The sequence below is a fragment of the Zingiber officinale genome, chromosome 10B (assembly GCF_018446385.1).
Source record: "Zingiber officinale cultivar Zhangliang chromosome 10B, Zo_v1.1, whole genome shotgun sequence".
Taxonomy (NCBI): domain Eukaryota; kingdom Viridiplantae; phylum Streptophyta; class Magnoliopsida; order Zingiberales; family Zingiberaceae; genus Zingiber; species Zingiber officinale.
Genome location: NC_056005.1, coordinates 80,964,499 through 81,025,446, shown reverse-complemented (window position 1 = coordinate 81,025,446; position 60,948 = coordinate 80,964,499). Strand labels below are relative to the sequence as shown.

Here is a 60,948-nt window from a genome sequence, read left to right as displayed (position 1 = left end):
TGTTCACCTTCACAATCGTCCTCTTAAGATAGTCTAATGACTAACACATGAAGTATTATTATCATGAGATCTAAGATTCAAATCTTAATATACCTGAGCATAGTTATCTTTTGCCACCATGTCTTCACCTCCACAAACACAAATTTATATATATTTTTTGATCAGCCATGCATGAATGGAAGTAATCAATATCCTTGCCTATAAATAATCCTACCTCGTGATCAGTTGGTTTCATTGAGCAAACTTTTTAACACCTTGGATCATAGATCATCGATCAGTGGAGTTGCATTGATTCCATAAAGAGAGCTAGAGAATATATATATAAGCTGATCTATGGGTTCTTCAATTGAAGCTCTGGCCATGGCTGGAGTTGACTATTTGGAGACTGGCATAGATTTGGATGACCAGGAGTCCAACAGCATTCCTCCTCCCCATCTGTTGGCTGTGGATCGAGAGAGTTGCGGAGAGACGGATGACGAAGATGATGACAATGATGACAACGATGATAACCGGACGGATGACGATGAGAAGAAGAGGATGAAAGTATCGTTGGTATTGTGGGCAAAAATGGTGGGGTTCTTGGTTCGTAAAAGTTGTTTTTAACTTGGATTTAATCAGTTTCTTTGGCTAATTAATTAATTAGATCTAGTCGAGTTAGTTAGAGGATTTGTATATATATGTTGTAGGTGTTCGATCGAGTTTATGTTTTCAATGTTTGGATAGTTAATTGAGCTTAACTAAAGTGAAGATTATATGTATATATACATGTGTATGAAATTCTTCTTTGACAAAAAAAATACAATAAAAATTATTTTTTAATTTTTATTTACATAGTACTAAAGTTATCGCAAGTCTTTGTTTAATCATTTTGAGATCAATATGGATCAAAGGTGACCTCCCCTTCCCGTTCTTCCGCCTCTATCTCTTCCTAATTTGTTTTCTCCATGATGTTTTTAGTGCTATTAGCTGTCATATCCAATAGAAGATGATTATACTTACCTCAAACATCCCTCACAATCTGTCCCGAGATTATATGAAAAGAGATAATCATCTAAGACCATCTATATAACTTGTTGATAATTAAAAAGTGTCATTATGAGAATATGTGTATCATCTTTAATGAAAAAATAAATTTTATCGAATCTTGATAAGGTACTCGTAACTCTTTTTAACCTTTCGTACCATTCTCGTGGCCATGATCACTACAAGAAGGGAGATACAACATGTGGGAAGTAGCATACACAAGTATACATGCACATTCTTAACCAAGCTCTCATAAAGGTAAATCTGTTACCTTATCGGCCCTTAACCAAGTTCTCATCTTCTGAGCTGATGTTGATTGGGCGATGGAGTGCCCTCGCCGAGCACATTACAAACATCATCTTTACTTTGGCAGATTTTTCTCACTATGAAGCTGGTATGATCTTGTTTTTCATTGAATCTTGCTAGAAAGTTTGATTCATCCAACTGACCAAACCATCAGTAACTACAGTCTATAAAATAAAGCTCAAGACAATCATTTGAACCAAATCTAAAACCTCTTCCCTCTGAAAGCAAAAAGGGTAGCCAAAGAACTATAATTATGCATACAAATCATGTCTATGGAAGCAAGCATCTCCATTCAATACCCTACAAGTACGAAACCAACCAGAACCACAACCAAACAATCTATAAACAAAATATTGGTCAAAAAAGAGTGTGTTCCATAGGAGTTAACACAGTGGATATGGTGGAATTTGTAACTAACTCAAACTCACATCCAAGAACTGGGAAGAAATATTTGACAGTTTTAATATCTGAACAGAAGAAACAACCGCGCTGATGAAATCTGATACAAATTTGTCTCATTCTTCAGCCAGAAGGATCTTGTATCCATGTACCAAATCTATCATGAAAGCAAATGATGTCAGGAATTTGTATCAAAGAAAATTCTAAGTGAGCGTCGAGTAACTACATGATGTAAAGAGCAAAGTTGAGAACATATTGACAGTTCTTCAATCAAATATGATGAAATAAAAATAAAGCAGAAATTGTAGTGTATTACAACTGAGTTAAAGAAATTGCATTTTACTTTTAAAAATTTAGTCTTCTCAAGCAAAAAAAAAAAAATTAATGGACATATCTAAGTGGTGATATAGCATGGTTTGTAATTCTAACAAATCACCAAAACTCGATACCACTCAGCACCAAGAATCAAAATCTTGAGTCGTGTCGTAATTTTGATCTTTGACCGAAAAGATTGTTCCAGCTATAACAGATTAGAGGTTTGAAGGAGGAAGAAGATGAAGCAAAGGAAGGAAACATTGTTTGTGCTAAATAGTATCGAGTTTCGATAATCTACTAAAATGATACATTTTGACTGATTCACCCGACATGGTACAAGATTAAAAACCATGTCCGACCCAAACAATGTCTCCTATTTCATCTCCTTTCTTCTTCAACTCCAATTCATTATTGGCACCATACATCGAAATATCAATGTGATACCGAAACAATATCGTTCTAGTTAAAGGACAAAACATTGGCACAGCTCAAGGTTTTGAACCTTATGATATACACAATGTTTTCACATTACAAGGGAACATAAAATGGCCAACATGTGTATAATCCCCATGAACTTATTTCTAAGGGAAATTTATAACCTGACGCATTAACTCTGCAAAATGATGCTTCAGAATTTCATGAATGGTCAACTATTATATACTCCATTCAACAACCCCCAAACCCCACTTGTTCAGCATCATTCTATGAAAGAACTTGGTACACATACCAGTACAACCACTTCTTTCCCCTTCAAAAGCTATTTGATGGTTGCTCTTAACTTCTATGCAAATATTCAGGCCATTGGTTTCTAGTTACTGATATGTAGATTGGGGACAGTAGTAAAAATTGACATGCATTTAGCAAAAAGCATATGATCTTCAATAAAATGAAAGAGAAAAGTACACTGCAACAAATTCAACGAGAATCCAAAAGAAGCTCAATTTTAATAAGGAAGGAGAAGAAATAACCCACAAGCTAGAGAATATGAGGAACCCTGCAATGAAAGGATTCCTAGAACCCCATGTGCAATCTCAAACCCCTCATGATAAGAAAACACCGTTGGTTTTGGTGAAGAAAATGCAATGAATACATAATATCATGTAACTCCTGTTGTCCTTTTCCTAATGGCTAATGCAAGTTTTGAAATTATGCATCAACCATCATCAAAACCAAGTTGCATTACCATGAACTGTTTCATGAGAAGAACCATAATTTTAAGTGCATAAACAAGGTTAATGAATAACTGGAAACCTCAATCAGTATGGTGGGCGGTTTAAGTATATCAGGCCACATAAGAACACTATGTTCTAAATTATAAGTTCCCTATCGTATGCAAAGAGAAGATAATTATACAAGCCCAAATTATTTGATTTATAATCTCTAGGGACTAAGATCAAAACCTCTAGAGAGTAGTAATTACACAGATTTTTTATTTTTTGACAGGAAAATCATGAGCAAAGGTTAGCGCTGCCAAAAAATGGAAAACAGGAGTATTTGGTCACTTAAGCATTTGATAAGGTTATGTTTGACAAAAACCTCAATCAACTTTATATCATCACATGCTGGACAAAAAAGTAAAGGATAGGAGTGAATCTACTATTCTAGCATAAACATTCCTTCGTTGTATTTTATGCTAGTATAAACAGCTTTTAGAAAATATGCTAGTATTGCAGTCATAGCAACATCATTTTCTTCAAATTTCTAATCCGAAGATAAGTCTCATACCTTTTTTTGTTGCCTTGTCATACATATCTTTGCGGATGTTGTCATTTTTCCAATCTCCATCATCATCTGCTTCCCTTCCATCATTTTCCATGTCACTTTCACTGGCGGTTTCCCACTCAGAGTCATCAGCCTCTTGCTCGTAGATATCTCCAGTCCCATCATCAGTATGAATAACACCATGCTTTATGGCTGCTTCTCTAAATAACCATGCAGCACGCATCTGTTTCTTCACTAATCTTTCAGCATAATCAGGAACTTTGTTGTGCTTCAGAGAAAGATCAGGATCATTAGATTGTGAGCATTCGTTAATGAAAAGAATCGCATCTAACAAACTCTCCTTTGCTAAACCCAGCATATCATATGCTTGGGCTCTCCTCCAAAGACTTTTTGCATGGCGATTCGGAGGGTTATGAAGACATAAAGCCCGTGTAGCATCACTTATGGCTGCTAGTGGTTGCTGCAAGAGAAGATAACACTGAGCCCTGTTGCTGTACAATACAACTCTCTCTTTTTTGGACTTCATTGGGCACAATGCCAGAGCTTCAGAGTACTTTGATGCAGCTCCAGATATATCTCCTGAGGAGAATAAAGAGTTTCCTTCCAGCTTAACAACCAGTGCTGCTGCTTGTTTTATTTGAAGATCCTCCTTTGGCATGTTTTTCTCCCATTTTAATCTCTGCCTAGAGCTCAAAAGCTCATCAATCAGTTCTTTTGTACGTGTGCTGATGTAACTACGAGCAGTTCCTTGTGCCTGGCAACATTCTTGAAGGACGTTAACAATAGTGTCCCCTAATCTTTTATGGTCACCAAGGGCAGTAATTTCTGCTAAATCTGTGAGGGCTGGAGCGGCTTTATCTATTACCTGGAAAAGAGTATCATCACACAATCAATAACTGATCTTATCTTTTAAATTTAAAACCAAGCATAGTAACATCCTGTTCATACTTTTGAAAGGACTAAGCAAACAACAGTTATTGATGCCAAGGCATCAAAAGCCACCAAGTATTATGTAATACAAACAAGATGAAACACTAAAATTTTATATCATTGCTCAATTCAAGAAATGAATTAAAACTATCTACTCCACAATTAACCTTTCATATGCTAGAATTCATCCATTTCTCTGAATCTTTGATCTTGTACACAGCAAAATGCTATAAAATAACAACTTAATCCATGTTTACCCTGGTGGAATCCATAGCAGGGGAAAGGAAAACTCAAAACTTTAAAAAACTCTCTTGTTTATCCCAATGAAAAGTCAGCAGAGAGGATTCGATCCTTCTCTGTGGATGATTTTTTCTCCAAAATCTCATCTATCATAACATGGAGGGACTACCACAGCAATAATAAACTCCTTGATTAAATCCTACTTTTTGCCTGTGAGAGGTTCTGGGGCAGCAAGATTCGATGAAGGGGGTCAAAAAGACAGTCTCTCGATGGCATGACGGTGGTGACATTCAGCGAATGGCCGAGCTCCCAGCAGCATGGTGGTGCTTGATCAGACAACAAAGGTGGTTAACTGGCTGTGTGGTCAGGCAGGTAGGTGGCAGCTGCAGTGATCAGCCAGCGGCATGTGTTGGGTTGGCAGTGCAACACCATGTGTCAAGCAAGCAAGCGAACAAAGAGGACGAAATCAGCAGCAGGTGGACGACATAAGCAGGTTGTCAATCAGTGAGGATATTGGGTTAATTTATCTCTCCTCTCCCCATATAGAGCACCATAAACAACTTCAACTCCTTCCTTCCCCTTCTCTCTACCTTGTCATTCCTCTCCCTCTCTACCCTCTCCTCTTCTCTCCCCATGACTAGGTAAACAAAGTCTCAATCTTTCAAATTCAAGTTTATGTTTTTAACAATATATATCAGAATGTCTATTCCCTGTGTATGGGTCCAAAAATGAGAATGTTAACAAATCCAGTTGCAATTGAAAAGAGTCCATTAAATAAGTTCTTATGTCTGATCATTAATTTCCATATTAAATATAATCAGTAAAAATGAAATAGTACAAATTGTAATATGTGTCTCCTCGAAGCTAGAAGTAGAAACATAATTAGCTAAACATTATATCAGAAAGAGGAAATACCTGCTTTGGAATTGAGTTATGCAACTTATGTAGGCAAAAAAATTAACCACCCACATACAAGCACATCAAGCACAAACTAAATGGCCATCATATATGCAAACAAGCATAATGTAACTTTTCGTGGATAGGAAGCATATATGATTTTTTTTACCTTTTGTGAAGTATTCTGATCTTGGAGTAACCAAAGAAGACAGTCAATAGCCATATACTGCCAGTCATCTGATGATCGGGCAATGTTGCATAGTGCTTCGACAATATCAGGACAGTTGGCAACAGGAGCTCTCCCAAGCTTGTGTTGACATATTGTCCGGAGTAAACCAATACCTGCCGGTGAGTTCTCATTAACCAGTCCTCCCCACATGCCCGGCAATTTAACCAAAAACTCTGGTTTGCAAATGTCGAAGAGAAACTCTGGCTTGAAAGCAAAGCAGTTAATAAGCTGAAGTGACCAGCACTGTAACTGACTAGCCCATTCCTCTGCCTTCCTAGATTCCATTTCCACTCCTCCCATTCCACGAGTAAGCAGATCACAATGATAGCTTATCCTCCTATCCACAAACTGGTAAAAATGAGAATAGACAATCTCAAGAGAACTTGATGCAAGCTGAATGGCAAGCTCAAGTACTTCTCCATGATCTGCAACTGCAGGAAAGCTACTAGGATAAGTTGCCAAGTGTCCTAATGCTCTAACTGCTACCCTCTGCTCCACCCAAGTCAATCTACCCCTTAGAAGCTCAACCAAGGGAGGAATGACAGAAGCAGGGACTGCTCTTTCAGCAAATTCCTCCATATTCATAGTGTAGGACCCAATTATATGAGCTGCATAGTATGGGATATAAATGTTCTGGTCATGTGAGAGCCATCGCCTATTCTTTAAGCCTTTCCATATCAATGCTGCCATGCATTCAAAGATTCCTAAGTTGATGAACTCTGGATCATTTGGATGAGCCATGGCAGTGTTCCACAGTCCACTGATAGGAAGAACTTGACCATCATCATCCTGGGAAGGAAGCTCTCTGAAGAATTTCAGGATACTTGACCGACGCTTGCTGGGATTGCCTTCCTTGATGACACAGAAGAAACAACCTGGATAAGGGCAGTCGGGTGGGATCTTCTCCATGACAATAAGAACTTTGAGTTTTTGATCTAGTCACTTTATTAACCCAAAAGACCTGCTGCACAAATATATCATAAATGTGTCAAGATAAACCAGCTACATGTAAACATCAGAGTTCATTGCCTAATGCAAGTTGGCTCTACTTTAACATTAAAAGAAATCATCAATCATGACAATTTAAAAATTTTCATAAATATACTCAATTTTCTGTTATCTCTAGGCAAGGATATAGAGAATCAATAGTTTCGTTAAAATTAAAATCTTCATAATTCCTTTTATGTAATTTTGGTGCAAAATACATATAGGTATGAGAAAGTTTACATTTTGTAAGTGAGCTCTCTTCCACCATAGTAATAAAAGAGAGAGAGAGAAGAACAATATCAATGCAGTTTCACAAATTTAGCATGTCCTAAGATGATTATACAAATGGAAAGGTCACAAACAAAATATATTATTCCAATGCTCGTTTACTTGATTCATGCTTACAAATCAATGCAAATGCTTAACCCTCATAACAACGACAACTAAGCGTTATCCCACTAGGTGAGGTCGGCTATATGAATCCTTTTACGTCATTGAACTATATCTCCTATTAGATCATCATCTATACTTAAATAAATTTTATCTTGTTTTATTATTTCTAACCAATTCTTTTTTAGTCTTCCTCTTCCTCGTTTGATATGTGTGTTTCTCATAGTTTCATATCGTCTAACAGGAGCATTTATTGGTCATATAAGTACATGTTTGTACCATCTTAAATGTGTCTCTCAAAGTTTTCCTATGCAACTCTGACTTTCTCATAACTCAACGCTAAATCCAAACCAATCTCTGGCCAAGACCAATGCAGTCTTGGCCCATCCTAAACTGGTTTATAATAGAACTCTGATCTGCCAAGTCCAATGCAACCCATCTATCCAGAACTAGAAACCAGTTTAGTTTAGCCTAGAACCCAATCCGAGCTTTAAACAAGCCTAGATTTAATGACAAATTTAACCTAGGTGACTAATTAATCAAAATCAAACTCTAAACAAGGTAATATGGCACCCACTAACCCCACACATCAACTCCACAATCACATGCTCAATTCCATAACTTCATAAAACACTACATTATCATTTTCAATTAAAACTTTACAATCGTTTAATCATGTGTTGTATTTTATTAATCAATTTACAGCTTCATATAATGATCAATAAACTTAAAATCAACTCAACTGCATAATATCGAAAATGATTGTTAAATTTAGACATCAACAAATACTACCGATTTCTTTGGATGTGCACAAAGCACAGTTAAAAGTATAGCAAAGAAATGGCATGTTGAAACTCTAGCAAAAAAGGGGCAACATTTAGGTAATTATGTTGTGCAAAACCCCATATGATAGAACAACCACACCATGAGATTGAAGAGCTCATAATAGCATCATAAATGCTAAGATAGCACACACGCACTCACTCACGCACGCACACACGCACGCACGCACACGCGCACGCACACGCACGCACAACGCACACACACACACACAAAATAAAGTATGGGCGGGTTGTGTTAGACCACTTCCTTGCAATTTATATAAATTGAAAGGGCCACTCACTTGAGAATTGTATGTTTAGCCCCAAGGAAAATATTAGCCATACACAATTGCGTGTTTTGCAACACCTAACACTCTGTCATGACATATAAATTTGGGTTTCTCAAAGATGACCAAAGGAAGTCAAGCTAGGTAGAGTTCAATCTAGCTCAAGTTAGGTTAAATGTATTAAGATTGGTCGTAGATGAACCAAAGAGCTATAGGGGGGTGAATTGCACTTTGACCTGAAATTGTCATTTAAAATCAATAAATTATCAAAAAATACAATACTACTTGTCACCAAGACAATATCTCGGGTGTCGAGTATTTTCGTGTTAACATTTGACACTCCTTGCCTCCTTGGCATGCTAAACTCGAGTTATTTTTTTTGTAGAGTTTTTCTTCATATAAGATAATGTCCAAATTGTAGCATTCCAAATGGAAAAACAAAAAAAAAATAAAAGTTGTTTTCTTTTCTTTTACATCTTCATTTCTTTCCTAACTCTGCCCATGATGAATTACCTCCCAAGCTCGAATAAAGGAAGAGGGTTGCGTTAGGTTGTCAGGGTTGAGCTAAGGCAAATGTTAAATGATCAAACTTCTTCATCTCATTCCTCCTTCCATTTCCAATTTATCGCCGACACCATACATCGAAACACCAATACGATATCAAAATAGTATTGTTCCAATAAAAAATCAAAACGTTGGCACGACTTAAGATTTCAAACTCTACCTGAAATGAAATTTTTTTCAAGGTGACACAAGTTAAGCCTAGTAGAAAAATCAATCAAGTAAAGCAAGCACTAATATAAGGGATTTTACAAAGCTCATAAACTTCAATTTCTACTCCATGGCCTATGACTTGTAAGGAGAGTCACCCTAGGATATCCTTTCTCTTTCCTAAAGGCAAAGAAACCTCTTACAAAAGTTTCTTTCAATGAAAGTAAAGTAAATTAATCTTGTAAGAAAAACAAATAGCAATAAGACTAGAGATACAACAATTGAAACAATGGCACCATCTCTAGCTTTTTCTTAAGCTTTTTACCAACCTTGGCAAGCTAACCTTGCCCCTTTATAGCCTCTAAGTTGCCTTCAAATAAGCTTAGTTCATTATTCTATGCAGATCCAATTGACTCGACTATTTTCCAGTCTCAGTTTTTCCTAATTAACTATTTTTGTGATCGTGTAGGCTTTTGCCTAGCAACAAATACTTCAGTGGAATCAACTTAATTCTAGTTGACTATGCTATAGATTACATAATTTAGCTTCAACTATTGAATTAACAATCAAATTCTAACTTTTTATCGATATTCAGATAGTTGATTGAAATGCCTTCCGTGACACCCTACTCAACTCCCAAATAGAGAACAATATTAACATATATGCACAAAGAAAGTATTCAGTTGATTGCCAAGTCGACTCAACTTAAGTCAATCGACTCCACTCCAAACGACTCCCTTCTAATTACAAGCAGAACAACTTAATTTAACTCTTTAGTCGACTCAACACTGCAATCAATTGATATCTGGATCATTGACTACAACTAAACTATGGTTGAGTTCTCACCCAAGTCAAAATCTACCCAAAATCAAAGTATAGGTCACTAGTAGACTCTCACAGCTCACTAAGAGTTTACATGTGTTTGCAACTTTACTTTTGCCAAGATTTCATCTCCCATTATGTTTTTAATCCCTTAGATCCACCAAGTCCTTGACTTGTTCCACATGTCATTCTTCATTAAGTCACCTACGTAGTCCATCTCTTGCACTTGTGGAAGCTATCAACCCAACTCCAGCCAAAACCTCTTGGCCATCATTCAAACAAGTAAAGCTCATGAGCTTTGTATGCGTTTTATCAAGTCCCCACAAACTCCATGCGCATACACATCATTCAAACAAAACTAATTTAAAATGAAACACATCAAAACATGTTGGTCGATAACAAATAATTACGACATAATTACATTAACGAAATGGACTATGCCTAGAGTGTAACCAGTTTCAGTTAAGTGAGCTCAATAGGACTGGGAAACACTGTGACAAATAGTGGATCTTGGAATAAATAGAGTTCAAGTGAGAATGGAAATATGTTGTAGCTAGGGAAAAAATTTCTCCTTGCACAAAAACCAAAATCACCATAATAATTAGAATCTCTCTGCTTGTGTATGACTTTGGAGTGAGTGTTTATCCAATGGTCCTCTATTATATGTTGCTTAACTAATAATATGTTCACCTTTTTTTGTTGGATTAACTATTTTCCACCTAACTCAACTATGATTCCTCAAGTCAGTCCCTATTCACAAATGTCTCTTTTCGCCCCCTTACACATGTCCTCCATTCGATGGTCAATTACTCTAGTAGGTATTTTACCCACATTGCTCCTATATTTGGTCCAACAATATTGTGGACTATGTAACATGTACACATCCAATTTGATACCAAGTTCTTGCTATTGCCTATTGGTTGAATGCTATAAATGTTAGTTAGAGCCCTAGAGCCAATCATTTGATGATTGTATGGACTCATTGTATCATATTCTTGTATATTAATAAAGGCATTTGTTTGGTTATTATACTTATTTGTATTAGTGCCAAATAGACTAAGTATAATAGCGTCCTTGAGTAGAAGGTTCATACCTATATCAATCGATTAGTTGAATCGATAGTAAGATGATATAGGGAACACTACTCTAAATCATTCCTACTCATATTAACATTCAGGGACATTGTTAATGCAATAAGACTAGCATGTAGGTCAGCTCGATGACTTGATCTCACAAGTCATGGATATAGAGATATCAAGCTGACACATGGGTATACATTGGAGAATGTATACTGAATGACCCGCCATGAGAAAGTATCATGGATCATTATATGAGTGTCATATACTTTCTCATGTGGCTATTAGTATGACTATTAGTCCTTAAACCTGAAGTCACCATGGATCCCTACATAAGGAGTTATGTACTTTGGTTTCGTCAAACGTCACCTGTAACTGGGTGGACTATAAAGGCGATTACTGGGTATATAACAAATTATGTAGAGGGATGTGAGTGATGTAGATGAGATCTATCCCTCCCATATGACGGGAGCGACATCGGTATTCTTGATAGAGTGAGACCACGAAGTGCATGGTCATGCCCAAATGAGTCAATATGGGATATTGAGCTCATTTGATTGAGTGTGTCTACTTGGAGTTCAAGATTTAGATTGATTAGAGGATGACACGATCTATGCCTCATATTGATCAATCTAGATGTCTAGGATAGAAGGACATTGTCATATATTGTGAGGAGTCACAATTAGTAGTCACAAGGTGATGTTGGATCTCGACATTTCTTGTAGCTTGGGTAGTAATGATGTGTTGCTAGATACCGCTCATTACTTATGCTCCTAAATGGGTTTAGGGCATTGCCAACGTTACAAGAACCTATAGGGTCACACACTTAGGACATTTAGATGGAGATTTGGTTCATATGATGAACCAAGAGGATTAGATTCATTTGATGAATCAAATTGGATTAAGAGTAATCCAAATTGGGCTAATTGAGTTAGACTCAAGTTGATTCATGTATTTAATGAGTCTAATTTAGATTATGACTCATTAGATCAATTTAATTTAATGAATTAGATTCATTATATTAAGTTGGCTTGAATCAAATGGTTAGATTAGATCAACCATGAGAGAGATTGAGTCAAGTTTAACTTGACTAGAGAGGAAGAGGTAGAATCAAGTTTGACTTGACTCTTTGCCACATCATGAGTGAGGTGGCGAGATGTGGACCAATGGTGTTGCTCCACATCATCATGGTTTGCCATCTCATGGAGGTTACAAGCCTCCATTGCATTTAATGTGGCCGGCCACATTAAATGAGTGTAGGTTACTCATTTGCCACATCATTAGTGAGGTGGCAAGAGGTGGACCAATGGTAATGGTCCACATCTTCATGGTGTGCCACCTCATGGGAGTTACAAGACACCTCTTAATGGCCTCCACTTAATTGTAATTAAGTGGAAATGGGGGTTACACAACCAAATGTGGCCGGCCACTTTAGTGAGGGGAAGAAAATGAATTTTTGATTCAACTCCTCATTTTACTCCTTTCTTCTTCTCTAAAGCTCTCCCTCTCCCTCTCCTCTTTGCTTGGCCGAATCTCACCAAGGTGCTAGCACACCTTTTGTGTGAGGTTTCTCCACCTACGTGTCCGTGTGGATACTTCTAGAGGACCGGCGCTTGACGCTCTTGAGATCCGGCAACTCCTTGGAAGAGCGGGAACGCGAAAGGGCACGCAACAAGGGTAAAATTCTCAACACATAGATCTAGGAGTAGATCTAAAGTTTTTGAAACTCGTATTTGTATTTTGTTCGGTTTTCCTTGCACGGATCTACGGCTTTGGGTGATTCGGGGTTTCCGCGACGCGAAAAGCGGTTTTCGCAGCCCGGAAAACCCAACAATAAAGACTGTAGAGATAAAATACAAAACAATTCCACTTCAAAGTTTGATATACAAACTATAAGTCCCAAACAAAAGAGAACATTGTTGCACATCTCACATTGATTATCCCAATTTTCATTGGAAGAGTACTAATTAAGGCTATCACTTATTCAAGAGTGTTAAGTACATAAATCTGTAGGTTTTTTAAGAATGATGACAAATATGATACCAAGTAAAGAGACAAACTACCAGGTTCTCAGGGAATGGACTCACATTTTCCTTTTGAGAATCGAAACAATTTCTAGTTGCTCTTCTCATGTGAAGAATTCAAAGCGTAATTAATTCCAACTAAAACAATAAGCAAAATTATTTCTTTTCCAGGAATGATCAACCTATAAGGGAGGTTTTAACTTAAAGATCAACCCTGATACCTTGATATGAACAGGAAAATCAACTTCCCCACTCTAACCACCTGAGAAACTACTCCAATAGCATACCTCTCTAGCATAATTTTTTTTAAAAAAAAAAAAAAATGAGATCAGTTGGGAAACCAAAAATGCCTAAATTCTACTATGACTCGAAGCATTCTCTCCATTCATCTGAAGAACAGACTAGATCTGTCCACATCACATTACAGGCTCTGCCAAAATGCTGCGAGAGCATCCACCAAACGTTTATCTGTACGGAAATTTAAAAAGGACGTCTACTTCCATTCCAGAGAAAAGGGGCTGAATGCATAAAACCCTAATTGCAAGGCAAAGCTAATCCCCAGAAAAGGGGCATCTTTTCACGAAAGGAAGCCTTTATACATAAACAACTCTTTCTCAAAAACCTTCTCCAAACGCTACCCTACGCTCTTTTCCTACAAATAAAGAAGAGAAACGAGGCGAAGGAAAGGATTACTGGTCAACTCACCTGAAAATGGAATCGATGCGGGACGAAACACACCCGAAAAAGAACGGCGGCGAGATCGGACAGCAAACAGCTAGGCGAGCTAAGTGAACAGGAACTGCGCAGACTCAGATTCCTCCGATGACAGAAGACAAACACGAGCGCTTCCAGCGATGACTGATGAGTGGCGCCTCGAGCGGTAGACTGTGTCAGCAAAACGGCCCTCAATCCGCCAATTTACGCTCTCGCTCTCTCTCGCTCTCTCTGACGAGCAGACAAGGAAAAGGAGACAAGAAAGTGGGCAGTGTGAGTGTGTGCAGCGGCAGTGCAAAGAACTTGTCTTGTGATTTTAAGGTAATTTCATTTCGTACCTTGTAACTTTAAATTTTCAATTTGACATCCATCTGTTGTCTTATGTTTATTTCAAAATTGTCATATTTTTATCCCCTCGGATGGGTCTAATGATTAGTACATGAGGTGTTGCCATCAATGAAATTTAGTATTCGAATATCGGCAAAGTCGAGATAAATATCTCCCTTATATGTACAATGTTTATTTCAAAATTACTTCTATTTTTTACTAGCAACTCAAGGTTATAACTAGAGCACCACTGTATCAAATATTTTTTTACTTTTATTTATGATGTCTACGTTAATATCATTAATTGAATATCTTAATTCTTAAATATATCAAATCTCACCATCAATATCCTTCCAACTAAATATTTATAAATACCACCTACTAAATATCTTTAAATACCACCTACCAAAATAAAAAAAAATTATCATTGCCCACTTTTGACGGCCTGATTGTATGCCATCGAAAAGAAATAATCAAGTATAAATTTATACTAATGATTTTTAAAATCTTTCAAATATCTTCTCCAATGAAAAATATCTTAGAAAGTGGATATTTAAAAAAATATTCTCTTCAAATATCTCCATTAAAATGTCCTTAGTATTAATTAGAAATAAATTATTTATATTCTGACAACTATCTCATAATTATTAGTATATAATATTAGCTATAAAAAAACCTAACATTTTAACATAAAAAATATAATGAAGTAGATAACACCAAATCTAAGATGATCAATTGAATCTTATAAAAAATTTTCATCGACTATTAGAATAAATCAGAAAGTACTCATGGTAAATGATCAAAAGTCTAACATCCTGTAATTACACGTCTCATTTTTAAAAAAAATCTATACAAATACTGGGATCAAATCATGGATATCTAATTTTAATATAATCCTAAATACTAATTAATCCCTAAAACTATTTAAATTAATTAAATAATTTAATCAATTTAAATCATTTAATTTTATTATTATTAAATCATTTACAATTTACCCTATTTAATTACATGACAACTCAAAATTATATTTTAATTATTTATCTAATTACTAATAAATTAAAATTATTCTCAATCACTCGGTCAAAACTTTTCATCATCTTTTGAATTACAATATTTAATTAATTAATCGGAACCTTTTTTTTTCCTTCTTTCAAACCAGGAAAATCCGTACTCAAATGTAATTAAAATTTTCTTCTTTCCCCTTCGTCTTCTCCATCGCGATGCAAATCAGTGTTGATTTTCTTCTTTCCCCTTCGTCTTCTCCATCGCGATGCAAATCAGTGTTGCTTTCCTCCGTCTTCTCCCTGGCGATGCAAAACCAATAGAGATTTTAAAAACTTGGAGGAAGAAAAACTCCTCCTACTTTTTATTCTTTCCCCTTCTTTGTCTTGTCCCTCGTCTTGACAGGCGGTGATCGCTCAATAGAGGCAACTAGGAAAGGATCCAAGAAAGATTGGGCTATAGCCCAGAATAGCCCTTGTCTAGATCCAACTCTGCCGGTTACTAATAGTGATTAATATTGACATATTAGAGATAAAGTATTTATATTATAAGTGATCCGGTGACAAGGACGGAGGATTAATATTGATTAGAGATAAAGTATTTATATTATAAGTGATCCGGTGACAAGGACGGGGACCCTCGTTGGCGGAAAGTCAACGACACGTGGAGGTCGAAGGTCAGGAGAGTCAACCCGGAGATAGGCCGACCGGAAGAAGCAGGCCTACCGACTGGAAGAAGCAGGCCGACTTGCCGTGAATGCCCCGAACGGAATGAAAGACAACCCGACTAGGGGGGTCGGGTTTCCGATGCTCCAAGGCAAAAAGGTTTCCAGGCCGAACGGAATGTCCGTTCGGCCGGACACCAGGCAACAGAGGTAGGGCAATATCATCCGAGCATACGACCGGGAGGTATCCCGGTCGGACCGATGACTATAACCGGCGACAGGAGTGATATGTCTGCCGAGCGGCCGACCCGCTCGGCCCTAGAACAGACAGGGGACGCAAGAGGACAAAGGAGACAGGGGATAACATCATCCTCGAGACACCTGTCGCCGACAAACAGCAGAGTTGGCGGTCGAGCCGTACACAGGATCATACGGTGGAAGCTTCCACCGTCACATCCGGGATATGCTCAGACGATTGCAGAATGGCGTCAGAGGTACTTTTCTGACACAGGCTCGTTAAGGTAAGTTTGGGGAAGCGTGCATGCATTGGGAATCGCGCCCCGCGTTTCCCCGGGGCCTTATATAAGGACCCCCAGACGTCGACGAAGGTATGCACACATCTCTACTATATCCTCGTTACTCTGCCTCTCTCGTTGCCTGACTTGAGTGTCGGAGGACCGTCGCCGGGAAACCCCTCCCGGCTCGGCTTCCTTGCAGGTTCGTCGGAGGGCTATACCACCAGTCGGAGACAGCGGAGCGTGCCACGTCCCCAGCGTCCGTCGACTCAGCGCTCGGACAGGATCAAATTGGCGCTGTCTGTGGGAACGTACCTGAATCCGAGCCTAGAAGAAGGAAGAAGTTGGACGTCAACTTCTGGTAATGCTCTCTCCCGAGGAGCTCGAAGCACTTGTCCAAGCGAGAGCCGCAAAAATCGTGGAGCAACAACAGAAAGCTCAGGCTGAGCGGGCAAAACAAGGGGTCAGCCGAAGACCGGCAGGAGCAGCTCTTAATATGGGGGCAAAACAAGGGGCCAGCCGGCACTCAGATGGGGGCGCCACCCGCCCCAATACCTTTTCATCGGGCTCTGTTCCAAACGCCCTCGGAGGTAGCGCAAGCCAATCAAGACAAGGGATCCTCATCGGACGAGGCACCCATCCGGGACGTAAGAAAAGGAAAGGGGCCCCGATCGGACGCATCGCCCGAGCAGACCAACCGGCAGTTCTCAGATGCCATTCTTCGTGATCCACTGCCGAGGCATTATGTGCCCACTGCGATCGGGGAGTACAACGGGACAACCGACCCAGACGACCACCTGGGTAAATTCGACAGTACCGCCACTCTGCATCAATACACAGATGGTGTGAAATGTCGAGTGTTCCTCACAATGCTTTTGGGATCGGCGCATCGGTGGTTTCGAAGACTACCGGACGACTCCATCACAAGTTTCAAGGAATTCCGAACGACGTTCCTCCATCATTTTGCTAGCAGTAGGCGCCACCAGAAGACAAGCGTCAGCTTGTTTGCCATCAAGCAAGGCGCGAGGGAGTCGCTCTGAGCGTACATTCAGCGCTTCAACCAGGTGGCCATGGACATTCCAACGGTCACCTCGGAAACAATGGTGAACGCGTTCACACAAGGGCTCGTGGACGGTGACTTCTTCCGATCGCTCATCCAGAAGCCGCCTCGGGACTACGACCACATGCTGCATAAAGCCAACGAATACATCAATGTGGAGGAAGCCCAGGCGGCGAGAAGAAAAGAAGCCCAGAGCGACCAACCAGCTCCCGCCGAGTGGAAGCAGCCCATCAGTCACCAGCCACCCAGAGGACCGTGAGCCGAAGCCGCCCGTCCTCATCAGCACACTCGGCCGCACGCCGTCCAGCAAGTCGCGGCTGATCGGCCCAAGCACAAGGGGAAGGTATGGACCCCGATGTTTTGTTCACTACATCAGTCGGCCACTCACAATACCCGCGACTGTCGGAGCCTACCTCCCATCGCTCATCCCGCACCGAGGAGTTACCGCCGCCGATCGCCTTCACCAGACCGGCAACATCGCCAACGGAGCCCCGTGCAAAGGATAGAAAGGCGATCCCCCGAGCGGCACCATCGTCAGCAGCATGGAGCCCACCACCGAGCATCAAATGAACGACCTCGACCTTCCGCTCGGGAGGAGGAAAATAGGGACAACACATCTCGGGGAGAGATCAACATCATCGTCGGGGGCCCAACCGGCGGAGATTCCAACAGAGCCAGAAAGGCACACGCAAGGCAGCTGAGGATCCACGCGGTCGGCTGCAGCCAGGAAAGGGCGAGCGGACCCGAGATCAGCTTCAGGCCCAGGGACCTCCAAGGAGTTGAAGTCCCTCACGATGACGCCCTGATCATTCGAGCGGTAATAGCCTATTATACTATTCACCGCATTTTCATTGACACAGGCAGCTCGGTCAATATAATATTCAAGAAGGCTTTCGACCAACTACAAATTGACCAAGCCAAACTACTGCCAATGACGACCCCCCTCTATGGATTCACGGGGAACGAAGTCTTGCCGGTCGGCCAAGTCCGACTAGCTATCTCGTTGGGCGAAGAGCCGCTCAGAAGGACAAGGACCACCACCTTCATCGTGGTTGATGCTCCTTCTGCATACAACGTCATGTTGGGGCGACCGGCTCTCAACGACTTCCTGGCGATCATCTCCACTTTCTGCCAGAAGATCAAATTCTCGGTGGAGGATCAAGTAGGGGAGGTGCGGGGAGACCAGCTGGCCACTCGGAGATGCTACGTGGAGATGGTCCGAGCCGAGTCCAAGTCCGCTCGGAAAGTGCCGCGGGTCGAGGTACATGCTATCACTGAAAAGCCACCTTCTTTAGTTTATGAAGAAAAGGAGGAAGTGCAGATTGACCCATCCCGACCGGAGGCCACCACCTTCATAGCATCCGATCTGGAGGAGAAGTAGAAGGAGAAGTTGATCAAATGCTTGCGGTGAAACTGCGACGTCTTTGCCTGATCGACCCATGAGCTGCCGGGGGTCTCGCCGAGCGTAGCGCAACATGAACTTCATGTCCGGCCGGACGCTCGTCCGGTGAAGCAAAGGAAGAGGGACTTCAGTGCGGAGCAAAATGTGATCATCCGTGCGGAGGTAGAGAATCTTCTAGAGGCCGACCATATAAGGGAAGTACAATTCCCGAGTTGGCTCGCAAATATGGTCCTGGTTTCCAAGAAGGGCAACAAGTGGAGAGTCTGCATCGACTTCCGGGACTTGAACAAGGCATGCCTAAAGGACTTCTACCCCCTTCCCCGGATCGATCAGCTGGTGGACTCCACGGCCGGGTGCGAGCTGATATGCATGCTGGATGCATACCAAGGCTACCATCAAGTGCCGCTCGCCCGAGAACACCAAGAGAAGGCCAGCTTCATCACGACGGACGACACCTATTGCTACAATATAATGTCGTTCGGGCTGAAGAACGCGGGAGCCACCTACCAGCGTCTGATGAACAAGGTCTTCAGGGAGCAGATAGGACGCGACTTGGAAGTGTACGTGGACGACATACTTATCAAGTCCTTCCGGGCGGCTGATCTCTACGCGGACATGGAGGAGACCTTCCAAACGTTGAGAAGGTACAACGTCAAACTTAACCCTCAGAAGTGCCTGTTCAGGGCAAAAGGCGGGCGCTTCCTGGGCTACATTGTGACCGAGCGGGGTATAGAGGCAAACCCCAGCAAGATAAAGGCATTGCAGGACATGCCGCCTCCCAGAAATCTCCGAGAGGTACAGCGTCTCACCGGTCGGATAACGACGCTGTCAAGGTTCATTTCTAAGACGGCCGATCGGAGCTTGCCATTTTTCAAGATCCTCCGTAAAGCCACTAAGTTCCAATGGGACGAGGAGTGCGATCGGGCATTCGAGGAATTGAAGACTTATCTGAATTCCTTACTCGTGTTGGCGAAACCAGCCGAAGGTGAGCCGCTCTGCATTTATTTATCTTCAACTGAGCATGCTGTGGGCTCAGCATTAGTAAGGCCGAGCGGTGAGGAACAACCAGTGTACTTTTTAAGCCATATCTTAAAAGATGCTGAGTCTCGCTACACCGGTCTTGAGAAGTTGGATTTCTCCGTGGTACTCGCCGCTCAGAGGTTGCACCCTTACTTTTTGGCGCACACCATTATTGTGATGACAAATAGCCCGCTCGCAAGGGTACTCCTGAACCCTGAAGCATCCGGACGGCTCATCAAGTGGACAACGGAGCTTAGCGAATTCGACATCCAATACCAACCCCGCTCGGCGATCAAAGCGTAGTCCTTGCCAGATTTCGTGACCGAAGTACAAAAGCCCGAGCCCGAAGCTACATGGAGAATATATGTGAACGGATCGTCCACTCGGCTCGGAAGCGGAATTGGGATCATGTTACTGTCGCCTCAGGGAGAGCGGATGCATTTATCCGTCCGGCTAGATTATCGGGCAACCAATAATGAGACGGAATATGAAGCCCTCATAGCCGGATTGCAAGCCGCACGACATGTTGGAGCCAGTCGGGTCGTGATCCACTCGGATTCCCAGCTTGCAGCTCAGCAACTCATGGACGCTTTTGAGATAAACAATGCAAGACTCTGATTATACACGGAGGCCTTTGAGAAACTCAAGGCCGGCTTCACTGAGGTGATGGTCCAGAAGATACCCCGAGCGGAGAACCAAGCGGCAGATGAATTAGTCAAGCTAGCAAGCTCGATATCGCCGGTTGTCATCCAGCAACCAATTGAGCAAGTATCCTTGGTAGTGCACATAGACCGGATGGAAGGCCTCACGTTCCCGAGTGACTGGAGAACGACCATCATGGAGTTTCTGCGTTTAGGGGCCACACCCTCCGATCGGGACGAAGCTCAGATACTAAGGAGGAGAGCCGGCCGGTTCACTCTCGTCGAAGATCAGCTTTACAAAAAGGCTTTCTCCCGACCGCTGCTAAAATGCGTCAGCTCAGAAGACGCAGAGTACATTCTCCAGGAGGTACACCAAGGATCTTGCGGAGGTCATCCGGGCGGCCGATCTTTGGCTAGGAAGATCCTACTGGCCGGATACTTCTAGCCAACGCTACATGAGGACGTCGCTCGGACTGTCGCAACGTGTCTCTCATGTCAGAAGTACCATAATTTCTCGCATAAGCCGACGGAGGAAATGAAAACGTCCACCGTGTCTTGCCCGTTCGACCAGTGGGGCATGGACATCGTAGGACCCTTCCCTATGGCGACCGGACAAAGGAAGTTTCTATTGGTGACAGTAGATTACTTCTCCAAGTGGGTGGAGGCTGAGCCATTGGCCAAGATAACCGAGCACATGGTCAAAAAATTCATCTGGCAAAACATCATCTGTCGGTTCGGCATTCCGCGTTGGCTCGTGTCGGACAACGGACGATAGTTCGTCGGAAATTAGCTCGAGGAATGGTGCAAGGGATATGACATTGAGCAGCACTTCACGTCGGTGGTGTATCCCCAAAGTAATGGTCAAGCCGAAGTAGCCAATAGGGAGATACTCCGAATTCTTCTGGTTCGGCTCGATCACATGGGGGGAAGCTGGGTGGACGAGCTGCCGGGAGTCTTATGGGCCCTCCGCACGACCCCCAAGGAGGGAACGGGAGTAACACCATTCCACCTGGTGTTTGGGGGCGAGTTGGTCGTCCCAGTCGAAGTCTGCATAGAGTCCGTCCGGATCTAGAACTACGACGAAGTGAATTCCGAGCGGAGGCAGCTAGAATTGGACTTGATCGACGAGGAGCGAGCCAAAGCGTCCATCTGGCTGATGGCCTACAGGCAGAGAATGAAGTAGAACTACAACCGCCGCGTGATTCCCCGAGCATTCCAGGTGGGCGACTTGGTCTGGAAGAAAGTGAAGCCGGTCGGGGATGTAGATAAATTGGAGGCTCCCTGGGCAGGACTATTCAAAGTCATCGAGAAGCTCCGATCGGGAGCTTACTACTTGGAAGATGAGGATGGACGAAGGCTAGAGAGGCCGTGGAGCGCAAACCACCTCCAGCCCTATCGAGCTGGATGAAAGGTGCGCTGATGTAATATATTTTGAATGTTCTGTTCGGATGTATTATTTGGTTGCAGGAATGAAAGCTATAAGAACAAAGCAAAGGCATGATTTTGGCGCACCAAGCGGGTAGCAGCATGATGCCGTGGCAAAGACCTCGTGTCGTTCGGCTGGAGATACATTATCCGAGCCATAGGCTCGATGGCGAAGGCCCGCGCTATTCGGCCGGAAGTATATTATCCGAGCCCAATGCTCAATGGCAAAGACCCCGTGCCGTTCGGCCAGGAGTATATTATCCGAGTCAAATGCTCGATGGCGAAGACCCCGTGCCGTTCGGTCGGGAGTATATTATCCGAGTCAAATGCTCGATGACGAAGTCCCCGCGCCGTTCGGCTGGGAGTATATTATCTGAGTTACGAGCTTATTATTGAAGACCGTCGAGAGGCGATGTTAAAATCTAGAGTCGGACCGGTGACTATAAACCCCCTGGCTTGAATATCGTCGAGCGGCGACGTTAAACTCTAGAGTCAGACCGGCGGCTATAAACCCCCCGGCTTGAAGACCGTCGAGCGGTGACATTAAACTCTAGAGTCGAACCGGCGACTATAAACCCCCGGCTTGAAGACCGTCGAGCGGCGACGTTAAACTCTAGAGTCGAACCGGCGACTATAAATCCCCCGGCTTGAAGACCGTCGAGCGCCGACGTTAAACCCTAGAGTCGAACCTGTGACTATAAACCCCCCGGTCGGAAGACCGTCGAGCGACGACGTTAAACTCTAGAGTCGGACCGGCGACTATAAACCCCCCGGCTTGAAGACCGTCGAGCGGCGACGTTAAACTCTAGAGTCGAACCGGCGACTATAAAAACCCCGGCCTGAAGGCTGTCGAGCGGCGACGTCAAACTCTAGAGTCGGACCGGCGACTATAAACCCAGCCGAGTGGCGACGTTAAACTCTAGAGTCAGACCGGCGACTATAAACCCCCCGGCTTGAAGACCGTCGAGCGCCGACGTTAAACCCTAGAGTCGAACCGGCGACTATAAACCCCCCGGCTTGAAGACCGTCGAGCTCCGACGTTAAACCCTAGAATTGAACCGACGACTATAAACCCCCCGGTCGGAAGACCGTCGAGTGGCGACGTTAAACTCTAGAGTCGGACCGGCGACTATAAACCCCCCGGTCTGAAGACCGTCGAGCGGCGACGTTAAACTCTAGAGTCGGACCGGCGACTATAAACCCCCCGGTCGGAAGACCGTCGAGCAGCGACGTTAAATTCTAGAGTCGGACTGGCGACTATAAACTCCCCAGATGAGGCAGCATCGCGTCGAATTACTTCAACGATGCATTGGCAGAGAGTCCATGAAAGAATAGAAATTCGTTGACCAATCGGCGCGGTAAAGGAAAACACCGAAAAACTCATGGAAAACCATGGTGGGGTGGATGGTCGTTTGGCCGATCGGCGAGGCAAAGAAAAACACTTAGAGCGAAAAGCTCATAGAAATCCCAGGCAAGATGGATGGGCGTTTGATCGATCGGTAAAGAAAAGAGGTTAAGAAATTCCCTGTGCGTAAAAGGTCTAGTAACCGGTCGGCATAATCAAAAAGAACACGAAATAAGAGGATAACACAGCAAGAGTGGGCATTCATTTAATATTAGCGTTTAAGGGTTACAGGTGCCACGTGATAGGCATGCCGATCAGAATCATTCCTGAAAACACATTCACTCAAAATAATTAAAGATATGCTTGGAAATGGTTGTAAGAAGCGTCGCATGTTCCCGAGCGGGAATTTCCGCTGAAGTTGGGAGGAGACCCTTGGCCTTCAAGTAATCTGACGTGGCAGTGATCGCCAGTTCAAAGGCCTCGGCCATCCGATTGCAAACCTTCTCAGCGAACTCGTCTGAGCGGATGTAGTTTTGCCTCAACACGATGAACCAGCTCGGTTTAGCCTCCTGGTACTCCTTGACGGTGGCTTGGGAAGCTTCGAGAGACTCCTGCAAAGTCTTCAGTTCATCCTTATGTTTAATCACCTCGGCCGAGCGGCTCTCCTTCTCGCCGTCCAGATGCTCCATCAGCTCTTTGACCCGTTGCTCCAGGCCCCGGGCCTCGACGTTTTTCTTCTCCAGATCGACGATGGCCGTATTTTTTCGATCGGTGGTTAGGCTTATTTTCTGGTCAAGTGTCTTGACCTGTCGCTCGAGCTCGGCCAGAGTATAGGCCTGATCGGCCGTCTTCTTTCGCTCAGCCTTCAACAAGTCTTGGGTCTTCTTGAGCTCTTTCTGCAGCTCGGCGTATGAGGGACCCTGGGAGGGTGCACCGCCCGAGCTCTTTAGCCTCTTGAGTGTTGGGTTTTTCGGGCCGCAAAAACCACGTTTTCGCGTCGCGGAAACCCCGAATCACCCATGCCACTGGATCTCGTGCGAAGGATAGATTTCAAAAATTTACATGTACGAGTTTCTACTTAGATCTACTTCTAGATCTACATGAAGAAAAGGTTATACCTTTGAAGCGCGCCCTTCGCGAATCCCGCTCGTCCAAGGTGCCGGATCTCTAGACTGTCAAGCGTACGGTCCTCTAGAAGTATCCACACGAACAATCCTTGATGGAGAAGATCAAACAAAGGTGTGCTAGCACCTTATCTTGTTCGGCCAAGAGAGTAGGAGAGGGAGAAGAGAGAGCTCAAAGAGGAAGAAGATGTGAATGCACTTGAATGAGAAAAATGACTCTCTTCACATTCAAAAGTGGCCGGCCACTTCCCAAGTGTAACCCCCAAATTTTGCATTAAGTGCAATTAATGTGAAGCCATTAAAGAGAATGACTTTGTAACTTCCATGAGGTGGCACCCCATGATGATGTGGAGCAACATCATTAGTCCACATCAATGCCAACTCACCAATGAGGTGGCATAAAGTCAAATCAAACTTGACCAAATCTCTTCCATGGTTGATCTAATCTAACCATTTGATTCAAGCCAACTTAATATAATGAATCTAATTCATTAAATTAAGTTGATTTAATGAGTCATAATCTAAATTAGACTCATTGAATACATTGTTGGTGCGGGTAGCACTAACGGTCTAACCTAGGTTTTGATGAATGACAAATAGGTTAAGTTAGTTTTGTTGTTGTCTGACACTTTGATCGAGTGTGTAGGGGAAGTCCAGACAGGTCGACGGGCTGACCGGATGTCTAGCACGAAGTCCAGCTAGGTCGACGGGCTGACCGAATAGCTGGCGAGAAGTCCAAGCGGGTCGACGGGCTGACCGGACGCTTGGCGAGAAGTCCAGCTAGGTCGACAGGCTGACTAGATAGCTGGCGAGAAGTCCAGACGGGTCGACGGGATGACCGGACGTCTGGCAGGTAAGTGAGGTAAGTCACTGGAGGGGAGTGACTGCGAGGACGCGTTCCCGGGAAGGGAACATTAGGCGTCGATCCGGCTTAGATCCATTTCGGATATCTAAGTCGAGACCGTGACTAGATTCCGGTCTCGGAAAGACGGAATCTAAGTCATATTTTTACTGTTAATTCTAATTCATAAATTGTGCTAACAATCTGTGTTGCAGAATACATATGTTGTCACGCCCCCAGAAGAGTCCCTGTCCGAGAAAATTTCGGCAGAGTCTCCCCTGTACGGCGGACAATCAAAATTTTCTACAAGCACTAAATACTCAGCCACAGGCGGCTGGAATAATAACAGTAATAAAAATCAATCACCACGCAGTTTATATATATATATTCAGCCTCTGGCTGACACAACCACGCAGTAATAATACTCTGACTCGAAATCAACCCTACTCAACTACACTCGTAAAGCCCAAATCCGATTTTTCTTACCTCTTCTGCCGTTCAGGCAGGCATGTAGTAGAGTAAATCCAAATCATACGAAAAGTTCATCCAACGGAAAGATTCCATACAATATCCATATGTAAGTCCAAAACAAAACTAAAATAAAGTCTGATAGCGAAAAGCTAAAATGAAACAACTCAAAAACCAGCAGCGGAGTAGCACTACGTGCAGTGGGGACTAGCGACTGGAACTCCCTCCTGACAGCATCAACCTGAAAATATCAACAATGGAGGCGGGGTGAGTCCAACACTCAGCAGGTACAGTTGATATGCAAAGTAAAGAAACAACACCTAGCACTAATCATGCGTACAGTCTCCTGATAAGAAAGATAAGAATGCATCTGAAATAAACAGGAGAATACTGTACTAACCAGGTCCTGCCTATAAGGTCAAACAGTCCGAGGGATAAGGAAATCCTGTATGCATGTCAAACATAGGTATCCAAACAATATGCAGCATATAAATGCAGCAAACACAAACACAAGCAATAAATGCATCATGCATATGATGCCAATGATGCGTCCTGGTCACCCCTGACGCCAGTCGATCATCTCATACAAAAGTGAGGCCGAGTGGGTAGGGTTGAACCCTGCACTCTGTCGTCACTACTCCTGATGAGTGACCGAGTGGACGGGATGCTGTCGGAGTACACCTATCCTCCTACCCCAAATCATAGATGGGGGAGCGCAATGCTCTCAACTCCCGGTACACAATGACGGGGAGGAATCCCTGCCGGATAACACGTTGTGTCACACTACCCATGAGCGGACCAACGGTGCCTAACAGAGTCCCTGCTGCAACACACTCAGCCTGAATCGACCACTAACCCATGAGTGGTGGTGTGTGCAGATCCATGTAACTGGCGATGTGCTCAACAATAATGGAGCGGACTATCGCACAGCATGCAATCATGCAAATGATGCATGGCAACAACCATAAGAACATTCTGACCTAATCCATATATATAGAAAAGTGCACCCTAGGTCAACGAATCATATCGAATCAAAGGTACACAGAAGGTATAAAAACCTAGGTCCTGAACATGGTCAAGCATGGCATATCACTACCCCTATAAGCATGTACAAACAGGTAAAATATACCTGAGATGCAAAACCAATCAATCAATCAAGCATGTAAGATTTGGGTAGTGATTAACCGAAACAGATAAGAAACACAATTAATGCAACATGTTAATTTAATTACTAAGCATATCAAATGACATAAGTCAAAAGTACCCGCCTCCAATAGGAATGTCCAAATCCGACATCGAGATACTCGTCTCGCGTCAAAATCCTGTATCCAATAAATACATTTTTATTTAGCTAAAATTCGAATGAATTGCTAAACAAATCCTTAAAACCATTTAGGGCAAAACCCTAAATAATAATCATCAACTTATCTAAATAAAGTCTAACGATAAATTAGGGTTAGTTACCTAATCCCCAATCCACCATTAGATCAATTCCAAACTACCTAATCCTATCAACCAATCATCAACAACATGATCAAAGTAAAACCCTAAATCTTACCTCAATCAACTATTGTAGATGTCGAAATAAAACCAGCTACTGGAAACAAGGATGAGTTGCTTGATCAAGAACACCACAAACAACAACCTTTCAGCCACTGCCCAACAACTCAATTGATCCAAGGTTGGATAAAAAAATTAAAGATTACAAATCCAAACAACAATCTAACCTTACCTCTTCCTCACAGCCCCTCTTTTGATGATCCTCTGCCAAGATCGTTGCTACTGGCAACCAGGTGAATCGCTGGACCAAAGCACACCACAAGCAAACCGGATCAAAAATAAAAATCCTTGCACCTACTAAATTTCCAACCAAACAAAACCTCACCGTGGACTTGATCAATGGAAAAGAGCACTAGGGCACAAGGTGGCCGTCGTCTCTAGGGCTCGGGTGCCGGCACAGAGGAGTCGGAAATCAACGTACTCAGCGGGGAGGAGCGGCTGTCGCTGCACTGTTTCGTGCGGGCAGGAAGAACTCGGCCGGCGGCAGCGTCGGGTACGCACGGCTAGGGCAGAGGCGTAAGGGACGCAGCCCGCGCGGAGGAGAGGACAGGAATGGGCTCGGTCGGCGGTGGCTCTGTGCAGAGCTCAGCGTGTAGAGAAGACCGGCGGTGCTGAGTGAGTCCAGGCAGAGGATGAGTCGCCGGCAGCAGAGGATCGAAGAAGAAGAGGAGGAGGAAGAGGAAACCGCCGAGTGGCCGGCGGTTAGGGCTCGGAGGAGTCGGCTCGGGCGGCGTCGAGGAGAAAAGGAAGAAGAGGTGCGGGAACGGCTCGGTTTCGGCGACAAATGCAAAGGAAATAAAGAAAAATAAAAGGAAAAAGATATATATATAAATATAAATTTTTCCTCGCTTAATTCGGGTAGCTTAAACAAGCTTTTCCGGGCCCCGTTTTTATCCCCGTGAACTTATCCGTACGAGCTCCGAAAAATTCCCGAAAAATATCCAAAAATTCCGAAAAATTCCCTTATTAACATTCGTCATTTTTTTCCGGTATTTTACATATGTGCCTCGGACTAACTCTGTTTTGCAGGAAAGGAAGTTTCTGGAAACAAGAGGTTCGGGCGCCCGGAAGGGATCCGGGCGCCCGGAGGTGAATTTTATCCAGGCCGAGTCGTCGCCACGTGGAGTTCGCTGATTAGACCTGCCACGTCGCACCAAAGCGCCCGGAAGGGATCCAGGCGCCCGGAGCAGCATATAAAAGAAGCCCCAGGGATGGAGCTTCTACAACAATCAATCTGAGAACTCTTTTATTGCTGGTCCTGCTGCTCTACGTTCCTGCGACGCCAACAAAGCTCCGACAAAGTGCTCCTTCGGTTTTTAGTTAATTTCTTTGTCGATATTACTTTGTTTCACTAGCATTTCCTGTATTCATTTTGTAATTATATTCGAATTGCTAGTGATTGCCCAACGAAAGTGGTCAAGGACCACGGGCCTTCGAGTAGGAGTCGTCACAGGCTCCGAACGAAGTAAAAACAACTGTGTTCATTTACTTTTCCGCTGCGTAGTTTTACTCGACTTTTCGAATCGATATTCACCCCCCCCCTCTATCGAACGATCACGGTCCTACAAGTGGTATCAGAGCCGGTACCGCTCTGATTTGGTGCAACCACCAATCAGACTGGGGGTGAAATTTTTTTTCCTTTTTTGTTTTCAGTTCGACGCTCAATTCTAAAACTGGTGTATCATTACTTTAATATTTATTAATTAATCTAAATTGGTGCAACACGAATCTAGATTTTTACTACTATTTTTTCTCTCTTCCCGCACTACTAATCCAAGACCAAGTCTTGGGATTTTTTTGTTTCTTCTCTTTCGTCTGTGCGCAGGACTAAAATGTCTCAGACAGAAGGATTCAGCACAGTACGACCTCCACTCTTCAACGGGGACGATTTTCCGTACTGAAAAAAGCGGATGGAGGTTTACCTCAAAACAGACTTCGACCAGTGGATGAGCATTACGAGACCCTCCAAAATTCCAGTGGACAACTCCGGGAATCTACTGGATCCTGAAGACTGGACAGCAGACTTGAAGAAAAAGGCATCAACAGAAAATAAAGTGATCAACACTCTACAGTGCGGATTGACAAGAGAAGAACTGAACAGAGTCGGTCTACACAAAAACGCTAAAGAGCTATGGGACAAATTGATCGAACTGCACGAGGGAACGAGCTGTTAGGATCGACGGTCGCGGCTAGAGAGGGGGGGGGGTGTGAATAGCCGCCCCAAATTCTTCGCGTTTCTTCCTACGATTAGGGTTAGCGCAGCGGAAATGAAACCGTAGAAACGAAAAGGAAGAAGACAAACCTCAAACTCGTCGATGTAACGAGGTTCGGAGATAAACTCCTACTCCTCGGCGTGTCCGTAAGGTGGACGAGCCCTATCAATCCGTCGGTGGATGAGTCCCCGAAGAACCGGCTAATAAATACTCCTTGTGGGTGGAGAAACCTCGCCACAATCTCTTTGCAACAGCAATAAGGAGTACAACAGTAGAGAAAGCAAACAAGAACAATCGAAATGTAAAACCCTTTGCTTGCCTTCTCATTGCCGACTGGAATCCTGATGAAACAGCAACTTCTCGGATCCAAGCTCAGCTAGAAAACCAACAGGAAGCTCACCCGAAGCTTCGACAGCGAGAGCTCAGCAGAACTCAGCAAGAAGAAGAAGAAGGGAGAGAAGAAGACTCGGAGAAGAAGTAACTGTAGAAAGCCCTCGATCTCCTTTTTTAACCTGCGAAGAAGACACAGAAGAAACTAGCCGTTGCTACGCAACGGCTAGGATGTGGATCGGTCCACAAGGGTCCTGATCGGTCACAAGACCGATCAGCCTTCTGATCGGTCATGGAGACCGATCAGGCCTTCCCGATCGGTCCCATGACCGATCGGGACCTTCCTCCTCAAGGTGATCTCCTTCGATCGTCTCGATCGGTGCGCCGATCAGAACTTCACCGATGCATCGATCGATCACCGATCGGTTCATCGAACGATCGATAAGCAATGAATACTTGTTTGGTTACCGATCGGTCACCGCACCGATCGATAACCCAACAGACATCGATCGTTATCAGACCGATCCGGTTTAGAGCTCCCACCCTAAACCCTACTTGGTCCCGAGAACGAGCTACGAGCCCTCTCCGACTTCGTCCGTCCGAGAACGAGCTACGAGCCCTCTCCGACCACGGTCCCGAGAACGAGCTACCGAGCCCTCTCGACTTCGTCCGGTCAGAGAACGAGCTCGAGCCCTCTCCGACTTCGTCCTGCCAAGTCTCCATCTTGGTCTTCTCCGTGCCAAGTCTCCATACTTGGACTTTTCCGTGCCAAGCTCCTGCTTGGACTTTTCACAGATGCCTGGTCAACCTTGACCCATTTGGATTTCCTTGCAGCTTCACTCACCAGGACTTCCAAACCGCCTAGCTTCACTCACTAGGTCTTTACCCGGCTTCACTCAGGGTTTTCCCATACTCGGCTTCACTCACTGGGACTTTCTCCAACTGGCTTCACTCACCGGACTTTCACTTTCACCTAGCTTCACTCACTAGGATTTTCACCGCTTCACTCCGAATTGCCTGGCTTCACTCACCAGGACTTTCCGAACTGCCTGGCTTCACTCACCAGGACTTTCCCGACTGCCTGGCTTCACTCACCAGGACTTTCCGAACTGCCTGGCTTCACTCACCAGGACTTTCCGAACTGCCTAACATCCCAGTTAGGACTTCCCAGTCAAGTATCCGGTCAACCTTGACCTACTTGACTCTTCTTCATCCAACCTGATCAGACCCTGATCAGTATCTCTCCGCATGGACAACTGCACCTGCATTGTCCATGTCTACATGTCTTTCTGTATTGTCAAACATCGAAACCATGACCAAGGTTTACGCTTGGTCAACTAGGTCAACCTTGACCTACTGGAAATTGCACCAATAATCTCCCCCTTTTTGATGTTTGACAATACCTTTAAGTTAGGCTAATCCAATAGCCTCAACTTTCTTCATGCCACTAGGTAATGAAACATAAGTTACAACCTTACATTCTCCTTCTAAGAAGGCAACCTCCTTCTTAGATAATGAAGGCCTAACTTAAACCCTTCATTCTGCCCCTATTGGCACACATCAACCAACTCTCCCCCTGAAGAGTAAGTTATTGTTGTTCACAACTTCACTCGTCGTGATCAACAAACTCTCCCACTAACTCCAATGTTCTTCCTTGAACATTCTCTAGACATTCTTCCCCTTTTTGACACACATCAAAAGGAGTGAATCAAGGTCAAGAGTTTCTCCCTAATGAAAGTCTCATACCTTTCATTGTAACCCTTAATTTCCCCCTTGATACTAAATTCAACAATCAACTTAGTGATAATCCCATATCACTCATCCTCAAAAATTTCGACGAGTAAAAACTCCCCCTAAAAGTCAACTCCTCCTTGACTAATAGGTAAAACTCCCCCTAAAGGTCAACTCCCCCTTGACCATTGCACCAACAATGTCTTGGAGAGTTTCAACCCTTTAGAACTCTAAAACACCACTTCTATAGCTGCAATTTCAGACAAACAGTCGAAATTCAGCAGGTTGGCACGCCCTGATCGGTCACCAGACCGATCAGACTCCCTTTGGATCGGTCACAGTGACCGATCCAGGCTCCCCTGGACCGATCAGAAACCCTTCTAATCGGTCCACAAACCTGATAAAGGTCTGATAAGTTCTGATTTATCTCCACGAAATTCAGAAACCTCTAGAAAATTACAGAAAATTCCAAAAATTGTGAAATTTTAAGGATACATTCCTCATAACATATACTATCAAGGAAAAATAGTTTTCTATGAAAATAACTTCCATTTTTCAATCTTGATACAAAGTTCACAAGTCTTTGAAATAGCTCAAAGTTAACTCATCTTTGTATCACTTTGCTCAATGATGAATGCTATCACTAGAAAAGCTTCATCAAGGTTTTTCAAATCAATTTTGAAATGATTTTAAACCCTTTAATTTGGGACCACAATCTTAGGGCTAAATGTACATGACCTGTACATAAGCTTTCCCTATGATCCCCAATTTAGAATTAGGCTCATCTAGGTACAAGAACTATGCACCTTGATCCTAACTCATCATCCTAATATCTCACACACATCTAAGGTGTATTAAACACATTCAAGTTAATTTTGATGTGAGATAGAGGTTTAGGTCATCTTAAGCTAAGTTCTCATGCATTTTCTAAACATCAATTTGATCTCCATATCAAATTGTGTTTTTAACCTTAAATCAATTTCATTGATTATTAATGCAAGAAATGATGACATGGCATAAAATGATATCATACATAATAACATGTGCCAATGTCATGATGTCATGGCATAAAGTATGAAACTTAAATAAAGCATGACATATAAATAACTTAAGCATTATCATGACATTTTAAATGATCATAAAATAAATATGATGTCATGACATGACATATGGCAAACAATATATGGCAAATAGCACATAAAGGTATAGAAAATACCTAATTCTAGCCTTAGTTGCCATTTTTGATAATTTTGATCATTTTGCCATAGGTTCTATATTCCTAAGTGTAATAGACCTAGCATCTTATACCAAAGATTTTTAGATCACTATGTGCCAATTAGATTGACTCTAGAAACTCCTCAAATTTGATTGGCACATTCTAATCACCTTAGGAATAATTCTTAATTTCATTTTCAAGGCTTGATTATACCTTGAAAAACCCTAAAGTGCCACCTTTTGCCATGATTAGGTTAACTACCTATTCAAGTAAGGTTGGCACACCCTAACTCATCTAGCGTGATGAAATCACGCTCCTAGGAACCCAATACCTATTGGAGCTCATTGGGTTCACTAAATATTCACTAGGGATGTCTTCCCTAGCAACCCTCCTAATGACCCTCCTAGGCTTTAAAGCCTTGGTCATTTGGGACTCATCAAGATCCACTCTAGGGGTGACTCCCCTTGTGACCTTGGTGATAGTCTTCCTAGCCCTAGATTTTGTTCCATAATCGAATGGAACATTATGATAAGTGGGCTTGATCACTTGGGACTTAGGTTTGTGACCCAAACCTTTCTTGTCCTTGGACATTGGTTTTTGACCCTTCAACCCTAGAGATGACTTCTCCAAGTTCTTAAGAGCCTTTTCCAAAGTATCAAGTCTTGACCTCAAGACTTGATTCTCCTTCTCTAATACCTCAATTTTTAATTTTTCATTTTTCTTTGAGGTATTCCTAGGCATGTGTCTAGTTGTCTTGGGGTTTCTACCTAGATTTTCCTTAACCTTAGATGAATTAATCCTAGGGTTGGTATTTCTAGTGTTGTCCTTATCTAGGCTCACATGTTTGGCAACTAAGCATGTGTATCAATTTCTAATGTTATCATGCTTACCATTATTAACAATAGCAATAAGGCTACTAGCATGTGTCCTATTATTATTGCAATAATGTGCCTTAGAGATTACCTTAGGGTTTGCCTTAGCTCCCCCTATCGATGTGCTCGTCTTCTTGTCCTTGTGAGGTTGTCTCCCCCTCGGACATTGACTCCTATAGTGTCCCCTTCGCTTGCATTGGAAGCACACCACGTGCTCTTTGCCCTTGCGTGTTGGGACTCCGGCTTCCTTGACCCTTGGCGCCGGTGGAGTCTTTCTAACCCTCTTTGGACACTTACTCTTGTAATGCCCAAATTCCCTACACTCAAAGCACATTATGTGTAATTTGCTAGAAACTAAATGACTTGAGTTACCTAGAGTTGAGGATGGATGAACGCTCTCTCCTTCATCCCTTCCGGAGGTAGAAGCTTCTTCTTCTTGCTCCGAACTTGAAGAAGAACTCTCCTCCTCTTCTTCTTTAGATGTTGAGTGGCCCTCAACTTCTAAATCCATTCCTCCATGAAGTGAGCTACATGGCTCACTTAACTCCTCTTCATGACTTGAAGTGGAGTTCTCCTCATGGAACTTTGCCAAGTTGTTCCACAACTCCTTGGCATCGTTATATCCACCTATCCTACACAAAACATCATTAGGTAAAGAAAATTCAAAAATTTTCAATACCTCATCGTTGACTAGGGATTGGTGGACTTGTTCCTTGGTCCACTCCTTCTTCTCTAGGGTTTCTCCTTTCTTGTCCATCGGAGGCTTGAAACCTAATTGAACACAACTCCAATTTTCAAGGTTAGTCATAAGAAAGTACTTCATTCTTACCTTCCAAAACACGAAGTCGTCGCGATCATAGAAAGGTGGAATGGTGATGTCTTCTCCGAGTTGATCCATCTCTAGCTTGTGCTCCCTCGGGTGTTAATTCGGCGAAGAGCGACCTCGCTCTGATACCACTTGTTAGGATCGACGGTCGCGGCTAGAGAGGGGGGTGTGAATAGCCGCCCCAAATTCTTCGCGTTTCTTCCTACGATTAGGGTTAGCGCAGCGGAAATGAAACCGTAGAAACGAAAAGGAAGAAGACAAACCTCAAACTCGTCGATGTAACGAGGTTCGGAGATAAACTCCTACTCCTCGGCGTGTCCGTAAGGTGGACGAGCCCTATCAATCCGTCGGTGGATGAGTCCCCGGAGAACCGGCTAATAAATACTCCTTGTGGGTGGAGAAACCTCGCCACAATCTCTTTGCAACAGCAATAAGGAGTACAACAGTAGAGAAAGCAAACAAGAACAATCGAAATGTAAAACCCTTTGCTTGCCTTCTCGTTGCCGACTGGAATCCTGATGAAGCAGCAACTTCTCGGATCCAAGCTCAGCTAGAAAACCAACAGGAAGCTCACCCGAAGCTTCGACAGCGAGAGCTCAGCAGAACTCAGCAGGAAGAAGAAGAAGGGAGAGAAGAAGACTCGGAGAAGAAGTAACTGTAGAAAGCCCTCGATCTCCTTTTTTAACCTGCAAAGAAGACACAGAAGAAACTAGCCGTTGCTACGCAACGGCTAGGATGTGGACCGATCAGGCTTCATCCTGATCGGTCCACAAGGGTCCTGATCGGTCACAAGACCGATCAGGCCCTTCCCTGATCGGTCATGGAGACCGATCAGGTCCTTCCCTGATCGGTCCCATGACCGATCAGGACCTTTCCCTCCCGAAGGTGATCTCCTTCTGATCGTCTCCTGATCGGTCTGCAGACCGATCAGGAACTTCACCGTATGCTACTGATCGATCACTGATCGGTCTACTGAACGATCAGATAAGCAAGAATCATTGTTTGGTTACCGATCGCCACCGCACCGATCGATAACCCACAGACGTATCCGATCGGTTACTAGACCGATCCAGGTTTAGAGCTCCCAGCCCTAAACCCTACTTGGTCCTGAGAACGAGCTACCGAGCCCTCTCCGACTTCGTCCGGTCCAGAGAACGAGCTACCGAGCCCTCTCCGACCACAGTCCGGAGAACGAGCTACCGAGCCCTCTCTGACTTCGTCCGGTCCAGAGAACGAGCTACCGAGCCCTCTCCGACTTCGTCCGTGCCAAGTCTCCATCTTGGTCTTCTCCGTGCCAAGTCTCCATACTTGGACTTTTCCCGTGCCAAGCTCCCTTCTTGGACTTTTCACCAGATGTCTGGTCAACCTTGACCCATTTGGATTTCCCTTGCCTGGCTTCACTCACCAGGACTTCCAAACTGCCTAGCTTCACTCACTAGGTCTTTTACCTGGCTTTACTCACCAGGGTTTCCCATCTGCCTGGCTTCACTCACCAGGACTTTCTCCAACTGCCTGGCTTCACTCACCAGGACTTTCACTTTCACCTAGCTTCACTCACTAGGATTTTCACCTGGCTTCACTCACCAGGATTTCCCGACTGCCTGGCTTCACTCACCAGGACTTTCCGAACTGCCTGGCTTCACTCACCAGGACTTCCAAACTACCTGGCTTCACTCACCAGGACTTTCCGAACTGGCAGGCTTCTCTCACCAGGACTTTCCGAACTGCCTAACATCCCAGTTAGGACTTCCCAGTCAAGTATCCGGTCAAGCCTTGACCTACTTGACTCTTCTTCATCCAACCTGATCAGACCCTGATCAGTATCTCTCCGCATGGACAACTGCACCTGCATTGTCCATGTCTACATGTCTTTCTGTATTGTCAAACATCGAAACCATGACCAAGGTTTACGCTTGGTCAACTAGGTCAACCTTGACCTACTGGAAATTGCACCAACACGAGCGACGCCAAGGTAACAAAACGAGACCTGCTTTTAAATAAAATTTTTAATATAAAAATGCAGGAAGGTGAAACGGCGAATCAGCTCCACGCAAGAATCAAGGACATCCTTAACGGGCTTCATGCGATAGGCCACCAGATGGAAAATAGAGACTTAATAAGGTACGCATTAAATGCTTTTCCACGTAATAGTTTGTGGGCATCAATTGTAGATGCCTACAAAATTTCTAAAAATCTTTCTAAATTAAAATTAGATGAGCTTTTCTATGAATTAGAATTATATGAACAAACTAATGCTGGAGCCGAAAAAGGTATAGCTTTATTTGCAGGTTCCTCCAAAGAAAAGAAGAGCAAGCCTGAGTATGAAGAAGATCCCGACCAAGACTCCGAAGATGAAGAACACCTGGTGAACCTGGTAAGAAAAATGTTCACCAGGAGAAAAAGGAGCTTCAGCACAAAGGACCTTCAGAAGATCAGTTCTCCCTCAGATCAAAAGAACGTGACTTGCTTCGGCTGCAACAAAAAGGGACATTACAAGAACGAATGCCCAAAACTGAAGTTCGATAAACCGAAGCCAACCAAAAAGAAGGCCCTCAAAGCAACGTGGGACGACTCCTCGGACGAATCAGAGGAAGAAGAGCAGAAACATCAGAGCCACCTCGCACTGATGGCCCGCGAAGCTGAAACAGAAGATGAGTCGGAAGATGAAGACGGGTCTGAACCCGAAACAAGCCACGAGTCCGTACTCGTTTCCGAAGGCCCGAATGAGGTATACTTTAATTTAAACAAAAATTTTTTTAGAATTATTTCCTGTTTAAATAGTAAATTAATTAAAATAGAAAATGAAAATAAATCACTTCTTGAGGAAAATCAAGACCTCAAGGAACAAATAAAAAATTCGAATCCAACTCAAGATCTAACACTTGAGGAGGAGAATTTATCATTAAAAAATGAAATAAACAATTTAAAGGAGATGTTAGAAAAATTCACAACAAGATCAAAAAATATAGACTTAATCCTAAATAATCAAAAAGCATGCTATAATAAAACTGGACTAGGATATAAGTCGAATTCAAATAAAACCTTCAAATCATTAATAACCCAATACAAATCAACCAATTTAGCTTGGGTTCCGAAAGCATGCTTAACCACGCAAATAGGACTAAATCAATATTATATACCTAAAGAAAAAATACATTATATAAAATTGAATAAACCAAACCAAAATCCAAAATACAAACCTAAATCAAATTCAAAATTTAAACACTTTAAAAATCAACAAAATTATCACCAAGTTAACCATAACTATAAAAAGAATCGACACAAACCTAAAACCAAAATTTAAATTAATGGCCAATAATTCAGGGGGAGACTCCAGAATAGCTGGCACCTCCGAAACTAACTTACCCGACAGGGTAACCCAAAACAAACTAACCCGGCAGGGTAATTAGGATTAGAAACCAAGTTTAACTTGAATCATGATACTGGTGAAATTTTTGGATGATAGTACGTTAGGAAAACTTGGGCATCGCATATCTAGAAAGATATGGTTTCGATCTGGTGCATTTGGCCAAGTGGAACTGACCGAAGCTACCCTTAAATGGATCCTAATCAGTTAGACCAAGGTTTAGTACTAAGCTCCGTGGATAGGACTATTCGGAAAACCTCGAAAGGTTGGTTACTTCTAATGACGTCCGTGTGACTCACGAAGCTTAGAAGTTTATCCGAAGAATGCCTGTTTGTAGAGACCAAAACTAAACCTGAATCTAACACAAGTTAAACCAAAACTCCATAATTAAAAATCCAATTTCATCTCGCAAAATCATAGGATTCCCTGATTGATAATATAGATCGGGTGAGATGAATAAGGCTTAAACTTTAATTTTAAACTTAAAATTAATTTCAAAACTTTAATTTTAAACTTTTAAAACTTAAACATCACAAATGTAAAAGTATTAATTGACAATATAAGTTCAATTAACTTAACCAAGAATCTTGTGCATCATTCAAGAACCAAACGTATTGAAATTAGGCACCACTTTATCAGGGATCATGTTACTAAAGGTGATATTGAACTCAAATACATTGAGTCCAAATCAAATTTAGCTGACATTTTCACAAAATCACTCCCTGAAAGTGAGTTTAGCAACTTACGTCGAAAATTAGGGATGTGCTCAATAGACTAGGATTTTTTAAAAATTGTTTTCAAAATAAATGTTTTCAAATTATAAGTTAAACTTGTTTGTTTTCAAAACTTTCCTATTTTTAGTTTTTCAAAAACAATTTTGGCCTTAGACTAGTTTTGAATCCTTAGAAAGCATGTACCCATCGGACTAGTTTTTGAGCATCTCACCAACACCTTAGGTTTACCTTGCTTGTGTTTGACAAACATAGAAAGGGGTGAGATGCATAGGCCAACTGTCTGGACTTAAGATGCTTATTTCAGTGCATCAGCATAAGTCTAGACGTTAAATACAAATCAGACAGTAATCAGATTAAGATCATCAGTCAAGTCAAACACTGACTGTTTATAATCACCTTAATCTGACTAACCAAGTGAAAGCTACTATCTTCTGATAGTTAGTTAGTACCTAATTGGTTAGACAACTGTTTAAATTTAAGTATCAAGTTCAGGGGGAGAAATTAATTAAAATTCTGTGTGTTTGAAAAATACTTTTTAAAACTAACTTATGTCTGAACATTAGTTTACAAAAAGTTTAATTTAACTAAGTGTTTGAAAAACTTGGAAGTTTAATCCCACCTAATTTTTAAATCTGATTGCAAATTTAAACTTATTCAGCTTTGTAACATATGCTTGAAAATTAAACTTTCCAAATTTTGCTCTTATCAAATTTATTTTGGCAAATTTAATCTTACTTGTTTAATTTTTGCTTTGTTTTGAAAAATTGAAGTTGAAATTTTTTTTTAAAAGTAAATGTTACTTAAACTTGAAAAGAAAATTTAAAAAACCTGATTTAATTTTACACGCTTGAAAAGTTAAAACTTGATTAACTTTAAATTTATACTTTTCAAAATTCAACTTGTCTCCCCCAAGTCAACTTGATTTTTTTTACTTGGATTTAAAAATTGTACTTTTATCTTTGAATTTTGAACCAAACTCAGATATTTTTTCAAGATTAGTTGTGCTTATTTTTTACAGTAACTCTACACTATGATTGCTTATCCTTGTTTTTTTTTATGAATGCCAAAAGGGGAGGGTTAGGTGGTTAAGTTAGATAAACCAAAATTGAAAACACTAAAACTAACTTTAAAATCGATGTACTTGTTTTTTGCGTTCTTTCACTAACTTAACCAGGTTGTCATTCCATCAAAAAGGGGGAGATTGTTGGTGCGGGTAGCACTAACGGTCTAACCTAGGTTTTGATGAATGACAAATAGGTTAAGTTAGTTTTGTTGTTGTCTGACACTTTGATTGAGTGTGCAGGGGAAGTCCAGACAGGTCGACGGGCTGACCGGATGTCTGGCACGAAGTCCAGCTAGGTCGACGGGCCGACCGGATAGTTGGCAAGAAGTCCAGACGGGTCAAAGGGCTGAGACCAGCTAGGTCGACGGGCCGACTAGATAGTCGGCGAGAAGTCCAGACGGCCCACGGGCCGACCTGACGTCTGGCGTGTAAGTGAGGTAAGTCACTGGAGGGGAGTGACTGCGAGGACGCGTTCCCGGGAAGGGAACATTAGGCGTCGATCCGGCTTAGATCCATTTCGGATATCTAAGTCGAGATCGTGACTAGATTCCGGTCTCGGAAAGATGGAATCTAAGTCATACTTTTACTGTTAATTCTATTTCATAAATTGTGCTAACAATCTGTGTTGCAGAATACATATGTGCCTCGGACTAACTCTGTTTTGCAGGAAAGGAAGTTTCTGGAAACAGGAGGTTCGGGCGCTAGGAAGGGATCCGGGCGCCCGGAGGTCCAGGCGCCCGGAGGTGAATTTTATCCAGGCCGAGTCGTCGCCACGTGGAGTTCGCTGATTAGACCTGCCACGTCGCACTAGGGCGCCCGGAAGGGATCCAGGCGCCCGGAGCAGCATATAAAAGAAGCCCCAGGGATGGAGCTTCTACAACAATCAATCTGAGAACTCTTCTATTGCTGGTCCTGCTGCTCTACGTTCATGCGACGCCAACAAAGCTCCGACAAAGTGCTCCTTCGGTTTTTAGTTAATTTCTTTGTCGATATTACTTTGTTTCACTAGCATTTCCTGTATTCATTTTGTAATTATATTCGAATTGCTAGTGATTTCCCAACGAAAGTGGTCAAGGACCACGGGCCTTCGAGTAGGAGTCGTCACAGGCTCCGAACGAAGTAAAAACAACTGTGTTCATTTACTTTTCCGCTGTGTAGTTTTACTCGACTTTTCGAATCGATATTCACCCCCCCTCTATCGAACGATCACGGTCCTACACATGTATCAACTTGAGTCCAACTCAAGTTAGCCCAATTAGGATTACTCTTAATCCAATTTGATTCATCAAATGAATCTAATCCTCTTGGTTCATCATATGAACCTAATCTCCATCTAATTGTCCTTAGTGTGTGACCCTATAGGTTCTTGTAACGTTGGTAATGCCCCTAAATCCATTTAGGAGGATAAGTAATGAGCGGTATCTAGCAACACATCATTACTACCCAAGTTACAAGAATGTTGAGATCCAACATCACCTTGTGACTACTAATTGTGACTCCTCACAATATATGACAAGTGTCCTTCTATCCTAGACATCTAGATTGATCAATATGAGACATAGACCGTGTCATCCTCTGATCAAACTAAATCTTGAACTCCAAGTAGACTCACTAAATCAAATAAGCTCAATATCTTATATTGACTAATTTGGGCATGGCCATGCACTTCGTGGTCTCACTCTATCAAGAATACCGATGTCTCTCCCGTCATATAGGAGGGATAGATCCCATCTACATCACTCACATCCCTCTGCATAATTCGTTACATACCCAGTAATTGCCTTTATAGTCCACCCAGTTACGGGTGACGTTTGACGAAACCAAAGTACATAACTCCTTATGTAGGGAACCATGGTGACTTCAGGTCTAAGGACTAGTAGTCATACTAATAGCCACATGAGAAAGTATATGACACTTATATAACGATTCATGATACTTTCTCATGGCGGGTCATTAAGTATACATTCTCTAATGTATACCCATGTGTCAACTTGATATCTCTATATCCATGACTTGTGAGATCAAGTCATCGAGTTGACCTACATGCTAGTCTTATTGCATTAACATTGTCCATTAATGTTAATACTCGACTAGGAATGATTAAGAGTAGTGTTCCCTATATCATCTCACTATCGATTCAACCAATCGATTGATATAGGTAAGAACCTTCTACTCAAGGACGTTATTATACTTAGTTTATTTGGCACCAATACAAGTGTAACGACCCACCTTCTGGGTACTGGCTGTAAGGCCGGTCGCTACAATTTATGCTAAACTATACTGTGCGGAAAGCTGGGCTAATTAAAATTTTACTCTACTAAGGACGGATGCAACTGATAAGAAAGGTCTAAAGACCTTCTTTGCTGGTGTACACATGCTAAGGAAGGGAAACTGAAGATCCCAACTGAGCTAGGGACTAGAAACTAAACTTCCCAACTACCTACAGACCTGCCGATCGATCCACAGATCGATCGGAGCTGCGGTCGTTCTGTTCCCAACTGGATCAGTCGGCAGACCGATCCAGTGTGGTCGATCACAGCATCGATCCAGTGTGGTCGGATCGCCGACAGCGATCCAGATGTCCGATCGGTGGACCGATCCAGCACCAAACTCTCTTGGAACACTATCAGATCGCGGTGGGTCGGGACCGATCCAGAGGATACTGAGCATATTCTCCGTCGGATCGACCGATCCAAAGGGCATCGTTGTGCCCTCGATCGTCCGAGACCGATCGTAGTTCGATTTCGCCAGAATCGATTTCAAGACTTTGGCGTGCCAAAACCTCACACACCAACTCTAAACCAATGCAAATCACACTAATATAAAACTACTAACATTCTAAACCTGCCATACTACATAGTGCATGGTTTACTATTTCATAACACTTAATAATCAAAACTGAATAATGAAAACTAAAACGTAAAGTGCTAATACTAAAGTAAAACTGTTTAGATCCCAAAGATCTTTATTCCAACTCCTGCCCACACACATCTTGATAGCATTGCCCTCCAGCCTCCGCTACTGATCCAATTTTCCTTTACCTTTATCTGCAGTATAAGAAAAGTAGTATCTATAAGCTAAAAAGCTTAGTAAGAAACCATCTACCTCACAAAAACATGCAACGATGCAAATATGATTTTAAATCATGCTGTTTAAAACATATGCTGGATATACTGAATAAACTAAGCATGGCATGGCATATAAGCATACAATCATGGCATATCTAAAGCTGAACATAAAGTCATCATGCATATTCACAGGAAAAAACTAAGTCGATACTAAGAACTGAGCTACGCTAATACTGAGCTAGTGGTAGAACTGTACTGAATTCACGAACTAATTTGTGAAAGGTTGGAAACCATATACATATAATAAGTGAAAATACTAAACATGCTGCTGAGGGGCCCGACAACTGTACGTGCTATGCGCGCATCTCTAACTAGACCCGGGGTTGCAAGTCCCGAATTTAGTAGAGCTACTAGGTTATCTAAACCTAGGGACCGACTATGGGAGCCCAACCCAATGGATATCTAATCCAGTACAGTGCCAACTGAAAAGTAAAATACTGAGTATAGCTAAACTGTTCTAAATTGCTCTTTCTAGGTTATCTGAACCTAGAGCTAGGTTGTCTGAACCTAGAGGCGACTGTGGGAGCCCACCCATTGGACCGTAGTCCCATATAAGCTAGAATAAACTGATTTACTAATTTAGATGCTTCTAATGCATTCAACCATGCTAATAAAAATGCCTAAGTTGCATTCTTTTCTAAGCTGGTTATTTAATCGAACACCTAGTGCGTTTTAACTCCCCTCTCTATTAGGGAGACTACCTTTAGGCACCCAACAGCATCTAAACTCCAACTGAAGGAGAAAAGATGTGTCCAGCCCATCTAAAGGTACTCACTAAATCCCTAAACCAGCGAGGAGGGTTAAATACACCCTATGTGTCGAAAACATACGCATATAACTAAACTAATGCACAGAAAAATCACACGGTAGCTATTATACTGCAGGTGAGGGGTTTCTTACATTGTGTGCTAGATTTCTTACAAATCTAATCGCTAGAAATTCCGGTGGAGGTGCCCCTTTCGAGAAACTTCTCGCGTCTATGCGTTCCTCTCGCGAAGGAGTGCGCCCTCGTGTCGAAATCGTCGCCGGAAAGTGTCCTTGGGGCCCTAGAGAAAGAACCCTAGGTCTTCCTTGGTGTGGCGCCGAAAGAAGGAGGAAGAAAAGGGAGAGGTGGCGTGAGAGGGTTTCGGTGGAGAAGGATGTGCCGAACCAAAATAAAAATAAACCAAACCCTCTTTAAGTTTCCTATTTATATTAAGTGGGTATTTTGGCCCCACTCAATTATAATTATATTTGGTTCTCCTTTCTCTCAGCACGGCCCTGCTGGGTTCAACCGGTTACTAACATTACCCCTAAACCATAGGTCTCGGGTTCGATTCCCGCCTAAGCTATTTTGCGGTTCTATTTATTTTTGCTGCTTCCGCTACTCGGAAAATTCCGGAAAAATATCTAAAAATTCCAGAAAAATCGTAGAATATTTATAATGCAGTTTCGAGAATTTTCGGGCGTTACAATCCCCCATACCTTATAAAAAGTTCGTCCTCGAACTTAGAACAATTCTGGGTACTTCTGTCTCATGCTGGCTTCTGTCTCCCAAGTTGCCTCTTCTGCTGTGTGACTGTGCCAAATGACTTTGACTAATGGTACTTCCTTGTTCCGCAATTTCTTAACTGCTCGGTCTATTATCTGAATAGGCCGACTATCATAGCTGAGGTCTTCGCGGATCTGTACCGACTGGGGCTCATCTGGGGTATGCTTCTTCAGCATAGAGACATGAAATACGTTGTGGACAGCTGACATTTCCTGGGGTAGCTATAGCTCATATGCTACCTTGCCCACTCTTCTGCTTATAAGGTATGGTCCCACATATCTGGGACTTAGCTTGCCCTTCTTCCCAAAACGCATTACTCCCTTCATGGGAGCTACTCTGAGGAACACTGAATCCCCAACTGAAAATTCTAAGGGTCTGCGCCGTGTATCAGCATAGCTTTTCTGGCGGCTCTGGCGGATCTGCTGTATAGTTGCTGTGGTATCTGCTACTAGATCTGTCTGAAGCTCTAGTTCCTTCTGTTCACCACTCTCATACCAGCAGATTGGAGATCTACACCTCCGCCCATAGAGAGCCTCGTAAGGTGCCATGCCGATAGTGTCCTGATAGCTGTTGTTGTATGCAAATTCTGCTAAGCTCAGATATTTGCACCAACTTCCCTTGAAATCTAGGGCACACGCTCCGAGCATATCTTCGAGTACCTGGTTTACTCGCTCTGTCTGACCATCTGTCTGCGGATGGAATGCTGTGCTGAACTTTAACTTCGTGCCCAATGCTGACTGTACACACTCCCAAAAGTGTGATGTAAATCTGCTATCTCTGTCTGAAATAATGGTACTTGGGACTCCATGAAGTCTGACGATCTCCTGGAGATACAACTGAGCTAGCTTCTCCATGGAGTAGGATATCTTGATAGCTAAAAAGTGGGCTGATTTAGTCAACCTGTCGACTATTACCCAGATGGCATCAAAACCATTCGTGGTTCTGGGCAGTCCCACTATGAAATCCATAGAGATATCCTTCCACTTCCATTCTGGAATCTGTATAGGCTGCAGAACTCCTCCTGGTCGCTGATGTTCTGCCTTGACCCTCTGACAGGTGAGGCAGATGCTAACATATCTGGCGATGTCTCGCTTCATCCCGAGCCACCAAAAACGTTTCTTCAGGTCTTGATACATTTTGGTGGAACCTGGATGCATCGCATAGGGAGCCCTGTGAGCCTCATCTAAAATCTGTCTCCGTAGTTCCTCCTGATTTGGAACGTAGAGTCTGTCACCAAAATACAACACCCCTCTATCGGACACTCTGAATTCTCTACTTTCTGGTTCTGCTAGCCCTTGCTTGATTTTCTGAATTTCAGGGTCCTGCTCCTGCGCTGACTGAATATCACCAAGCAAGGTAGACTCTAAGGTCATAGTAGAGAGCTGTCCAATGATGAGTTCGAGACCGAAATCTATGATCTCCTTCTGTAGGGTTGGTGACATGGCTGCTAGAGATAATAAAGTAGCACTGGACTTTCTGCTAAGTGCATCTGCTACCTTATTTGCTTTCCCTGGATGGTAGAGGATGTCTATATCGTAGTCTTTGACCAGCTCTAACCATCTACGCTGTCGCATATTCAGATCCTTCTGAGTGAAGAAGTACTTCAGACTCTGATGATCTGTATACACTCTGCACTGAGCTCCATACAAATAATGTCTTCAAATTTTTAGAGCGAACACCACTGCTGCAAGCTCAAGGTCATGAGTAGGATAATTCTTCTCATAATCCTTGAGTTGTCTGGAGGCATAGGCGATCACCTTGCCGTTTTGCATCAGCACTGCTCCTAGTCCCAGCTTAGAGGCATCACTATAGATGTCAAAGCTGCTGGTGTTGTCTGGTAGAGCCAAAATGGGAGCACTGGTCAATCTCCTTTTCAGCTCGCTGAAACTGTTCTCACAGTCCTCTGTCCACTGATACTTCCTGTTCTTTCTGGTAAGAGCTGTCAGTGGGGAGGCTATCCTGGAGAAGTCCTCTACAAACTTTCTGTAATATCCTGCTAATCCCAAAAAGCTCCTGATCTCGCTAGCGTTCTTGGGTCTCTTCCAATTGCTCACAGCTTCTATCTTACTGGGATCTACCATGATACCCTCCTTTGAGATGATGTGACCCAGGAAGGACACCTGATCTAACCAAAATTCACATTTCGTGAACTTGGCGTATAGCTGGTGCTGCTGAAGGGTCTGCAATACTAGTTTCAGGTGCTCTGAATGTTCTTCCTGAGTTCCTGAATAGATAAGAATGTCATCGATAAACACAATAACAAACTTATCTAAATACTCTCTGAATACTCTGTTCATGAGATCCATGAATGTAGCTGGAGCATTGGTCACGCTAAAGGGCATGACTACGAACTCGTAGTATCCGTATCTGGTTCTGAATGTTGTCTTGGGTATATCCCCTTCTTTAACCTTCACCTGATGATAACCTGATCCGAGATCTATCTTAGAGAACATCGCTGCTCCCTTTAGTTGATCAAACAATTCGGGAAGGGATACATTCTTGATTGTGACTTGGTTCGGTGATCTGTTCTATGCACACGCATGCTTCCATCCTTCTTCTTCACGAACAATACAAAGCGCTCCCCATGGTGAGTGACTCAGGCGTATGAAACCCTTGTCAAGCGGCTCTTGTAGGAAGTTCCTTCATTCTGCTGGAGCCATGCGATAAGGCGCTTTGGAGATAGGATTTGTACCGGAATGAGCTCTATCTCAAAGTCAATCTCACATGCGGTGCTAAGCTGGTAACCTTCGGGGAAGACTGGTAGTCACATACGACTCGAACCTCTACTAGTTGTTGGTTCTTGTCCCGGCGTTGACTACGTGTGCTAGGAATCATGTACATCCCGAATCTAATTTTTGTGCTTTTATAGCTGAGAGAAACTTCTTGGCCTTTCTCTTTGGTTCCCCGCTGTATTCAAATTGCACTGCCGCTTCAGGTTGGAAGATGACTTTCTGTTTACGGCACTCTATGGTAGCACCGTATCGATCAGGAAGTCCATTCCAAAGATAACGTCATAGTCGGTCATTTCTAGCACTATCAGATCACAAAAGAGCTCTCTGTCTGCTATAATGACCGGCACTGCTTTGAGCCAGTGCGTGGATGCCATGATCTCTCCTGAAGGTAGTGCCGTCAAAAACTGTCCACTGAGTACCTCTGAGGGTATTTCTACTTTTTCGGAGAACATCCTAGCTATATATGAATGGGTTGCCCCAGTATCAAATAGAACAGTAGCACTATACTGAAAAATGCTAATCTGACCTGTGACAACTGTCGAGGCATTAGCTACGTCCTCTCTGGTGAGTGAGTAGATCCTCGCATTCGCCATAGCTGGAGGGGCTTCTAATCTGCCCTGGCTGATAAGTGGACCTTCTAGAGCGGCCTGCATCTGATACAACTGAGCTGGCTGGCCTGCATACCGAATCTGTTGTGGCTGAGGAAGACCGGTCTTGTTTGGGCACTGCTTGGCCATGTGCCCTTCTTGTCCACATTCAAAGCATCCTCGTGTGCCCTTGCGACAAACCCCTGGGTGGAATTTCCCACAAGTAGCACACTTTGGATAGCTGGGTCGCTTGCTAGATGGTCCTCCTTTGGGTCACTCCCCGATTTGCGCTTCCTGTTCCGCTAGAGTTGTGGCCTTCTTTGTTTTTGGAGTGTGAGAGTTTCCTTGGCCTTTGGACTCGGAGAGACTTGCTTCTGCTGCTTTATTCTGGTAATGCTCTGTGGTCAAGGCACCGCTCACTAACTCCTCGTGGTTTGTGGCCTATGTATGCCACCAGTCACGCTATCTCCGGCCTCGGCATCTTGAGCATCAACGGATTCATTCCTTTTCAGGCCGACTAGCTCTGGGCATAGACGAGCCAACCTGTTGAATTTCTTCACGGCTTCCTCAACTGATAGGTTGCCCTGACAAAACTCAGTGAACTCGTCGTAGTGGCGGTTTGTAACCCGTATGTGAAAGAACTCCTCGAAGAATTCTTTCTCGAAGTCAGCCCATGACATCTGGTTCACTGGGCACTTCGTTCTGATTCTTTCCCACCACATGCGTGTGTCTCCTGTCAGGCAGAAGGAGGCACACTTCACCTTCTCGTGTTCTGGCCAGTCCAGAAGCTCCATCGTGCTCTCCAGTGTTTTGAACCAGGCTTGTGCATCCCATGGTTCACTAGTGCCTGAGAAGTTCTCTGGCTTGACTCACTGCCACTGGATCAGATAGGCTTCCTTTCTTGGCTCAGCTGCTGGGGCTGCTGGTGTTGGTGCTGTAGGCTGAGCTGGTGGAACCTCTAAGACTACCGGAGTCGTCAAATTCGGTTCCGGGGTGACAGTGGGAGTATTCTGCTAATTAGCCTTTAAGGTGGCTATCTCCTGTTGCTGTTCAGCTAGCTGCTGCTGTAACTGAGCCACTAATGCTGTAAGGTTTGGGGGAGGCACTGAACTGCCTACCTCATGCTGGGGCTCAGTAGCTGGTGCCCTTCTAGCTGGGCATCCTCTTGCCATTTCTAAAGGAACAAAGGACATACATAACTAAAGCATCATGTTTACATATCTAATACTATCATGTTAGTTACTATCACAGATAAACATACTTTAATTATCTACAAACAGGAAAGCAATAAACATAACAAAGTGAGAGGTATTCTTACTTGGAAGCTGCAGGTTCAATACTGATGTGTGTGTAAGAAGTATGGAACTTTTGCTCTGATACCACTCTGTAACGACCCACCTTCTGGGTACTGGCTGTAAGGCCGGTCACTACAATTTATGCTAAACTATACTGTGCGGAAAGCTGGGCTAATTAAAATTTTACTCTACTAAGGACGGATGCAACTGATAAGAAAGGTCTAAAGACCTTCTTTGCTGGTGTACACATGCTAAGGAGGGGAAACTGAAGATCCCAACTGAGCTAGGGACTAGAAACTAAACTTCCCAACTACCTACAGACCTGCCGATCGATCCACAGATCGATCGGAGCTGCGGTCGTTCTGTTCCAAACTGGATCGGTCGGCAGACCGATCCAGGTGTGGCTGGATCGGTCGGCAGACCGATCCAGGTATGTCTGGATCGGTCGGCTGACCGATCCAGGCACCTGAAACTCTCCTGGAACGCTACTGTATCGTGCTGGGTCGGTCGGCTGACCGATCCAGGAGGATACAGTAGCATACTGTATCTGTCTGGATCGGTCGGCTGACCGATCCAGTGGCACTGCTCAGGCCCTGATCGGTCTGGAGACCGATCAGAGTTCTGATTTCGCCCGGGAATCTGATTTCAGCACTTTGGCGTGCCAAAACCTCACACAACAACTCTAAACCAATGCAAATCACACTAATATAAAACTACTAACATTCTAAACCTGGCATACTACATAGTGCATGGTTTACTATCTCATAACACTTAACAATCAAAACTGAATAATGAAAACTAAAAACGTAAAGTGCTAATACTGAAGTAAAACTGTTTAGATCCCAAAGATCTTTATTCCAACTCCTGCCCACACACATCTTGATAGCATTGCCCTCCAGCCTCCGCTACTGATCCACTTTTCCTTTACCTTTATCTGCAGTATAAGAAAAGTAGTATCTATAAGCTAAAAAGCTTAGTAAGAAACCATCTACCTCACAAAACATGCAACGATGCAAATATGATTTTAAATCATGCTGTTTAAAACATATGCTGGATATACTGAATAAACTAAGCATGGCATGGCATATAAGCATACAATCATGGCATATCTAAAGCTGAACATAAAGTCATCATGCATATTCACAGGGAAAAACTAAGCTGATACTAAGAACTGAGCTACGCTAATACTGAGCTACTGCTAGAACTGTACTGAATTCACGAACTAATTTGTGAAAGGTTGAAAACCGTATACATATAATAAGTGAAAATACTAAACATGCTGCTGAGGGGCCCGACAACTGTACGTGCTATGCGCATCTCTAACTAGACCCGGGGTTGCAAGTCCCGAATTTAGTAGAGCTACTAGGTTATCTAAACCTAGGGACCGACTATGGGAGCCCAACCCAATGGATATCTAATCCAGTACAGTGCCAACTGAAAAGTAAAATACTGAGTATAGCTAAACTGTTCTAAATTGCTCTTTCTAGGTTATCTGAACCTAGAGCTAGGTTGTCTGAACCTAGAGGCGACTGTGGGAGCCCACCCATTGGACCGTAGTCCCATATAAGCTAGAATAAACTGATTTACTAATTTAGATGCTTCTAATGCATTCAACCGTGCTAATAAAAATGCCTAAGTTGCATTCTTTTCTAAGCTGGTTATTTAATCGAACACCTAGTGCGCTTTAACTCCCCTCTCTATTAGGGAGACTACCTTTAGGCACCCAACAACATCTAAACCTCCAACTGAAGGAGAAAAGATGTGTCCGACCCATCTAAAGGTACTCACTAAATCCCTAAACCAGCGAGGAGGGTTAAATACACCCTATGTGTCGAAAACATACGCATATAACTAAACTAATGCACAGAAAAATCACATGGTAGCTATTATACTGCAGGTGAGGGGTTTCTTATATTGTGTGCTAGATTTCTTACAAATCTAATCGCTAGAAATTCCGGTGGAGGTGCCCCTTTCGAGAAACTTCTCGCGTCTATGCGTTCCTCTCGCGAAGGAGTGTGCCCTCGTGTCGAAATCGTCGTCGGAAAGTGTCCTTGGGGCCCTAGAGAAAGAACCCTAGGTCTTCCTTGGTGTGGCGCCGAAAGAAGGAGGAAGAAAAGGGAGAGGTGGCGTGAGAGGGTTTCGGTGGAGAAGGATGTGCCGAACCAAAATAAAAATAAACCAAACCCTCTTTAAGTTTCCTATTTATATTAAGTGGGTATTTTGGCCCCACTCAATTATAATTATATTTGGTTCTCCTTTCTCTCAGCACGGTCCTGCTGGGTTCAACCGGTTACTAACATTATCCCTAAACCATAGGTCTCGGGTTCGATTCCCGCCTAAGCTATTTTGCGGTTCTATTTATTTTTGCTGCTTCCGCTACTCGGAAAATTCCGGAAAAATATCTAAAAATTCCAGAAAAATCGTAGAATATTTATAATGCAGTTTCGAGAATTTTCGGGCGTTACAACAAGTAAGTATAATAACCAAAAACCAAATGCCTTTATTTATATAGAATATGATACAACAAGTCCAAAATACAATCATCAAATGATTGTCTCTAGGGCTCTAGCTAACAATCTCCCACTAGCACTAGTGCCAATCAGTGTAAGCTCTAAGCCTAAATGACCTAGTGTGACCATCATGCTTCCTCTGTGCCAAAGCCTTGGTCAAGGGATCTGCGATGTTAGCCTCTGTAGGTACTCTGCAAATCTTCACATCTCCTCTCTCGATGATCTCTCGAATGAGATGGAAGCGCCGTAGTATGTGTGTGGTCCGTTGGTGTGAGCGAGGTTCCTTCGCCTGTGCTATAGCTCCTTTGTTGTCACAATAGAGCTCAATAGGGTCAGCAATGCTAGGAACCACCCCAAGTGTAGTGATGAACTTGCGAATCCAAACTGCCTCCTTTGCTGTCTCTGATGCAGCAATATACTCGGCCTCTGTTGTAGAATCAGCTACTGTGTCCTGCTTCGAACTCTTCTAGCTCACAGCACCACCATTAATGCAAAACACGATCCCCGACTGCGATCTATAGTCATCCTGGTCGGTCTGGAGGCTAGCATCACTGTAACCCTTTACAGCTAGCTTATCATTGCCTCCATATATCAAGAAATATTCTTTAGTCCTTCTTAAGTACTTAAGAATATTCTTGACCGCTATCCAGTGACTTTCACCTGGATCTGACTGGTATCTGTTGGTGCAGGAAGCATCCGACGATCGAACCGATATTTTGATTATGTCAAAGGGTTCAAGTTAAGTTGTTTTGTTATCTAATGAGCTTAAACAAGTGTGCAGGAAAGTACTAACTGCGGTTAGGCAGGTGGAAAATCCTAAGGGGTGGTAACCTTAGGTACTAGGGGGTGGTAACCCTAGGTGGAGGAAAACCCTAAGGGGCGGTAACCTTAGGTCCTAGGGGGTCGTAACCCTAGGTGGAGGAAAACCTTAAGGGGCGGTAACCTTAGGTCCTAGGGGGTGGTAACACTAGGTGGAGAAAAACCCTAGGGGGCGGTAACCCTAGGTCCTAGGGGGTGGTAACCCTAAGCGGAAGTCCAGTCGGTCTGGAGGACCGGACTGGCATCAGGTAAATCTCTTGAGTGGAGTAGGTGAGGACGCGTTCCCCGTAGAGGAAACAGTAGGCGTCGGGTCGACCTAGGGTTTTCGGTCGGAAACCCGAAGTCAGATCCGGACAGTCCGAAGGTTGTCAACTCATTTGTTTATATATTATCTTTTGTGTTCTAACTCTGTTTTGCAGGAAACTAACACTTTTGTGCAGGGTTAGTACTGACCGGGATCGGTCGACCGAACCTTGGGATCAGTCGACCGAACCTCCAAGCTACCATACCAGATCGCCAGAAGTTGGACCAGGTTCGACCAGGGATCGGTCGACTGGACCTCGGGATCGATCGACCAAACCTGGGATAGGTGTCGACTGGATCAAGCCGAGGTGTGCGAGGAGACTGATCGGTCGACCGAACCTTGGGATCGATCGACTGATCCCAGGGATGAAGTTTGACCAGATCGAAGCGGAGCGACGGATGGACGGATCAGATGCGGTGGAGATCATCTGATCGGTCGACCGATCCGCTTTGGGTCAAATCTGATCCCGAGACTGGATCTGGATCAGACTTTGCAGAGCTATAAAAAGGGGACTCGAGGTGCAGCTCAGAACATCGAATTCCGAACAGAAGTGATGTGCTCTTGTGTGCTCTATACGCTTCAACAACGCTCTGCTGATACAACGAACTGAAACTCCAAAGCTCGTCTACTTTCTTGTTCGTTGGTATAACTTTCTTATTCGCACTTATCTGTAATTGCTTCTAGTTTGTAATAATTCCAGATTTATAGTTGTTGCCTAACGAAAGCGGTCAAGGACCGCGGGCCTTCGAGTAGGAGTCGCGATAGGCTCCGAACGAAGTAAAATACTTGTGTCTTTTGTGTTTGTATTTACTTTACTTTTCATTTCCGCTGCATTTCTACTGTGTGTTTTAAATCGCGAAAAATAGCCACGAACGCTATTCACCCCCCCTCTAGCGCTTTCGATCCATCAATTGGTATCAGAGCGGGGTCATTTTGAATCGGTACAACCACCATTCAAAATAATTTTTCGTGGTATTTTCAGATTTTTCGGAGTCAATTAGAATTTAGCTTCATAGCTATATTCTAATTCTTTTTCTCGAATCAGTTTTCTGCTCGGAGTTGGTGCAACACCACCCGAGTTCGTGATCTATTTTTTCTCCTTCCGCACTACTAAGCCAGGACCAAGTCCTGGAACTTTTTGTTGTTTATTTTCCTTTTTTAGTTGATCTAAAATGGCCCTTCAAGAAGGCTACAGTACAACCCGCCCCCCGCTTTTCACCGGAGACGACTTCGGGTACTGGAAGGGTCGGATGGAGGCATATCTCCAGACTCATTTTGAAGTCTGGATGATTGTCAAAATCGGACTCCAACTACCAACTGATAGCGCTGGCAAACCACTACCATACAAGGACTGGGATGCATCTTTGATTAAGAAGGTAGAAGCTAATGCAAAGGCGACCTGCACCCTCCAGTGTGGTTTTTCAAAAGAAGAACTCAATCGTGTCGGCCCCTTCAGCAGTGCTAAGGAGCTGTGGGATAAGCTCATTGAACTTCACGAGGGGACGTCTAACACTAAAGTAAATAAAAGAGACCTAATCTTTAATAAATTATTTAATATCAAACTGCAGGAAGGTGAGACAGCTGCCCAACTCCACGCCCAGATTCAAGATCTGCTCAATGGTCTTCATGCAATTGGACAAAAGGTAGATAACCGGGACATCATAAGGTATTCTCTAAATGCCTTTCCGAGGAACACCTTGTGGGCATCCATGGTAGATGCCTACAAGGTTTCTAAGGACTTATCTACTATTAAGTTAGATGAACTCTTTGCAGAATTCGAACTTCATGAACAGACTAATGCACGCCCGACCGAGAAAGGGTTGGCTTTGGTTGCAAGAACAGGAAGAGTACGCGAATCAAAGATAAATTGCAGAACCGAACCTGAGTCAGAAGAAGAAGAACCAGATTCAGAAGACGATGATGAGCTTACAACCGAAATAGTCAACCTGATAAAGAAACTCTACAAAAAGAAGGGCTTCAACAAAAAGGATGTGAGAAAGGCCATCCTGTCCAAAGAAGCCCAATCAAGCTTGAAGGCCAAATTCGAAGTGACCTGCTACGGGTGCAATCAGAAGGGATACATCAAGGCAAATTGCCCAAACCAAAAAGATCCAAAGAAACCAAGGAGGAAGAAGGCCTTGAAAGCAACGTGGGACGAGTCTTCCTCCGAGGAATCCAACGACGAAGAACTCGAGTAGACGAATTTTCTCGCATTGACAGCCCGGGACTACACCAACAAATCCGGAAGCGAGGACGAATCGGAAGCCGAGTCCGAAAGAAGCCACGTATCCGCATCCGTTTCCGAAGGGCCAAACCCCTCTGTAAGTACAAACCGTTTATATAGCTTAATTAATTATTTAATGCATAAAGTAGCTAAGTGAAAAATTCGAATCAAGTCACTTCTAAAGGAGGTAACACTCCTTAAAGAAATGACTAATAACGAATCCTTGACTGATCCAGCTCAGACTGGAACCTCAACTCAAGTTCAAAGACTTGAGGAAGAGAATTCCAACCTGAAAAATCAAGTCAAGGATTCGAAGACAACCCTAGAATGATTTTCCTTGGGATCCAAGAATCTTGACTTGATTCTTGGAACACAAAGGGCAATCTACAATAGAACTGGACTAGGATACAAATCGAAAAAGAAATATAAGTCATACTTATCTCTCATACAAAGAACAAATAGAAAAATGGTCCAAGCATGGGTTGCCAAGTCCAACCTGATCAATCAAGTTGGACTGGGACAATATTGGATTCCCAAGGATCAAATACATTACCTCGATAGACCATATCGAGGCTATGATCCAGGGGGAGTTAAAACGATTAAAATTAAAAATTAAAAATCGAAAGATTAAATTAATTAAAATCAAAATTTTAAAATTAAAATCAAAAATTAAATTAAAAATTCGAAATAAAAAATTAAATCAAAATTCGAAACTAAACTAAACATTCTAAATTTAATTGAAAATAGAAAGAGGATCCAGAATAGCTGTCACTCGCATCTAAACTACCCGACTGGGTAACCAAACTTAATCTACCCGAAATGGGTAAACAAGGATAGTCTACCCGGCAGGGTAAGTAAGGTTAGATAAAATGGACTAGGTTTAACTTGAGTCACGGTACTGGTGAAGTTTTTGGATGATAGTACGTTAAGGAAGCTTGGTCATCGCATGTCTAGGAAGATATGACTTCGACCTGGTGCATTTGGCCAAGTGGAACTGACCGAAGCTACCCTTAAATGGATCCTAACTAGTTAGACCAAGGTTTAGTATTAAGTTCAATGGGTATGACTATTTGGAAAACCTCGAAGGCATAGTTACTTTAATGAGTTCCTTGTGACTCACCATAGCCCAGAAATTTATCCAAAGAATGCTTACTTGTTGAACCCAAAGCTAAACCTGAATCTAACACAAAATTAAACATAATTCTAAAATTGAACCTTAATTCATCTCACAAAAATTATAGGAGTCCCTGATTGAAAATTTAGATCGGGTGAGATGACTAAGGAATTCATTAATTCAAAATTAAATTCATTAACTCAAAATTAAATTCATTAACTCAAAATTAAATTCATTAATTCAAAATTAAATTCATTAACTCAAAATTAACTTCATTAACTCAAAATTAAATTCATTAATTCAAAATTAAATTCATTAAATTAAAATTAAATTCATTCAAATTAAAATTAACTTAATCATTTTTCAAATTAAAATTAACTTAATCATTCATTCAAATTAAAAATTAACTTAATCATTTTTTTTCAAATTAAAAATTAACTATTTTTCATATTAAAATTAATTATTTTTCAAATTAAAATCAACTTAAATATTTCTCAAATTAAAATTAACTTAAATTTTTTTAAGAACTTACTTCAATCAAACTGTCTTTTAATCCATCAACTACTTTATGTGTAGGAATTGGATCAATGGATATTGGACAGTGGATGCTCCAGACATATGACTGGAGATAGGTTGAAATTCACTAAGCTAAAACTAAAGAACCTAGGATCAGTTGCATTCGGCAACGATGGAAAACTGAAAGTAATCGGAAAAGGTAATATCGAACTTAACTCCGATTTTATTATTCGAAAAGTGTTATTAGTTGAAAATTTTAATTTTATTTATTAAGTATAAGCCAACTATGTGATACTGGTTACTCAGTTAGTTTTACCAAGTCCGAATGTATAGTCAAACATGTTGATAATCCAAAAATCATACTTAAGGGCACTAGGAAAGATAATGTCTACACCATTTATCTACCAACACCCTCAATAAAGTGTTTTCTAACACAACAAGAGGAAACTGAGTTGTGGCACAGAAGACTGGGTCACACTCACACAAGACTCATTTCAAAGATGAGTCAAATGGACTAGTCAGAGGATTGCCCAAATTAAAAGTTATTGAAAATTCAATCTGTAATGCGTGTCAACAAGGAAAACAAACCAAGTCAACCCACAAGTCAACCAATCTAGGTAGAACCACTTGCTTACTTGAGCTCCTTCACCTAGACCTATTCGATTCACACGGAGCCAAGTCACTAAGCAAGAACCAGTATTGCTTAGTTATAATAGATGATTTCTCCAAGTTTACCTGGGTAAAATTTCTAAAAACAAAAGATGAAACCTTTGAAATATTTAGTAATTTTTGTAAATTAACAGAAAATGAAAAAGACACTAAAATTAAAAGAATAAGAAGTGACCATGGAGGAGAATTTGAGAATCACAACTTTACTGAATTTTGTGAAATAAATGGATACAAACATGAATACTCCTGCCCTAGAACCCCTCAACAAAATGGTTTAGTAGAACGTAAAAACAGAACCCTACAAGAAGCTGCTAGAACCATGTTAAACGAATATAAACTATCTAATCAATTTTGGGCTGAAGCAGTTAGTACGGCATGTTACATTCAAAATAGGATTTTAATCAACAAAATTCAAAATAAAACACCCTATGAAATTTATTATAATAAAATTCTCAACTTAAACTATTTAAAAGTATTTGGGTGTAAAGTCTTCATTTTGAACACTAAAGACTACTTAGGGAAATTTACATAAAAAACAACCCCGGGAATATTTTTAGGATATTCAACAACTAGTAGAGCATATAGAGTGTATAACAAAAATACCCTAAAGGTAGAAGAAACAATAAATATAATATTTGATGAAGAAAATAAGTTACCCAACACAATAAATGAAACTGAAAATACAGAAAATATTAACCCAATAAACAGAGAAGATGACGAAATTCAACCTGAACCTATTGAATCTAGAGAACAAATCACTAACTCAAATGATATACGACCAACTAGAACAAGCACAAATCACCTATCTGACCAAATTTTGGGTGACCCAACTGTAGGAGTTAGAACTAGATCATCTTATAGAAACCAGAGCCAAATAGCCTTGATTTCAAAAATCGAACCCAAAACCATAGAAGAAGCCCTACCAGACCCAGATTAGACTCTAGCAATGCAAGAAGAATTGGCCCAATTTGAAAGAAATCAGGTTTGGGAATTAGTGTCGAAACCCGTTAACAAATCCATAATTGACACTAAATGAGTTTTTAGAAACAAATTAAATGATCAAGGTGAAATAGTTAGAAACAAAGCTAGGTTAGTAGCTAAAGGATTCAGTCAAGTAGAAGGGTTAGATTATGACGAGACCTATGCTCTAGTAGCAAGACTTGAATCCATTAGGATGTTGCTAGCCTATGCAGCACACAAAGGATTCAAGCTATTTCAAATGGACGTAAAATCCGCATTTTTAAATGGATTTATTAAAGAAGAAGTGTATGTAGGGCAACCCCCAGGATTTGAAGACTTAGAACAACCAAATTATGTCTTTAAATTAAAAAAGACCCTATATGGACTAAAACAAGCACCTAGGGCTTGGTATGAACGTCTATCCAATTACTTAATATCAAAAGGATTTAAACAAGGTCAAATAGACCCAACCCTTTTCGTAAAAACCCTAGAAAATGACATTTTTATAGCCCAAATTTACGTTGATGATATTATTTTCGGTTCCACAAACTCTAGATTTCTAAAAGAATTCACCAAACTTATGGAAAATGAATTCGAAATGAGTCTGGTAGGAGAACTTAATTTCTTCTTAGATTTACAGACTAAGCAAACTAAAGATGGAATTTACATTTATCAAACTAAATATGCTAAGGAATTAATTAGAAAATTTGGCATGGAAAACTAAAAAATAATCAATACACCAATGGCTACAAATGCTAAAATTGACTCAGACTTAGAAGGTAAATCAGTAGACTTGAAATACTATCGGAGTGCGATAGGAAGTCTACTGTACCTAACTACAAGTCGACCAGACATTATTTTTGCAGTAGGTATGTGTGCACGATACCAATCTTGTGCAAAAGAGTCTCACTTAACCCTTGTTAAAAGAATCCTTAGGTATGTTAAGGGAACCCTAAATGTAGGACTATGGTACCCTAGATCTGGCACCCTTGACCTAAACGGATACTCTGACTCAGACTATGCCGGATGCAAGCTAGATAGAAAAAGCACAAGTGGTAGCTGTCAATTTCTAGGACAATGCCTAGTAAGTTGGTTAAGTAGAAAGCAACACTGTGTTGCTTTATCTACCACTGAAGCTGAATATATAGCCTTAGGTGAATGCACATCTCAGTTGCTATGGATGATGCATACCCTTAAAGACTATCAACTAGAGTATCATAAAACTAAAATCTCAATTGATAATATAAGCTCAATAAATCTAACAAAAAACCCAATTCATCACTCAAGGACTAAACATATAGAAGTGAAACACCACTTTGTAAGGGATCACGTAGCTAAGGGTGATATTGAACTCAACTATGTTGAGTCAAAATCAAACCTAGCTGATATCTTCACAAAGCCCTTACCTGAACTTGAGTTCAGCACACTTAGAAGGCAAATAGGAATGTGCTGGGTAGAATAGATATTAATTTTTCAAAACTCACTGTCTTACCTCAAAACTCGTTCTTTTATTCTTTTCAAAATCTAGGAAAAATAATGATTTTAAATCTCATTTTCTTAGAATTTTCAAAAATATGACTTAGCCTAGGATCTACCCTAGAAATCTTGTTCCCCTAGATTTAAGCCAGAGCATCTCACAAACACCTAGGTATACCTTGCTTGTGTTTGTAAAACATAGAATGGTGTGAGATGCATAGGGTACAGCCAGGACTCAAGAATGCTTATTACTGTGCATCAATATGAGTCTGGGCGTTAAATACTTTATTAACAGTAATTAAGTCAAGTCTTCCAGCCTTAGTCAAATCTAACTGGACTAAATGACTTTACTTGACTAACCAAGTGAAAGCTGTTGCCCTCTAGGCAATCAGCAAGTAGCTAACGGTTAGACAGTTGGTGAAAGAAATGTTAAGCTTAAGCATACTTACACCTTAGGGCTCTGATACCTGATCAAGACAAGGTGAATAAGTTGCCACATGCTTGTACTATAAGAACCTAAGAATTTATTAAGACATTAATCAAGGGGGAGTGAATTCTTCTTTTCAAGCTAGTTTTCCTTTAAAATAAAAATTATCTTTGACTTGGTTTTAAAAATTATTTTTGACTTGACTTAAAATAAAAAAATTATGTTTGACTCAGCTTTAAAATAGAATTAACATTATTTTTAAAAGCTTGGATTTTTAGATAATCAATTTTCAAAACTAAGCACTAAAATTATCCAAATCCTTTACTAAGTTTTTTTTTCAAGAAACAGTTTCTCTAAGCTAAGTACTTAAGTTAAGCTTTTATGAAAATCCTTTAAAGTTAAATACTCAAACAAAGTTTTTACCTTTTAAGTGTTTGTCAAAATTTCAAATTGAGCTAAGTGTTTTCCAAAGTAATGATTTTCAAATGCTAAATTTTTGCTAAGTTTTTGTTGAAAACACTAAGTAGTTTCCAAGGCATTTCCTAACTTAAGTAAAATAATTCTTTTTGAAACACTAAGACATTAAATAAATGGCTACTTTTCAGGGGGAGCTTAAACTAATTATTCTTTTCTCTTCCTGATATTCTTTTTGATTTATGTCAAAGGGGGAGAGAGAAAGTCAAAGTTAAAGAATAGTTAAAGAAATTAAGAATTAAGAATTTAAACATAAAGAGGAGCATAAGTTTTACAAATTTTTATACATTCATGTTTAAATTTCTTAACAATTTCTTTAAACATTAAGAATTAAGAATTTAAACATAAAGAGGAGCATAAGTTTTACAAATTCTTATACATTCATGTTTAAATTTCTTAATAATTTCATATTTTAATTTTTGTCATACTTTTACTTAACTTTGAACTGTGTTGCCATAATCAAAAAGGGGGGGATTATTGGTGCAGGAAGCATCCGACGATCGAACCGATGTTTTGATTATGTCAAAAGGTTCAAGTTAAGTT

At 42.2% G+C, this 60,948-nt stretch overlaps 1 protein-coding gene across 2 annotated transcripts; it reads right to left on the bottom strand.

The window, feature by feature from the left end:
- Nucleotides 1-1,563: 1,563 nt before the first annotated feature.
- Nucleotides 1,564-14,191, bottom strand: LOC122029460. 2 transcript variants are annotated; one of them, XM_042588448.1, is made up of 4 exons: nucleotides 13,885-14,191; nucleotides 6,002-7,025; nucleotides 3,769-4,630; nucleotides 1,564-1,885 (listed from the first exon to the last, which is right to left on the bottom strand). In XM_042588448.1, the coding sequence occupies exons 2-4, from the start codon at nucleotides 6,968-6,970 to the stop codon at nucleotides 1,845-1,847; spliced, it is 1,872 nt and encodes a 623-aa protein (XP_042444382.1). In that variant the 5' UTR covers nucleotides 6,971-7,025; nucleotides 13,885-14,191; the 3' UTR covers nucleotides 1,564-1,844. The 2 variants fall into 2 exon arrangements, with proteins under 2 accessions (XP_042444382.1, XP_042444383.1); XM_042588449.1 differs by having other exon boundaries at nucleotides 6,002-7,022.
- Nucleotides 14,192-60,948: the final 46,757 nt, after the last annotated feature.

Coding starts and splice junctions, on each gene's coding strand:
- LOC122029460 (XM_042588448.1), bottom strand. CDS start 6,970: ATGGAGAAGATCCCACCCGACTGCCCTTATCCAGGTTGTTTCTTCTGT. Junction 4,631..6,001: donor ATCAGAATACTTCACAAAAG/GTAAAAAAAATC, acceptor ACTCTTTTCCAG/GTAATAGATAAAGCCGCTCC. Junction 1,886..3,768: donor TGACAAGGCAACAAAAAAAG/GTATGAGACTTA, acceptor CTTTCATGATAG/ATTTGGTACATGGATACAAG.